This window comes from Phaseolus vulgaris, chromosome 2 (assembly GCF_000499845.2).
Source record: "Phaseolus vulgaris cultivar G19833 chromosome 2, P. vulgaris v2.0, whole genome shotgun sequence".
Taxonomy (NCBI): domain Eukaryota; kingdom Viridiplantae; phylum Streptophyta; class Magnoliopsida; order Fabales; family Fabaceae; genus Phaseolus; species Phaseolus vulgaris.
Genome location: NC_023758.2, coordinates 30,688,919 through 30,760,718, shown reverse-complemented (window position 1 = coordinate 30,760,718; position 71,800 = coordinate 30,688,919). Strand labels below are relative to the sequence as shown.

At 31.5% G+C, this 71,800-nt stretch overlaps 6 protein-coding genes and 1 long non-coding RNA gene across 12 annotated transcripts in view; 3 read left to right on the top strand and 4 right to left on the bottom strand.

The window, feature by feature from the left end:
* The window catches only part of LOC137811382 (DNA-directed RNA polymerase IV subunit 1), a 12,275-nt gene extending 3,301 nt beyond the window's left edge, over positions 1-8,974 (top strand). For 3 of the 5 annotated variants that reach the window (XM_068613087.1, XM_068613088.1, XM_068613092.1), the window contains 10 exons: positions 69-224; positions 354-449; positions 542-2,820; positions 3,784-3,956; positions 4,420-4,679; positions 4,789-4,962; positions 5,070-5,207; positions 6,039-6,280; positions 6,729-6,840; positions 8,201-8,974. In XM_068613087.1, the coding sequence (XP_068469188.1) occupies positions 69-224; positions 354-449; positions 542-2,820; positions 3,784-3,956; positions 4,420-4,679; positions 4,789-4,962; positions 5,070-5,207; positions 6,039-6,280; positions 6,729-6,840; positions 8,201-8,401 (3,831 nt within the window). In that variant the 3' untranslated portion in view covers positions 8,402-8,974. The remainder of the gene's footprint in view (positions 1-68; positions 225-353; positions 450-541; positions 2,821-3,783; positions 3,957-4,419; positions 4,680-4,788; positions 4,963-5,069; positions 5,208-6,038; positions 6,281-6,728; positions 6,841-8,200) is intronic. The other 2 variants (XM_068613090.1, XM_068613091.1) reach the window with 1 other exon arrangement.
* A 10,968-nt stretch (positions 8,975-19,942) lies between these two features.
* On the top strand, positions 19,943-25,529 carry LOC137811381 (hydroxymethylglutaryl-CoA synthase-like). Its single transcript, XM_068613086.1, has 12 exons — positions 19,943-20,340; positions 20,983-21,089; positions 21,688-21,820; positions 22,122-22,265; positions 22,435-22,593; positions 22,848-22,921; positions 23,467-23,542; positions 23,685-23,740; positions 23,829-23,916; positions 24,094-24,234; positions 24,325-24,474; positions 25,056-25,529. Exons 1-12 carry the CDS (start codon positions 20,278-20,280, stop codon positions 25,281-25,283), a joined length of 1,419 nt encoding a protein of 472 aa, XP_068469187.1. The 5' UTR covers positions 19,943-20,277; the 3' UTR covers positions 25,284-25,529.
* Positions 25,530-27,591: 2,062 nt separating this feature from the next.
* LOC137811380 (bifunctional dTDP-4-dehydrorhamnose 3,5-epimerase/dTDP-4-dehydrorhamnose reductase-like) lies at positions 27,592-29,155 on the bottom strand. Its single transcript, XM_068613085.1, has 2 exons — positions 28,401-29,155; positions 27,592-28,289 (listed from the first exon to the last, which is right to left on the bottom strand). The coding sequence occupies exons 1-2, from the start codon at positions 28,845-28,847 to the stop codon at positions 27,825-27,827; spliced, it is 912 nt and encodes a 303-aa protein (XP_068469186.1). The 5' UTR covers positions 28,848-29,155; the 3' UTR covers positions 27,592-27,824.
* Positions 29,156-32,266: 3,111 nt separating this feature from the next.
* LOC137811377 (phospholipase D beta 1-like) lies at positions 32,267-37,377 on the bottom strand. Its single transcript, XM_068613082.1, has 10 exons — positions 36,106-37,377; positions 35,904-36,020; positions 35,514-35,708; positions 35,154-35,402; positions 34,959-35,027; positions 34,736-34,883; positions 34,176-34,324; positions 33,595-33,762; positions 33,294-33,491; positions 32,267-32,815 (listed from the first exon to the last, which is right to left on the bottom strand). The coding sequence occupies exons 1-10, from the start codon at positions 37,069-37,071 to the stop codon at positions 32,522-32,524; spliced, it is 2,553 nt and encodes an 850-aa protein (XP_068469183.1). The 5' UTR covers positions 37,072-37,377; the 3' UTR covers positions 32,267-32,521.
* Positions 37,378-50,868: 13,491 nt separating this feature from the next.
* On the top strand, positions 50,869-51,788 carry LOC137811379 (uncharacterized). Its single transcript, XR_011081071.1, has 2 exons — positions 50,869-51,009; positions 51,124-51,788. It is a non-coding gene; the product is annotated as an uncharacterized lncRNA (long non-coding RNA).
* LOC137811378 (homeobox protein HD1) lies at positions 51,008-58,948 on the bottom strand. 2 transcript variants are annotated; one of them, XM_068613083.1, is made up of 6 exons: positions 58,175-58,948; positions 57,961-58,081; positions 53,450-53,640; positions 53,214-53,345; positions 52,726-52,862; positions 51,008-51,262 (listed from the first exon to the last, which is right to left on the bottom strand). In XM_068613083.1, the coding sequence occupies exons 1-6, from the start codon at positions 58,445-58,447 to the stop codon at positions 51,250-51,252; spliced, it is 867 nt and encodes a 288-aa protein (XP_068469184.1). In that variant the 5' UTR covers positions 58,448-58,948; the 3' UTR covers positions 51,008-51,249. The 2 variants fall into 2 exon arrangements, with proteins under 2 accessions (XP_068469184.1, XP_068469185.1); XM_068613084.1 differs by lacking the exon at positions 51,008-51,262 and adding an exon at positions 52,382-52,637.
* Positions 58,949-67,399: 8,451 nt separating this feature from the next.
* Positions 67,400-71,800, bottom strand: part of LOC137811376 (uncharacterized) — an 8,552-nt gene continuing 4,151 nt past the window's right edge. Inside the window, exons 5-12 of the mRNA XM_068613081.1 lie at positions 69,431-70,496; positions 69,260-69,314; positions 69,059-69,140; positions 68,838-68,918; positions 68,380-68,484; positions 68,249-68,298; positions 68,039-68,159; positions 67,400-67,901 (exon numbers count right to left, since the gene is read on the bottom strand). Coding sequence (XP_068469182.1) covers positions 67,812-67,901; positions 68,039-68,159; positions 68,249-68,298; positions 68,380-68,484; positions 68,838-68,918; positions 69,059-69,140; positions 69,260-69,314; positions 69,431-70,496 — 1,650 coding nt within the window. The 3' untranslated portion in view covers positions 67,400-67,811. The remainder of the gene's footprint in view (positions 67,902-68,038; positions 68,160-68,248; positions 68,299-68,379; positions 68,485-68,837; positions 68,919-69,058; positions 69,141-69,259; positions 69,315-69,430; positions 70,497-71,800) is intronic.

Here is a 71,800-nt window from a genome sequence, read left to right as displayed (position 1 = left end):
TTCCTATTATGTGGTCATGCTTTTTTGCTGGAGCTATAACAGGGTAAATTTCATATTTTTATTTTCAGGTTACTTCTTTGTTGAATGATGTTGATCCGAACTTCATTGAAAAATATGTTCCAAGAAATAATTTGATTACTCTTAATTGCTTCCCAGTGACTCCAAATTGTCATCGTGTAACAGAAGTCCCTTATGCAATTTCGAATGGAAACCGATTGAGTTTTGTAAGTATATATGCTTTCTGCATTTGTTGTAGTTTTTAATATAATAATATTTATAAGCTGTCACAAGTAGTTGCACGATGTCAATATCCTTGTTTCTTAATGTGATTCTTTATATGTTAAATTTTTTAGGATGACAGGACTCGATCTTGTAAGAAATTGGTTGATTTCAGGGGCACAGCTAATGAGTTAAGTTCTCGTGTTTTGGATTGCCTGAGAATTTCTAAGGCAAGATGCTGAACCGTTTTTCTCTTTGTTACTTTTATGCACTTTGTCATGCTTCTTGCCTTTTGCTTATGTTTTTTTCTTTTGAAATGCAGCTAAATCCTGATAAAACACCTATTAGTATTTTTGCTGATATTCAAAAAAAAAAAGTTGCAGAAAATGCTTGCAATTCTTCTGGTTTAAGATGGATAAAAGATGTGATTCTTGGAAAACGCAATGATAGTACGTTCCGCACTGTGGTTGTTGGTGATCCATCCCTTGAGCTCAGTGAAATTGGTATACCTTGTCATATTGCTGAAAGTTTGCAGGTTTCTGAGTATGTTAACAGGCAGAATTTGGAAAAGCTGCTTTATTGTTGTGAGCTACGCCTGTTAGAGAAGGGACAGATAAATGTTTGCAGAAAAGGTAGTTCAATTCATCTGTTTAAAAAGGAAGATCTACAGATAGGAGACCAATTTTATAGGCCTCTTTGTGATGGGGATAAAGTTCTGATAAATAGGCCCCCTTCCATACATCAACATTCTATGATTGCTCTCACTGTTAGGGTCCTTCCAATATCTTCTGTAGTGTGTATTAATCCACTCTGTTGTTCTCCACTTCGTGGGGATTTTGATGGTGATTGCCTTCATGGGTATATTCCACAATCAGTTAGTGCAAGAGTTGAGCTTAGTGAGCTTGTTGCTTTGGATAAGCAATTGTTTAATGGGCAAAGTGGTAGAAATCTGCTTTCACTTTCCGAGGATAGTTTAACTGCTGCATATTTGCTAATGGAAGATGGGGTCCTTTTAGATGTTTACCAGATGCAGCAGCTTCAAATGCTTTGTAACAAAGGTTTAGCTCCTCCTGCAATTGTAAAATCTCCTTCAAGTAACAGCTCATTTTGGAGTGGCAAGCAATTGTTTAGCATGCTCTTGCCTTCTGATTTTGACTATTCATTTCCTTCAGATGGTGTTGTTGTCAGTGATGGGGAGCTTGTATCTTCTTTTGAGGCTTCTGGATGGTTACGTGATTCTGACTGCAATGTTTTCCAGGGTCTTGTGGAGCATTTTCAAGGGAAATCTCTAAACTTTTTGTTTGCTGCGCAGAATGTTTTGTGTGAATGGTTATCTATGACTGGTTTTAGTGTTTCACTCTCAGATTTGTACCTCTCTTCTGATTCCTATGCACGAAAAAACATGATTGAGGAAATCTGTTATGGCTTACAAGATGCAGAGAAGGCGTGTAATTTCAAGCAGTTATTGTTGGATTGTTATTGTGATTTTTTGTCTGGAAATCATGAAGAGAGTGAAAATTCTATGACTGTTGATGCAGATAGTCTGAATTATGAAAGACAAATATCTGCTGCTCTCAGTCAGGCATCAGTTGATGCTTTTAGGCATGTTTTTCGCAATATTCAAAGTTTAGCTGACAAATATGCATGTACAGACAATACTTTTCTTGCCATGAATAAGGCTGGAAGCAAGAGTAGTTTAGTGAGATTAGCGCAACATTCCATGTGCCTTGGCATGCAAAATTCTCTGGTACGTTTATCTTACAGACTGCCCCGCCATCTTTCATGTGCTGCTTGGAATAGTCAAAAGGGGCTTGATTCAATCCAGATATATTCTGGTACCCTTGAATCTGTTCAGTCTTACATTCCATGTGCCGTGGTCAAAAGCTCATTTCTAACTGGGTTAAATCCACTTGAATGTTTTGTTCATTCTGTAACAATCCGAGCTAGTGGTTTTAGTGAAAATGCAGACGTTCCAGGAACATTAACACGGAGACTAATGTTCTTCATGCGTGATTTGTTCGCTGCATATGACGGAACAGTGAGAAATTTATATGGTAATCAACTTATTCAGTTTTCTTATGATATTGACGAGAACACTTCATGTGATAAAAGTTTCAAAGAGTATGCTATTGGTGGTGAACCAGTTGGGGCACTTTCTGCTTCTGCAGTTTCAGAAGCTGGATACAGTGCTCTGGATCAACCAGTTAGTCTACTTGAAGCGTCACCTTTGCTGAATTTGAAAAATGTTCTTGAGTGTGGTTCAAGGAAAAAAAATGGTGACCAGTCCGTGTCTTTATTTTTTTCTGAAAAAGTTGGTAAACAGAGACATGGGTTTGAATATGCAGCTTTAGAAGTTAAGAATTATTTGGAAAGATTGCTGTTCTCAAAAATTGTTTCTACTGTGATGATAATATTCACCCCACCTGATAGCAGCAGCCTAGAGAAATACAGTCCTTGGGTCTGCCACTTTCATTTAGACAAGGAAATTCTAATGAGAAGAAAGTTGAAAGTGCATTCTATCATTGACTATCTTTACCAGAGATATTACTCCCAGAGTACAGAGCCAAAAGTCGGTTTTACCAAATTGAAAATATCAAGCAAGTAAGTTTCTTTTGTTATGGTGCTTCTAACAATATTTGTTATTACTTGAGCAAGTATTTACTGTCCTTGAGTGCTATACTGGGAGTTAGGGAAGGTTACAACAGTTATATGTAACTGCCTGTAACTTAGTTCCTAACAGTCTCTATTCATGTTTTTTTTCTGTGCTTGAAGAGTAAAGGATATTTGATTATTAATGCAGATAGGCAATAAATGACCACCACTAGTCATGTTGTTCTTGCATATTCATAATTTTTTGTTGGTTCAATTATTGCCAAGCGGATCATTGAATATGTTTTTTTACTTGTTTATTTACTGTTGTCAACAGCTCTGAGCGACCCAGCTAATTTTCGTGAAACCCCTGATACTTGCAATAATTTTGCCACAACCATTTGATAGAACTGAAATCCTCTGGCTTTGATAAAATTAGAATTTGTTACTGAACTACAAAGAACTTTTCAGATAATAGCAAGATGTCAAAGAAATTGAGATGGGGAGATTGAAAATTATAAATGAAGTAGATAAATGACATTATTTAAAACCGTGATTCAGTATAATGCCAGTATGTACCCAAAATTTCAATTCCAACGAGACCAATGATATATTTTTTTCATTACTGGCAATTTTGATCAAGAAAGAAAAATCTAGTGATCATCGAATGGATCTATTGATATGAATAGGTCAAGGGTATTTGCAATTATTGGACCTTGACTGTTATATAACAAGTATTCTATTCGGGAAAAACCAATTGTGACTATAATTTTTTTGAGGCTTAAAATTAGAAGTACTGAAAAAACTGTTTTCTGCATTCTAAAAGAATTATCTTTTCTTTGTCTTAATGGGTTTCTTCTGTAAAATTAGTGATTATTATAATAATACACCACTTGCGTTATCTCTAACTTTTCTTCATTAGTTATCATTTTTGCTTAGATTTACTGATCCCTTCTTACTTGGACAATGAAATAGCAGAAAGTGTTCTGTTGATTCCACGGCTAAGGAAGGTGAAGACATTTGTATAGACAAAGAAGACAGTGACGATTGCATTACGGTCACAATCGTTGAAAATTCTGAGAATCCTATACAACTGAATTCTGTTCGGGACTTGATGATACCTTTTTTTCTAGGAACAACAATAAAAGGTTGGTAGTAATCTAATATGAATATCCTGTTTTTTCAAGTGGTGATTATATATGTGAACCTTTTAAAAATTACCTTCACGAGCACATACATTGGTGGAACATTACTTATGTTTTTGTTGAAGTTCAAATTATGTTTGTGCTGCATATATGTCAGTTGAAGTTTATTTGTTGTCATGTAAAACTTTTATGATTCCATCATTGCTAGAAAAAAAAAATTACGCCGTATTTGGCAATTATAAATGTGAAGTTAAAAGTGGTATTCTTAATCATTTTCTTTTTGGAGGACCCACGTTAAAAGCACAAAATTGTAAATAAAATAGGTGAATTGTTCCAAATATAAATTAGGTTTCCTATCACCAACTTCACTCCATCTGATCTGACTCATGCACAAATATGTATTGCTTGACATGATAAAATATTCTCATATTTCGTCATTATTATGAATTCCTGAAATGTTCTTTAGGATTTATGGACATCAAGAAGGTTGATATTCTCTGGAATAATCAATCAAAAGGAACAAATTCCTATAATGGTTCTTCTGGTGAACTGTACTTGAGGGTTACTGTGGCCAGCTCGGGCAACACTGGAAGATTCTGGGGTGTACTTGTAAATCATTGTCACAAGATAATGCAGATAATTGACTGGCCACGGAGTCATCCAGACAACATAAATTATCTCTCATCAGCCTATGGAATTGATGTAGCGTGGCAATATTATTACAAGGTGTATATGATTAAAATCTTTCCTTTCTTTGTTTTAGGTTCCAAATGAAGTATATGGTAATGTACATGTATATGTATATTTAATTTACTTGCATATGGTTTACATGTAGAGTTTGGCATCAGCAATATCTGATACTGGAAAGTCCATCCTTCCTAAGCATCTGCGTCTTCTTGCCAATAGTATGTCAGCTAGTGGAGAGTTTGTGGGATTAAATGCTAAAGGCATGGCTCAGCAACGACAACATGCGTCCGTTTCATCACCATTTGTGCAAGCATGCTTTTCTGTCAGTTTTCACATTTGTTATTCGGTCAATGCTTTATGATTTCTCTCATGTTAAGATTTTCATAACCCATATATAATTCATATCGAAATTATCAAATCTTATTGCAGAATCCTGGTAGGAGCTTTATAAAAGCTGCCAAGTCTGAACTCACGGATAATCTCCAGGGCAGCCTGGATGCATTGGCTTGGGGAAACTGTCCCTCTATGGGGACAAGTGGACTGTTTGATATCATATATTCAGAGAAGGTATTGGTTTTCTTATCTATTAATTAATTTTCTTGCTTCCATTCAGATTTAGTGTATTATGTATCATTAAGATTATTCTACAACCATTTTAGTCTTTGTAATGTATAAGATAAATGTTTTATTTTTTTGATATCATACATTCAGAGAAGGTGTTGGTATTCTTATCTATATTAATTTTCTTGCTTCTATTCAAATTTAATGTATTATGTATCATTAAGATATTAAGCTTAACATATAATATAAAGTCAATGTGAGTGATAACAACTCCTAAAAATGTTTTGAAAAATCATTCTAAAAATCTCTCTTTTTCCAGATAAAAATTAATATTTATAATATAGGAGTTGATTTTTAAAGAGCCCAGGAATGTACCAGTGCTTTTACTGCCCTAAAAGTGTTAACTTTTTGAATCGAAAATTGATATGGCTGGTATGTGCAAGTTAGAAGAATTTCACTCAAGTATCAAAATGTTTGACCAACTTCTCCCAAGAAAGCAGCATCCTATTTGTTGACTTTTTTACTGTGAACCTTTCAAGTATAAATGCGAGTAATGCATTCTATAAACACTTTTATTTAGCTGCTTTCTAAATCCTGAGATTGTTAAAACATTTGACCTTTGTTTCTCCAATTGCCATTTTCAATTCAAACATGCTAGTTTTTTTTTATTAGTAAATTTACTATGTTTACCATTTCTGACAACAAATTAAGGTTTTTACCGATTAAAGATAGACTTGGAAGAGTTTCTAGGTTGTTATGGAGAAAAGTTATCTTGTACCGTGCAAGTTGTACATGTAGTTTTGTCATTTACAATGGTCCAACATTTTATTTTATCAGGGACATGAGGTAGACAAGGCTGTAGATGTATATAAGCTGCTAGAAGCCAGTTTTGACAAGCCCAACAATAAGATTGGTTTCCATGCTCACAACAATTCATCTGGCAAATGTGGTTCCGAGTTTAGGCATAAAAATGGTTATGCCTTTAAAGAGGGAAAACAGTGGAAGAACATTCTAAGAAATTTTGTGACGGTAAATGATATTCAGAAGCTGACTACTGCTTCAAGGTGCATATTGAACAAGTAAGAACTGTAGCCTTTTTGAAACTCTGTTGTGTTTTTAATGGTACATAGTTCTGTATATTCTAGGTATGACATTTACATTACCGTATATAGCATGAACTAATATTATATGGTACAGCTGGTTGTACGTATTGTTTGTTATGTATACCATGATTATTTCTTGCAGTCAGGCACTTCCACTAATCTACTTTCTGCTTTGTAATAATTTTTTTTTTATACTGCTGGAAGGTTGTGTTTATTATTATTCTTTGTTATTTTCTTGCAATTAGTTGCTAACACGATATTACTTTCTGTTTCACAATTGTTTCATATATATATATATATATTGTTGCCAAACTCAAGGTATATTTTATTGGCACAGTTCTGTATGTTGTCTAAGATCGCTTGCTGTGATTGTGGATCTATGACTTTGCAGAATAATTGTGAATTTGGGCTGTTGTCTATGTAGGTATGAAATTGATGAGTTGCTAAGTGAGTTTGACAGATCAACAATTCTAAGAGTTTTGAATTTTCATCCTCGTAGAAGTGAGAAGTTAGGTATTGGACCACAGGACATTAAGGTATGTGTACTGTTGTGAAGAAGGTTTTGGATTTGCTGTGAAAATATAATTTTGTTTCTTCTTGGTTTTGTCTTAACGCGTTTAAAGGCAATGCACATTAAATTGGACCGCACTTCAAATTTCAGAGTTGGCTATTTTTTTCTATATTTTCTCTGTATTCCTCTTAAAAATTTCCTTTGAAAATGTTTTTTTTTATTTGTCTGTTACTTCATTGCGAACATTTATGCATTATTGAACTTCATTTTTTTTTTCTTTTGATCGGCAGCATTATTGAACCTGATGAAGTCAGTGATCCGTGAAAACAAACACCCCCCTCCCGAATTCTTTTCTTACAATGTGTCGAACCCCTGTATGATTTTACACTAGGTTCACTCTGCCTAATACCCGTAAAGAAAAAAGACAAAATGAAAAGCAGTCATATGAATTGAGATTGTTTTGAGTATTAGTGAACTTGCGTGATCAGAATAGAACCTTTCTCGGCACTTCTTGTGGTTTAAATTAAAAGGCTAATTATTTCACCTTCCTATATGGGAAATTTCATTCCATAGTAGCACATATTAGTTAATGGCGTGCTGTAGTGACCCTTTTCTGCCACGGGATTCAATGTGAAGCAGTTATACAGTCATCAATCATGGCTACAATAGTGGCTAAAAGAAGTAGGGATATTTGCATGTTATAGAAAGCTACCATGATATAGGCTTTAAACATCCATTTTTACCCTTTTTTTTTTTTTTTGATCAGCATCCATTTTTACCCTTGAAACAATTTTGTTTAAGGTTTTTGAAATTGTGATTTCTCCTCAATTTTCTAATGGAATTTTTGCTTGAGAAACAGAATATAGGATTTGAAACTCTTCCTTAAAACATTCACACAAAAATTGTCTTGTTTCCTTTACACTTTAAAGTTTACTGAACTAATTTTTTTTTGCATGTTAGTTCTTTTTCTTCCTTCAGATTTTCCAGTTCATATTTTGCTATTTTTTTTTATCTAACGTGGCGTGGTATGTTAGTTTTTATTAAAACCATTGTCTTTCATACTCAGACTTCATTACATTGTGTGTGTAACGTCTTATTTCTCATGAATTTCTTTAATGCTGGCCGTTTACTGTTTTGGCATTTTAGTATTTATAAATGTAGTTTGTATTATAATGTTTAAAATAGCAGTAATCGTCCCACTAAAGCATTATGCCGCCATTAGGATTTGATAATTATGATTACGCAGTAGCTTTTAAGTATTAATCCCTATTAATGATAATGATATAGCAGCAATATAAATAATGAGTAGATACTGTACCAATCTTGCTTTTTTTGCTAGTTAAAATGTATCGAGTATTGAAGTTTGTTCTTGCTCTCGGTCACAGGTTGGATGGCATCCTAAATTTAAGGATAGCCGCTGCTTCCATATAGTACGAACTGATGGAACTGTTGAAGATTTTTCATACCGCAAATGCATTCTTCGTGCTCTTGAGGTAGTTGATCCAAAAATGTCAAAGATCCAGAAGAAAAAATGGTCAGCACGTGATGACGCACAAGTCCAGTGCGTGACCAAGGATATTGAGTGATTTTCATTTGATCTGGTGTTAGTAGTGCCTCAACTCTACAATCACAAAAAGCAACGTTGTTTTTCTACCTTCGATTTGAAAGATGTCCAGAATCAATGGTAGAGGAGCACTGTTCTCTTTTGCGACTTTAGAGTTATGTTATTGGCATTACTCCAGCTAAAGGTGGAAGGAATCTGAAAGGTTTTTGAAAGCTTCTTTTGTTGTGTTATTATATAGTATCTCAAAGGGTTTTTCTGGTCTGATAGAGGCAGTGCAGCAGCACATTTTGAAAGAACTGAGATAGTGCATTGAAGGGGGAGTACACAAGTTAAAAGCAATGGTAACACATTCTTTTATATTAACAATTTAGGTTTTCTGTTGTATGGCGTGGGTTCTTAGCCTTAGCTCCTTTTTGCTGTTTCCACTAATACTTTATTTGCCAACGATTACGTAAGGCAAAGAAAGATCTAGTGGAAGCAGCAACGAGAAGCTTGTAAACATTTATACCCTCAGACCATATGTATTCATGAATATGTACCTTATCAAATCTCTGCTTTCTTATCTTTATGTCTTAATTTATGTTTTGGATCAAAACTATCGCCATCTTCCACCAATTCATTGTGATAGGCCAAGTTTTTCTTATACACTGTTTAAATTAAGATATATATACTTCAAATCATAATGTAAATAATAATTTAATACAATTTATTTAATAGGTTCAAAAATAGGTATGTATTGTTAGTGTAAAACTATATGTTTTAAGTCTCACAAAGCTTGTTGTCAACTTTTTACATAGTGTAAAATTTTTCCCATTGACAATATAAATCTATTAAGCCCCTTTTAAAAAATATAAAATAAATTCAATTTTTTAATATGTGGGACAGATTCAAGTTCAATTTGAATTGTTAAACTTGTTTGAATCTCTTATTCCTAGATAAAACTAGTTTATAATATATAACTACAGACAAACTTGATTTCCTTTTTTAAATGAATTTTGTAAGATGAATTAAATTTAAATTTAAATTTTAACAAAGTTTGTTAGTCTTATTATAACATCCACTCGAAGTCTAAGCATTTGATAGTTTTCTTAAGACTAGGCCACAATATATACTATCATATGAAGATATCGTAACCAAGTAACAGAAAAAAGCCTTCTAATATGTTCTTTATTATAATTGAAATTTGTAAAAATTCACCACAATATAAGCAAAGCCTATATCAAATAAATAAAAGGAGTCAGATTTAAATTTGAAAACTCTAATAAGCTTTAACTTAAAATAAAATGTCTTGATAAAAGAAATACTTTAAACAAGTGTTATCAATCAAGCCAATATTAAAGTGTTAGAAATATTAAATATCGTGAAGTTTCTTTTAAAATATTGGAAGTAGTCTAAAGTGGGAAAATGTAATTTATTGAAAGCTAGAAAGCAAAAGAATATGTGATGTTGGAACATATATAAGTGGATTTTAATTTTGTATTAACTTTATGTACTGACAGTTAGTTCAACACTACGTCAATAGTTAAGTAAATTAGTGAATAATAAAATATGATAGATAATAATCAATATACCGACAATTTAAAGGTTTTTAAATCATTATTGGATTACAAATCAATACATGTACTAAACCAATTGATTTTTATATAACTAAAAATTTGGACAGATAATAATTTCTTTTTTTCTAATTAATTAATTTATTAATTAATATACTTTTAATAATTGTGAGTTTTTTTAAAAAAAAATTATGCAGTTCAAATTAAATAAGAAATATTTTATTACATAATACTATATGGAAGTTACACACAATAAAAATTAAAAAAAATTGTAACAATAATTTAAAATTGAGAAATAAAAAAATTCTGAAAAATATAAAAAAATAAATTTGATTAATACTCATTTAAATAAAATGACTTCTTCAAATAAATAAAAAATGCAAAATTTAAGAAACAAATAGAAATATTAAAATTTTAATAAGAATTTAATTATTTTAAAAAATCTTATATATTTTTCTTAGAAAATAAAAAATATTTATATAATACAATTTATATAACAATATCATTTTATATCTATCAAATGCTCTTAATTCAGAAAACTATTTTATCAACTCAAAACTAAGTTATCACCTATCAATTGCAAATTAACTTAATTGCTAGTTTATCATGTCAACCCTAAATCATTTTAATCTTACTTTTAAATTGAGGTAAGTTTCGTCAATATCTAACTAAATATCTTATTTTAAGATTGAATTTGCATTTATTAAGTGTTTAGGCTCAACATTGAAAACATTAAGAAAATTTTCAAGGTTACTAGTTGTTTGAGTTTTGGCTTTTTGTTTTGAGGAGTGTGAATTTTTGAAGAGTTCATTTCCTATTATGAAATACAATCAATTTGTGTAATTTAAAAATCAATTTGTGTAATTTAAAAGTTAAATTTAACTTTTAGATCATGAAACCTAAATATCAATTTTGACTTTTAAATTGTGTAATATGGAAGTCAATTTTTTTAGATAGTGTAATTTAGAAGATAATTTTAATTTTCAAAATGTATAATTTGAAAGGCAAAACTGACTATCGAATTGTATAATTCAAAAGTCAAATTGACTTAAAAAATATGTTTCAGATTGTGCAATTTAGTTGTACATTCGGAAGTTAACTTTAACTTCTAAATTGTACAATCCAAAAACCAATTTTAAAGTTTAGAGTCTATAATGCATAAGACAAAATTGACTTCTAAATTACACAATTTAAAAATCAAAATAGACTTAAAAAAATTGTATTCTTGATTAATTATGCAATATGGAACACATTTTATACTTTTGGATTTTACATTTCGAAAGTCAATTTTAATTTTTGGATTGTGTAATTCAAAAATCTCTTATAAATCATGTAATCTATAATAGACTTTCAAATTGTAAAATCGATTTTTAAGTTACATAATTCATAACTCAAACTCAACAAAACACTTTGAGATTATACAATTCAGAAATCATTTCTAGATTAAACAGTTGAGAATTTAAAAAAAATAAATTAAAATATTATGTTAGGAAAAGAGAAAGAAATATGCACATGATATATATGAAGATAAGTTTAGACAATTTGATATTTTCCTCACTCTTGTGAGAATCAGCTGGAAATTATAAAAGTGCAAAAAAAAAATATTTTAAGAAAATGATAGAGTGATGAGTGTTCCTTCTTACACCATTAAATCTTTACTTTTGTTTACTATCCTTTGTTTTACTATATACACTTGTCTTTTGTTTCTCTTATTTTAAGTAACATACCTATCTTTATTTTTCCTTATAATTAACACTCTTACCTCACTTGTACTCACACACTTTATCACATTTAATAGGTATTTTTCATGTTTCTATCTTCACATTCTAAATACTAATTTTCTTCTTATATTTAAAATATTTATTTTGAAATGTTAAGAAAATTAAAATATATTTTTAAAAAAGTACATTCTCCAATGTAAAAAAAGAAGGAAAAAAGTGTTTTAAAAGTATGTTTCACTTATGTCTTTCTATATTTTGGAATCTATTTTTCTCAAACACATGGTTTATTTCCATAACATTTCAAAAATTACTTATTATATATTTTTTTTTACTTGCATGTTTCTTATTTTTTTAAATATTAAGAAACAAAAATTTATTTTAAAAAAATCATTTCAGAATATAAAAAATAAAATAATTTTATGACCAAGTTGGGCTTAAACTCATATTCCGACCCGAACCCTAGAAACCTATTGAAAAAAAAAATGTTATCAGATTTGAATTCGTACAAATTCTTAAATTTGTTGTAACCCAACTTAATCCCTTTTTTAAAATTATGTTTTCATTTTTATTAAATTTTAGTTATGCTTTCTTAAAAGAATTATAATTTTTAATTTACAAGTTCTTGAGCCTAAAAATTTCAATGAATCCAAGATATTCTCTTTTAATTTGTTTAAAAAACTATAAAAGAACACTGTTTTAAAAATAAGTTATTTAAATTGATTTGATATAGAATTAGAATTTGGATAAAACTATATAAACCTACTCGTCTCCACATTTGCAAACTTAACATATTTTTTTCACAAAAATATGGGTTCATCTGGTTTTGACTTTGACCCTAAACATATATTTTTGTATTATGTTTAAATTTTTTGAAAAAATAATTTGCATAGCACTCTTTTATTTTTCATATTATGGAATGAATTTTTCAAAATATTAAAAAAAAAATGTGTTCTGAAATGTAAAACAGAAAGTGTTTTGCAAAGTATAGAATATTAAAGAGATTGTTCAAAAATATTTTTTTTTGAAACAATAAATGTATTTCGTTTGTTAGTTATTGTTCTTGAACTCAAAGAAGAAGTAAATAACTCAATACTCCCACTTCTCTCCAATTATGTACATTTTTAAGGATGAAATTGAATATTGCAGTCGTATAAGATAAAGTTTTAATGCCTTTGTTTAATTAAAAATGGAGAGTAAAGAAAATAAACAAGAAATATTAATTGCATATTTATTATTTAATAACAATATAATATTTTATAGGATTCATTTTTTTATTTAAAATTAGGATTTTTTGACTGATGAATAAGTTTATTATAAATTGGAAATGTGCACAATATTCAATGAAAACAAAGATTTAAGGTTTAGGATTTAAATAATTATATTATTTATTTTATTTTTATAAACAAAAGTTAGAAAATTTAACGTTTTAACTAATGTGATTAAATTTATATTTTAAAATATTTTGTATTCTATCTATATAAAATTTTAACATCGAAAACAAATTAAATATTTTTAAAAAAGAATTATGATTAAGTAAAATGAAAATATTAATACTAAAAAAAAAATAAGAAAAAGAAGAAGAAATAAATTAAAAAAGTTATTAATATATCATTTATTAAAACTTTATTTAAAATAATTTTACAGTTTTGTCTTAAATATAAAGATAAGAAAGAATAAGATATAAGATAAGAAAAGATAATGTTACTTAATGCATTTAATAATAACTTAGATAAGTTTTATAAATAGATAGGGTGAGGTAGACTATCAGAAAAAAAAAAAAAAAAACGAAGAAACAAAGAACGAGAGAGAAAAAAAAAGTTGGTGGAGTGAGATATTTAGGAAATTCTAACCTTTTAAAAACACTTATAAATTTTATTTCTATTCTGTCACCCCCATTCACTATGATAAGGAGGATAAGGAGAGAGAATGGTTAAACTATTTTTTTATATATTAATCTTAAATATTTATGTATGTTTTATTAATATTTTATTTATTTATTTGATTATTTTATTTATTTTTATCTTCAATTTTATTAATTTATAATTATGTGAGTTATTTTACTTATATTACAAGAAAATCATTAATTAGAAACTAATTTTAGAGATAAAAGGTAATTAGTTGTTATAGTTATTAAATTAAAAACGATTTTAGAGACTAAAAAATTATTGATTTCTAAATTAGTTTCTATTATTGATAAATAATTTCTAAATTGGTATCTAATTAACTACCAAAGTTTTTACTACCAAAATTAAAATATAAATAATTGGTAGTTAAAATCTTGGTAGCTAATTATATACCAATTTAGAAACTATTTATCGTCAAGTATTTCTGTATAAGGGTTGGACCACCTGAAGTGGTCCCTATTTATTTATTTATTTTATTACTGATAAAAAAAAAGAAACTATTTATCAACCATAGAAACTAATTTAAAAACCAATATTTTTTTTAGTTTAAAATAACAACTAATTATTTTATGTCTCTAAAATTGATTTTTATTAAATAATTTTCTTGTAGGATATATACTTTTATTGTTATTTTTAATAAATTATATTTTTATTATTTAATTTATCTCTGTTACTTACTGATTTTATATATAAAATAAATAAAAAAAATAATAATAAAGAAAGTAAAAGTAAATATTTTAAGAAAAATTAACAAACTTTGATAAAAAATTTTTACATACATGCTCTATTATTATTTTTATACTTTTCAAGTTTTTTTTATATATGTTTGAATTGTGTGTTAAAATTATTGAAGATAGGTGACTTTTGATATCATAGTTGATAATATGGAATATCTATCCATATATTTAAGGAAGTGAGATTAAGTGTTATAGTTGTTATAGATTAAATTCTAAATTTTTATTGTATTTTAAGTTTATTAAAATTTATATTTAGAACTTATAATAACTTCACTTTTTTCTTGTTTTTTTATATGTAATTGTTGTACGAGTAGAAATATAAATATTCTCAAAAAAATAAAATAAACTATTGAGTTGTTATCATTTTTAAAGATTATATTAAAATGTCATCCTTTAGTGAAATGTACGACATTTAAAGATTTAAACACGTTATTTAATTAAAAATACTTTTATCATTATAAATAAATATATTTTCTCTCATTTGTTATTCTTTTATTATTTGTCCATTCACATTATTTTTATGGTCACCTTGGACATTTTTTAGTCTCAATTTTTTTATCAACCTTGTTAAACTAATGCTTAAGATACACCCTTTTTCTTATTTATGTTTCTAATTTCCATTGTTTCCATAGGTAAATGACTCTCTTTTTGGTGGTCTTTCTTTAGATGACAAAGAGATCTTTGACATTGTGGATGAATTTATTAACTCAAAATGATCATTTCTCTTATGATAGTGTCAAGGTTATTGAATATATTAATGTCACTGTTCAGATTATAGTTCGGATAACCACCAACAAGAATTTGAGTGAGAATAATGCCGTATCCATTTTTCTTAAACGAGGATTATAAATGGTTACCAAGTAACCATAAAGTTAATCAAGCGAAAAAACACATTACATAAGTGACATTAACTTGGTGAATCGATATTTCTCTTAAATTATGTGTTTAAGGTTCTCTTAAAATATAACTCCTGAAATTATCTAAATTTATTTATTATTTTTTGCTAATAAAAAAATTTCTTAAAATATAAATTGTTGTAATAGTATTTTTTTTTTTTTTTACATATTTTCATAAATTTCTTATGAAAAAAGATAGTGAATTGTTGATTATGTTGAATCCAATGTGATATTATGTTTAGTGCAAGTGATATGAGGAAATTATTTAGGTTAAAGTATATTAAAATTGAAAAATGACATATATTTCCTACACTTTACTTGTTAGAGTAAGTATCATGAGTTACTCTAACTATTTGTAAGCTATCTTATAAGTGAAATTTTTAAGTTAAGTGTTAATCTTTAATAAATATATTTAATTCTTATATTTCAAAAGTTCTCAAACGAAATCAAATTCATATATAACATGAACACAATAAAAACTATGGAAAAACTGAGTAAGACAGTGTATGATTTTGTTATAAAAAGTATCAATATAAGTATTTGATATGTTGATTTTTCATACATTAAATTTATGATTGAAAATTTATGTTATACTATAGCTTATATTTTTGTGTATCTTGTAGGTTTCTATTAGGATAATCATATATTGACATATAAATAAGCCTGTCACATGAACTAACATAGATAATATATATATATATATATATATATATATATATATATATATATATATATAAATAAAAGATTTATTGGTGGTTTTTGTCTCACTAATAGTTTGGTATGTAAAATTCATTGGCCTATAACATTTTAGATTCACTTATTTTATATTTAGATACCAATACATATTATATTTTACATTATAAATTCGGGTGATTGCTGGTGTATATGTTTTATGGAAACCGAGTAGGTTTAATACAAAAATATAAACACTCTAATTTGTATTTTATAAAAAAATATAAAATGAAAACAATGTTAGGATTCAGTTGTTTAGATGATTTTAATATTATTATCCAAACAGAATTCAAGTTTCCTTTATTAATTTACGTTCAAATTCAATGCTAAATTTATCGTGTGAGTGGTTGAGTGAAACTCTATTTTTATTATTGCAAAACAGCCTTAAAATTAATTAAGTACATATTCTGAAGTTTTATTCATGAAATTATAAAATTTGATAGCATACTAAATATATTATAAATTAATAAGTTTTGTCATAAAATCCTCCAAAACAAGAAGATAGAAAAAAAAAGTGATACTTTTACCATTACTTTTAAGTCTGTACAACCTTCAAACAACTCTTTATAACATTTTTAATTTAATATTTTATTACAAATAGTAGTTGACGAAGTATTATATTTAGAATTTTTTGAATAGAAAAAAAAAATGGTCTTATAGTTGTACTTTAGTGTGAAAAAAAATAAAAGCATAGCGTGTGTCCTCGTGGAGGGCGTGGAAAGTGAGGTGGATAAATAATGATTTATTACACCAGTTATTCAATCATCTTATTTATGAGCTTTTGTTAGTGCCATCGTGCACCGCGAGGCTGTCATGGAGCCCTCCACCAATTAAAACCACTTTCCTACATTCTCCTCAAAATTCTTCCAGTTACTAAAAAAATCTATTCAACTCAAATAAACAAATACCTTAATAATTTACAATAATATTATCTTTCTGCATTTAATAATTTTTGTAGCATCATGAACAGAACTCTTACGGGTAACGGTAGTCTATCGATATACATGATTATATTTTAATCTTAAATAAGAGATAATATTTATTATTAAATTAAGTCGATAAAAATGTCAATTATATCAGAGATAAAGTGAAAATTTTAGTATATATAAGAGAATATACAATAAAGAAAGATAGATTATACACCAAGTTAAAAATACACTTATTCTTAACTACATTGGATGATCTAACACTACAAAAACATCATTGAATAAAAACGAATAAAAACCAAATTTTGAAATAAAAAATAATTAGTTGCTAACTAAAGTAGATACTATTTTTAAAAAATTATTGATTTCTAAATTAGTTTTTATTATTAATAAATAATTTCTAAATTGGTATATAATTAGCTACCACTCATTATTTAGATTCTAGATTTAGTAGCAAAAACATTATACCAATTTAGAAACTATTTATAAATAATAAAACTAGTTTAGAAACCAATAATTTGTATAATTTCTAAAATAGTATCTAATTTAGTCACTATAACAATTAATTAATTTTTGATCTCTAAAATTAGTTTATATTCAATAATTTTCTTTGTAGCGTAAATTTGAACTCTTGTCTGAAACAATTTCCAAAATATTTAATAAATATTTTAGTAATATTTAGTAGTAACATTTGCATATTTTGAGTTAAATGATATTTACAATATTAAACTTATTTTGTTTAGCCCGTATTTAGAATTAAAATGCTTAATTTTGATACTATTAATATAAGGATTAACCCGTTTAAGCTGGCCACTAACTCTTTAATTTAAAAAATATTTGGTCATTTACCTCATGTTAGACGAAGTAAGCTTAAATGGTCCCTTTCACAAGCAACCATAGCTGTTATACTCACAACGTTAAGGATGTTAGAACAAGAGGTAGTGTGCTAAGGAAAACAATACTTAGACGTGTAAGGAACCAACTTCATCTCCTAACATAGCTCAAAAATAAAATGAAGTGGGAATAACTTGAAACATAGAAAAATAAAACAAAAAAAGACATGCATATCATACCTAACGTCGTATTATTTGTTTATTTTTTTAGATTTTACAAAAGTTTGATTAATAATTTATAATAATATATAAATGAATGTAAATTTCACCTTATAAACTAATTTTATGGTTCAAATCTAACTCAATTTTATAAAATTGATTTATAAAATAAATTTACTCTTATTTATTCTTTATAAAATATTTTAATTTTTAGTCCAACAAATCACATGGTTCCATAACTAATGACATAGTTGGATATGTGAAGGCAACAAGAAGAGGTTAGTTGCATGTGAAGACAAGAAGTGGTTTGTTATGAAATTGAAAGTAAAGTCTCACATGGATAAGAGTAAATCCTCCGTTACTTACGTTTAAGATGAAGTGCATCATCACCCTAAGCATACTCCTGTCAAATTGCAAATGCATGTGAAGTTGTGAAGAAACAAATAGATGCAGAGTGACATTTGAAATTGAAAATGAAAATGAATTTGCTACATTCGGTTTGAAAAGTTGAAGGCCTTGCGTAATCACTCATCCAAGACCAATAAGACAACATTTTATCATTCACCAATATGAATGCAAGATGACAGAACAGATATTGATTTTGGTGGCGTACTTTGCGTTTACCAACTAAACCCTTCTCTCTTTCCAAAAGACAAAAAAGAGTTTGGCATGTGATTAACTAAAAAACCATTAAACACCAATACTTAAACTATATTTATAGGTTAAATGTCCCATTTAAGAAATATTACTTGAATTTATGATAATTTAATTTGATTCTAACATTATTTTTAAAAAAATATATTAATTTAAAAAAAATTAATTTTAGTATATAATTATTAAAATTAAAAAAAATCATTTTTAACCAATTAGAAAAAAAAACATTTTTTTATTAAAAAAAATAAAACATACACATATATCTTTATTATAATTTATACAAAAATTCATATACACAGTTTAAAAAAGGGTAAAAATAATTATATAGTGGGAAACATGGACCGTGAGAGTAAGGATCCATCCATGACCAGCATAGCAACGGCACGTGATTTTTAAACTTTCAAGTTGTCAAGCCCTCCTTTGTCTCTCCCTTTGGCTTTTTAAATAAAAATACTATATTTTTCAAATATAAAAATTATGTTAAATATTGTTAAAGCATTTTCAAATTATCAATTTCTGGCAGTGGAGCTAGATTGGTTCAAGGTAAAGGCTTAAATACTGATGAATTGTAATTATAAAAAAGTTATAAATATTGATAGACAAAAGTAATAATAACTTATAATATATTTTGGTTATATTACTTTAAATAGAAAATAAAATATATTGAGAGAAAAATACACACGTGTCTAAATAGAAAGCTTTTTTTTTTAAAAAAAAAACTTAAAGAGGGAAAGTAATTTTGGGTTACAAAATCCAATTGAAGGGACAAGTCAAACTGAAAACTTAACTATTTATATAATTAAATAAACTAATAAAATTAATCCAAAGAAAAATTGAAAGTTCTGCAGAACAATATATATAAATAGTTCATCAATACTTGAAAAAACTATTCTTTTAACTTTTGTCCTGACAAAAATAAGAATACACTTAAAAATATTTACCACTTTCTTCTGTATTTCAAATATAATTTTATTGTTATAAGTAAAATATTGGTGTTTATAGTTGAAACTTTGGTTTAAAGATTACTATTTGATTTAAATATTAAAAAGACAAAGTGGGTTTAATTTTAATATCGTTTAATTATTACTCTATTAATATCATTTAATTATTACTCTATTGACATCGTTTAATTATTACTCTATTAATATCAATATTAATCTAACCATGATTTAATCTTCAATATATTAACTAGTTTAATTTTAAAAACATCGATAATAATTGAGCAGCTAAGTTAAATAGTTTATTAACATCAATTTATATTTGTTCCTTAAATTAACAAGACAATACATATATTTATGATTAAATATATGATTTTATTCATATAAATAAGTAAGAAGAATATAATAAAATAAAGAATATGGTAAATAAAGGGGTAAAAAGAGAGGGTTAAAGAGGGAAAAAGACGTGTAATGTTTGTCTGATGTGGGGGTTCACTCACGCAGTCTGCATTTATTCACTTGGAGATGCATGAAAGAGAGAAGCACTTGGTACACCTCGCCGCACCAGATCACTTGGGGTTGGTGGCTGTTTCCCAAACGAATTTCCTTTATATATATATATGCTAATGTCCCAACACTTCCCATGTGAGTGAGTGACTTGCACAACTCACTTCTCTTTCTCTCTCTCTCTCTCTCTATCTTTCTCTGCGATCTTCTGTCTTCGCTTCTATTCGATCAAGAGACCCTTCATTTTCATTCTTCTCTTTGGAACCGCTCAGCACAAAATGGCAAAGAACGTCGGGATTCTCGCCATTGACATCTATTTCCCTCCAGCATGCGTTCAGCAGGTCACTCCACCAACTTCCATTTTCTCTGTGTTTTTTTTTTGGGTTTGTTTCTTTCAGTTAACGTTTTCAAAAACAAGCACGGAAGCTGTTTGTTATCTCACGGAAATTTCGTTTTCCGTCTTGTACTGGTGTTGCTCGCTTAATTGAAGATTATGGAAGGATAAAATTGTCTCAAGATGCTCCAGCTAACACAGTAATTTGAATAATAAAGTCTGGAGTTTAGGAGTGGGGTATCTTTTGAGCATGTACCTTGTTTTAATCACCCGGGGCTGGATCGAATCAACAACGGTTTTCTTAGGAGCATATAAGATCGATTTTCCTATCATTTTTGGTTGAAAGTGATGCTGTAAGGTCTGAGATTTGTTTTCCATTTTCACTTTTTGTTAGATTAGTTCTTATGCGAAAGGAACTAGCCGGAAATCAATAGTAGAGAAAACGCTGTAGGAAATTATTGTATTCTGGTGGATTAACCCGTGATTCTTTTTCTTTAAAAAGCTATAGCGTATTCTCAATGCATCCGAAACAATGCATGTCGAACTTATTTATTTTTTACTATGTTTATTATCTCACTGATATAAAATTGAAGTTGCTTTGACTTTTTTACTTTCGAGATTTTCATTTTCTTCACATAACCACGTGCAGGAGGCATTGGAGACTCATGATGGTGCCAGCAAAGGGAAGTACACCATTGGACTTGGCCAAGATTGCATGTCGTTCTGTACCGAAGTAGAAGATGTCATCTCAATGAGGTTTCTACTCTGATTTTGATAGTCTCTGTTTTTTGTTTATGATTGGCTTATGATTTGCATTGTGTTTGGAGTTGTCGTTGCTTGTAGTTACCTGTTTCTGGGTTATCCTTATCATTTATTAACTAGGATATCATTATACGTCATATTTTGAAAATGCTAAAGTTTTACAAGTTACAAGCTTTACCTAATGGTTTGGTGGACCCTTTTTGGTGGACATGTCAGTTGGTGATATGGTTAATACCACCCATGATGAAGATTTAGCTCTGTCAAAATTGTCCACGATACACTGAATAACCTGACCTATTTGATGTTGTCATGAACCATTTAAAACCTCACGAGGGTCATTAGAGTTTTACATTACGTACACTTAACATTGTCTCTATTTGATTAATATAAATCTTTTAACCTTATGTGATCTTTAGTCTTAATGTAGTTTTATCTTTGAAGCCATCTTAATACAAGTCACACTAAGGTTCCTTGTTTTGCATGTTTAATGTTGAATAAGAGTAAAGGACTCCAGTGCTGAAGATTTATCTAATACTTAACAATTAATAATATTATTAATCTCATTTCTTGAAGACTAATATTGCATCTTCAGTTTGACAGTGGTTAATTCGCTTCTTGAGAAGTATGAGATTGATGCTAAACAAATTGGTCGCCTCGAAGTTGGAAGTGAGACTGTGATAGACAAAAGCAAATCCATCAAAACATTCCTTATGCAGATCTTTGAGGTATACTTTTCGTGTCTAACCTCATGGATTTTGGTTGTGATTTTCCCTGTGACAGTAGACGTACATATTCATCTTCTAATTGTAGTTTAAATGCTTATTTACTTGCTGACAACTGTGCGTTTTTCATCCTAATAGTAACCAGTTACCATCTTCATAATGTTTTACTGTCTTATTGGACAATTATTATGTTAATTATCAGATTGGGTTGTTTCTGTCGTATTATAATTTTCTTTATCATTCATCCATTTCTCCCTTACTTTCCACTATAAATTAAAGTCGTTTATTTGTTTGAAATGAACAGAAATGCGGAAATACTGACATTGAGGGTGTTGATTCATCTAATGCATGCTATGGGGGAACTGCTGCTCTGTTTAACTGTGTCAATTGGGTGGAGAGCAATTCTTGGGATGGACGCTATGGACTTGTTGTCTGCACTGACAGTGCTGTAAGATAATTTCCTAATCATTCACATTGCATGTGGACTATATGCAGCAATACTAAACTTGCTTTGAACTCTCTTATTCGCCACCAGAACAATACAAGTTCCTTATTCAAAGTCCTAAGATTATGTGGTAGATTAATTTCAAGCTTGTGTCAAATGTTTCCCTTCTCAGGTCTATGCTGAAGGACCTGCTCGACCTACTGGAGGAGCTGCTGCTATTGCCATGCTAATTGGTCCTGATGCTCCCATTTCTTTTGAAAGCAAATATAGAGGAAGTCATATGTCTCATGTTTATGACTTTTACAAGCCTAATCTGGCTAGTGAATATCCAGTAAGTTTTTTAATTCCTTTTCGTTGCTGGCAGAACATTTGACTTTTGGGATCATATGCTTTGAAAAACATCTTGCAATTATTTTCCCTCGTGATGGTTAAAATTATCCTTGCAAGTTGCACTTTAATTTTGTCTAGATATGCCATGAAGGATAACATTTTGATTGTCCGTGTCCATTTACTTTCACCCATAACCCACTGATAGCGTATCAGGATGCCAGCTGCAGTAAATTCACATATATTTTTGTGCTGTAGGTTGTTGATGGAAAGCTTTCACAAACTTGTTACCTCATGGCTCTTGATTCTTGCTATAAGAGTTTCTGTCACAAGTAAGTCTTTTAGTTCTTATGAACATGTTTTATAAATATAAATATAAAATTGGATCCTTTTGTCCTATTGACAATTTTTTGTTGACTAAATCACATTTTCAAAATCTTAAATGATGTAATAACGAGATTTGTGTATAACACTGAGGAAAAAATATTCTTCTATTTGTTAAACATTTTTTTATTTGAACTCGTAAAATCACAAGTGAGATTCATTAAATAGGAAATGTGAGTTCCAACAAGTTTTATCTAGCAATAATGTGTTGTAAATGTGGCCCATCAAGGTTTAAAACTGAAAAGATTGACTGTATGAATTAAGGAATTTGAGCCAGTTAGAGCTTTTCCTGCTGATAAACATTCCACTACCTAGTAAAAACAAATAATTCTAATAATATTTGTATCAAGACTTGCAGTGTCCTGCTGATAAGGTTGCTGCTTAGTAGATGAAAGTAAATAAATCTAATAATATTTGTTTTAACACTCATATTGTGTTCAAAACATCAATAGTAACTGATCAGTGAAGTACCTAACTATATCTACTTTTGTAGGTATGAGAAATTCGAGGGAAAACAATTTTCTCTTTCTGATGCTGCATACTTTGTTTTTCACTCTCCTTACAACAAGGTACTTTATATTTCTGAAGGATCTAGTGTTTAATCTCCCAACTCCATATGATGCATAATAATGATCCCTATAACATGTTCTATATATTTCGGTATCTCATCTCCCTATAATAATGTTCCTCTAATTCCACTTGCTTCTGCAGCTTGTGCAGAAGAGTTTTGCTCGGCTGTATTTCAATGACTTTTTGAGGAATGCCAGGTCCTCTTTATTTTTCCAACCTCTAGAAAAGTTGTTTTATTTTTTATCAGTTAATGTGTGGATGTTCTAAAATTGATTATGATTGCAGCTCTGTGGATGAGATTGCCAAAGAAAAGCTGGGACCTTTTGCAACTTTATCTGGTGATGAGAGCTACCAAAGTCGGGATCTTGAAAAGGTCTGAGAACCTATCCCCCAAAATCCATAATCTTTTGTTTCTCTTATATATTGATCAGTTTTCCTTTTCGACCTTGAGTTGTCAAACAAGCAGTAGGTTCGCATATGTAGAATTCTATTGAAAACGAACAGTATTTAAATTTTTTTGCTGATGTGCAATATTATTGATTTGTTGCAGGCAAGCCAGCAAGTTGCGAAGCCTCTATATGACGAGAAGGTACAGCCAACAACTTTGATTCCAAAGCAAGTCGGCAACATGTACACTGCGTCTCTCTATGCAGCATTCGCATCCCTTATTCACAACAAACATAGCACATTGGTGAATGTCCTGACCACTACAGCAAATAAAATTCTTCGCAAAAAAATGTTTTGGGCTTTCTAATAAATATTTACATTTTTCAATTTTCAGGCTGGGGAGAGGGTGGTACTATTCTCATACGGAAGTGGCTTAACTTCCACAATTTTTTCTTTGCAATTGCGAGACATTCAACATCCATTTAGCTTGTCAAACATCGCTAGAGTGATGGATATCGATGGAAAATTGAAGTCAAGACACGAGGTAATGATCTGTAAAACTCTAATTAAATATGGATGTATTCCTCGTATGCTCTCCTGGTTTAATATTGAATCGAAGGTGAGCATGCCAAAAACATAAGAATGCGTTTGTTGTAAACAAACATTTGATTGACAACTGACGAATTTCTCAGTGGACAGAGATACTGTTTGGCCTCCTATGAAGAGGTTATGTTAGAATGAATAGAAAGATTGCAGCATATTAGACCAGCAATAAGCTGTAAACAGGAGGGGAACAAATAGCAGAGAAGAGGAGAGTAGTATCAATTTTGGAATTGTTTGGGGCATTATTTTTAAAAGCCCTTGGGGAAAGTTATTCCCTTAAATTTAGCTGAATCAAACTTGCATTGCATATATAGGTGCTAAGAAATTTTCTTTCTCCTATTTCCTTATTGACATTTTAGAAACTTCAAAAATAGATATATCATTCTCTAAAGTATCTTAGAACTTGAAGATTAGTACCATAGCAGTCAACGTATGATTATTGTTGTAATGTTTGTTAAGTTAAGATGGTGAAAACTAAATCCTGTGTTGAAGAGTGTTTTGATGATTGTTTTTGTGATGCAGTTTCCACCGGAGGAGTTTGTTGAAACCCTGAAGCTAATGGAGCATAGGTATGGTGCGAAGGAATTTGTGACAAGCAAGGACAGTAGCCTTCTATCTCCAGGCACATTCTATCTCACTGAAGTTGACTCCATGTATAGGAGATTCTATTCAGAGAAAACTAAAGAAAGCAGTTCTATTCCCGCTGTGAACGGTGTGGCTGTGAACGGTGTGATTTCTAATGGCCATTAATGTTGAAAATGTACAATCATAGCCAGCTTTGCCTAGAATGAAGAAGGGTATTGTTAGTTAGTGTTCTTGGTTCAAATATTTTATGCTACTAGATGTATTTACTCATTAAGTCTACAATTTTATCTTTTTGTGTATTTTTTTCTTTTGAATAAATTGTAATAACTTTATTTATTTTATTAGGTAAGATGAATTATCATTTGAAAATCATATTTTTAGAGATATTTATCATGAAATCTTTATTACTAATTTTCTTCAATGTCATAGTCTATCTTTCTTCCCTACGATTAAAAACCACGTGAATTCAGTGACCTTTTTCCGTTTTTCTTTTACCCATAAATGTTTCTCTTGTATGTCTATATCATATCTATTTGACGTATATCCAAGTGTAAGTCTGAATTAAAACAGAAAATATTTAATGTGGGTTAAAGATGTTGGTACGAGAGAGTAAGCGACCCAATAGTCTCACTAGAGTTAGATTTGCGCAAGCTGCGGGATTATCAGATGGGCTCAATTTCCACACCTAAATGAATGAGATTTGGCTAATTCTCCCTCCACCCCCATTGTTGTTCCTACATCTCCACAATAAATGTGAATTTCTCTTTTTGCCCTTTATTAAAAATTTAAATACCCTAATTATCTCCTAATATTACACTACACCCCTTCATTTCCTTTTTTTCCTGTGGAGCTGGTAGAACAACATAAATGTGTATTTATTATGTGTATTTTTGTTATCAAGAATGATTTGAATTAATCTATAAAATATACTTTCTCTTTTCATATGGGATTGGCACAGCGATAACAATCCGCGTGAATCCATTATTGTGAAGGTAAGTTTAATTATTTTGTTTTGTGAATCTTTCTCACATCTTTTTGGATCTTTCATTTTTTTTTGTGTGTTGCATTGATATATACAATTTAATTTTCTTTTTAATATTCTAAATTATACAATCCATTATATACAACCAAATCTGAGACATATCAGATTGTAATATAAATTAAATGTACACATTTGATTGAATAATTTTGAAGCTAAAATCTTATTTGGGGACAATCCAATATACAAATTGAATTGTAAAATTCAATATATAATTACAAAATTAAATGTACACATTTGATTGAATAATTTTGAAGCTAAAATCTTATTTGGGATTGTCTACTGAATTGGACAATCCAATATACAAATTGAATTGTAAAATTCAATATATAATTACAAATTTAATTTTAGTTTTCGATTGTTGAATCCATTGTGTAGAATCCATTGTGTAGAAGGTGTTAGAGATTGTTCAATGTGATACATACAAATACAAATAGGTATCTTTGGAATTTTAAAATTATATGGAAGAACCAATGGAGGTGGACGAGAATTTGCCATGAGATTTTTTGGAGCATTAAAGTATCTTTCGAAGAGTTGAATGAGAGAAGAAAGATCCACATCAATCAGCTCTAGCTTAGATTTCCATATATTGGTCTAAAACTTATCAGTTCACGCAAAATTACTTTACCAAATATTCTCACATTTTTAGCCATGTCTAAACCAGGTTAATGCTACTTTATGACTTTTTATTACCTTTCTCTACTAATTTCTTCTTAAAAAGCAAATGTTTATCATCCTTAAGCTATCTTAGGATAAGACCGAATGTTGTGTAATGCAACTTCATTTAAAATCTCGCAATCCTCTAGAAAATTTTTCCTAGATCCTTTTATCGACAAAAATCTTCATAATAATCTTGAAATTCTGTCATTAACAATCAAGAATAAGCTATTCTTTCCCGCTTAGATCCTCACATTTGGGGATTTTTCTTCTTCTTGTGTAAAGCGTTGAATCAACCCTTCCAAATCTTATTTTTTGTTGTTGAATAGAACCGTTCCAAATTTTCTTAAAATAAAACTTCTTTCAAAAGCACTATTAATTCTATACACATGGTTTACAAGCTTTTGTGATATTGATAGCTTTGTTTGTAATAATTAAGTCAGAAGATAAAACTTTGTTCGAACTTCTTTTGACATCGATCCACCATACTCTCATCCAATCCTGTTTACATTAAATCCATTTAATTTTCGTAATTTTTTTAGGTGGACATTTTTTTTACAATTTTATCCTTGCTCGTAATATTTTAATAATTACTTTTTAAAAAAAAATGGTTTATTATTTTTATTTTAATAGTCGTGCTTTCATTATAAAAACATGACAAATCTGATACGATTGGATACTGCTAACATGTCTTTAGTGATAATAATAAGAGTCCTGATATATTCATAATAAATAATAAAATTAAAATAAGAAAGAATCTTTTAAAAATGTAGAACATAAACTGAAAGTAAATTGTTTTAATAATAATATAAAAAGAAAGTCCTTAGTAAATGAATCCAAATACATTGAAAGTGTAAATAGTGAATGAGAGTGAAATAACAGGATAAAAAATATAGAAATATTGGAAATAGAAAGAAAGAGATAAAGAGGGTGGAGGAGGTGTGTAAGAAATAGAAGATTGAGAACTGCATGCAGCAAGAACAGCAGAGAATCTGAAAGAAATGTGAAAACTAAGAAGGTTGAAGGAGTGCAGGGTTATGGTGATTGGGGTGAAAGACGTACTTAAGAAGAGAGTCCTTGATGGAAAGAAGGTGAGGAAACTCCTTCTTCAACTTAGAGGCATCAAGCTCGTTGTTGCTTCTGGGAGCAACAATCACCTTAGCCTGCTCCTCCAGGGTGAAGTTCTTCCACCTGAAGCTGGGATCCACGTAATCCCTGTACATCTCCAGAATCTCGTTGTGGCTTACCACGCCGGGGTTCGTGAAATTCCAGATCCCAGTCAGATTCCTCTTCGCCATCTCCAGCGAGATCGGGAGGAGCTCGTCCAGTATGCTCATGGAGTTCGGAATGTCGACAACCTTGTCGTATCGAGTGATCTTGGTGATGAAGTTGCGGGGGTTCGTCAAATCCGAGGAAATGGGCATCCTCACACGCAACGTGCACACGTTGTCGTAGTTCTCAAGCAGATCCTCCACCTGTGGCATCACATCATCACATAAGTTTTAATTTTTTTATCAACAATACAAAATAAATAAATAGAATCAGTAATTCAACTCTTATGCAGACTTTGGAGAATGAGTAGTTACCATGGCCTTGGTCTTGGAGTAGAAGGATCCGGTGAAGTTGGGAGTGTCGTCTTCCTTGAAGCCGTGGCCGGATCCCAGGGTGTGGGAGGAGTCGTACTCGAAGATGCAGCCGGTGGCATAGTTTATCAGAATGAGGTTGTTTTGACGGCAGACGTCGGCCAGGGTGAGAGTGCCCACCACGTTGGTGCGGATGGTTTCAGCCTTGTGAGATTCGCACCAGTCCACGTTCGGCCTACCGGTCACTCCGGCGGCGTTGAACACGTGGCTGGGCTTCACCGCCGTTATGTCCGCCTCCAAGGACAACCGGTTCTCCAATCTCCCGCTTCCGTACTCATATTGGATCCCTCGCTCTTCGCACAGCTTACCCAGGAAACCACCAATCCAACCGGTTCGGCCGTAGATCAGAAATTTCAGTTGCTTCTCGCCGCCATCTGCTTCTGCACCCATCCTCTCTCTCTCTTAATTTTCTTCTTCTTCTTTTTCTTCTTCTTCTTCTTCTCTTCTATAAGTCTCTTTTATACAGAGGGAGGGACTCCACAATTTCCCCTTCTTTTTTTCTTTGCTGTCTTTTTGGGAGAAGACGGTGATTGTAATAATATCACCTTCTCCAATGATACCAACTTTAAATATTTTTTAAATTTAATATGTTAAACATGGTTAATAAGAAAATAACTTATTATCTTTTTTTATTATTAAATTCTAAGAATGATTAGCAAGATATAATTATAATATATAACAGCATGCTCCTTACCGTTTATAGGTTATACATTGCCTGAACCTTGTTGTGGGTATTTGTTAGTTCACATTTTGTTGGCAATGGTGAAATAAAGAGAAAGGAAAGTACATGTCATGGTGAAATAGATGCAAACATGTTTCTGCAACCTATAAATTTGCGATGGAGAGTCTTCTCAAATCATAATAATCTCACTTTCGATCCATTTCTTATCAAGAACTCACCCATCTCCCTAACAAACACACATAATCTTCTGTCAACATAGAAGATGATCTTTTAACACCCTTCATCATCTTCATCATTGTTTATTATACTAATTAAAAGTGGGACCAAATGGAGGTAAATCATCTTCAAAGTTCAAACTTAAACAGCTATCTTTTTTTTTTCATTGCTTCATTTTATTAATCTACCATTTTGAGAATCCTCTCTCGGAATTAAAAAAAAAATAGTTAATCAGATTGAACAAAATTATTTCTATTGTAAGTTAAACTGAGTTAAAATTTTAGTTCTATTGTAAGTTATTGAAAAACTTTCATTTCAACATTAATAGTATTTCCAATAGATTAATAATTATATTGCTATGAAAAAAATATTACGCCTTCTAGGTTTTTATGATAAAAAGATTACTGTTTATTTATCAGCAATAAGATTGAATAACAAGAATCACTTTAGGAGTGGTTCAACCCTTATAGATACCTATACATTAGAACATATCTTCTCGGACCCCATTCCAGTACAAGGAAAGAGTCAAAATTAATTTAACACTACATACCCAGTAAAAACACATTTCAAACATATCAAGGAACATAAGAACAACAAACCTTAGCCACCTAAACCAACAACCAACCCATCAACCCTAAAAAACAACATCCATCAAAATAAAGATACTTGCCAACCTAAACTGATACAAAACATTTATATCAAATTTAAACAAGATAAAGGGGCAAGACACCAGTCAGAAAAAGAAAAACAAGCAGAGGAGATTTTAGAAGTTACCCAGGACTAAGCCTTCAATTGAGGCAAAGTGAAGATTTGTGAATGATCCACCACGCCATCTTTAAAAATGACCTTGTTCATATGACACCAAATCTCTCTAACCATCGAGATCCACACACTTCTCAGGACCAAGTTGAAAGGCTTAAGTGCATTACAAAACTGCGTGAAATGAGCAATAGGATAAATGGGAGCAACCGACGATACTCTAATCACGAGGAACATTGAACCCAAACAACAAACGATACAGTCAACCACCAGCCTGCATCGTACCAAGTTGACTTTAGTAGCAATCTTGTTTTCCAGCACCCTCCACGACAGAACCTGGACCGCAGGCAAAGCCTTAAACCCCAAAAAAACTTGTACAAACTTGACAATACCCCATCACTTTGTCCCCTTAATACACCATAAACAGATTTAATCGAGAAATCAGGAGACACATCATCTTTCCAAAACCACGTGTCGTCAAAATCCGAAACAAGACTCAACCCTTTAATCTCGTCAAAAAGTTGCCCTAACCCATCATTTTCTTTCACATTAAAACTTTCATTTTTCTATTAGTTTGTTGGATACAATTTGTCCACAAAAAATTGATAACTATATTATTAATGAATGAATTTAAATTAAAAGAAATAGAATAATAAATTATTTTTCTATCATCTTTCCATTGCGAAATAATAATGATGTTGAAATAATTAAATTAGTTCAATTTTGAAAAAAAAATCAATTATAAATTATATGTATAACTAAACTAATTTATATAGTTATTTTAATTCAATTAATCTAAACACCAGGTTCAAATGCTAATTTTAACATGAATGGATGAAGTTATAATTAAAACAAATGACTCTCTAGTTAATTCACTTTTTTGGGAAAAAAATTAATGCGTATCTCTTCAAAGATTATGTTTTACTTTTGATAAACTATCAAGTAATATTTTAGTAAATAGTACAAACTTACGTGAGATTGTACTGAAACTGTTCCAATTTGTTTTATGGATTGTTTGATTACGAATGAAATAAAAAAAAGTAGGAAGGAAATAATTAAATATAAAGCTAAAAAAATATGCTTTTGATAGTTTAAATATATAATTTTGTTTGTAAAAATATTCTATAATAATTTAAAAATGAAATATTTAATTTCATATTTTCTTAATAATTTTTTATTGATTTGTCATTTTTTATATTATAAAAAACAAAACAGTTAAGGATAATACCAAATAGGACGTAAAGTATCTATCTGTCACCTACCCATATATACTCCATAATCTGTTAACAAGGTATAATGAGTTTTACAGATACTAGAGAAAATACAATGTAAAATAATAATAAATAATTATTGTAGTTACTAAAATAGTAAAATTAAAATTGTATAATAATGTATATGCCGAAATTAACTGCCGAAATTGATGATATTGTATCAAATAAGAAATAATTATTTGTAAAAGTAGTTACTAAAATAACAAGTTAAAATTATACAATAAAATATATACTTAAATCAAAATAGATGATACGTGGTTATCCATAAATAGTCGTAGATATTTGTTAAAATAATTTTAAGGAAATAAAAAATAATTTTAAAGTATATGTTTGCACCTAAAATATTTTTTTTAAAATATCTTACTTTATATATAATAAGAGAATTTAAATAATTTTAAATAGCAGGTACCCGTAAACATTTCTAATACGTTATCTTCTTTTTATTCTTTTGGAGAGGTTACTATTACACATTACTTATTCTTATTCTATAATTTAAGAACCTCTTTTTCTTCAGCATACAACCAATTGAATTAGTTTTGGTACCATTAGGGGAAAATAATTAAAAAAAGGTGATTAAAAATTTAAGACTACAAGAAGAAATAAAATTGATTTTAAAGAAAACTTTGAAAAACTACATGAATGAAAAGAAAAAAAAATACATAAAAAGAAGTAAAAATTTCAATAACTACAATTTTTTAACTCATAATTTTAATTATTATTCCTTCAACAAATTAAATCAAAATCTCGTTTTTTTACTAGAAAATGTAAAAAATAGCATTCTATTATTACCATTTTAGTACTACTTTATCCAATAACTTATCTGATCCCATCATTTTTTTTTCATTTCAGGAATAGTACACACTATAAATTTGAATCATCACTTCAAAAGAAAAATCCATTTCATCGTCATATTTTTTCAACATAACTACAAAAATAAAAGAGATTTATTGAGCTGAAAAATAGAGAACTGGTATTTAAGACAACCTTAAGGTAAACTAATAACTCAGCAGGTTATTATAATTACAGAGCTTTATACTCTTTATTTTGTTTTTTTCAAAAGAATCAAAACCCTATGAATAAGCTACTGAATTCTACTATAGTATTCAGTGAGTTTGAGAAGTGACAGAAATGATTGATCAGATGGTGAGATTTTCTTGGGGTCCTTTGAAACTGCCACTTATGTTCCCACCAACATCTGGGAATGTCTCACAGCCAGAAAGAGGCTTCACCTTGCCCTTTGAATCAACTTCAAGAGGATATTTTAATAAATGGCTTTTCATTTCAGTTACCTCATCTGCTGCATACTGTCTCCAGTTAGACTCACTCAATGACTTTATCCGCCTTACACACTCAAGCCTCTCTGGTTCCTCAAAACATGCTTCCACACTTCCTATATGTTCGCTCCACAGTGACATTCTATAACCATACACCTGAGAACATACCAAAACACAACATTAGACCTTCTATAACTATGCATCTGAATTCGATAGTATTATATGTAGCATAAACACTGACACAGATACTAATACGATACAAATACAAACATGGAGATACGTATGTTTCTGGTTCAAAAGAATTTATTCAATAAATGTGAGTATTTTTTAAAAATTAATGTATTTCTTCTTTTTAAAATTGTGTTAGAACTGTGCAAGAATTATTAAATATTCAACAAATATTTTTTGAATTTGACATTTCACCGAAACGTGTCATACAAGTATTGGTATCCGATACGTGTGTCCGACATGTACACACCATTTTAGAGGCGTGTCTGAATATTATCATTTTTTTTTCATTTTTAGAGTATCATTACTTTGTAGGTTATATCATTTGATTATTATAAGCACAGCCTTCAATCTTTTCTCTCCAAATTTTTGTCTAAAAAAGTACTTGTATGTTTATAAATCTTGCCTGTCCACGAGGTTTAGATTGCTTCTTTGCCCAAGTATGATTAGGCTGATATGCTCCCATTGCTATCTCTGTATCTCTAGTGCCTTCCATGGATCTCTGGTTAATGTTTGCAGACCCCAGTAACACATATTCATCATCCACTATCATTCCTTTTGAATGAACATAAATCATGAATCTTCGGTTCTTTTTAGTGAGTGCCTAGGTTACCAGTGAGCAAACAGGAAGGATAAACTTGTTTAGGTGGCAATGAGACATTCAGATAAGGAGCAATCATAAAGTTTATTCAAGAAGGTAAAAAAACCTGAGGTGTGTTTTCTCTAGTAGTTTTTGTAACATGTTCGTTTTCAGGGATCTCACGATTACCAAGGCAAAAGAAATTCAAGTAGTCCTGTGGCTCATACTGATTGTCAAGCCCAGTCTCCTGTAAGGCCTTGTAAACCGTTTCATACATCATTTGCATGGTTTTGAACTGCCAACAAATCAACATGAGCATGTGAGACAAACGCACAACTTAACCATAGTAACATTATGTTTTCCATGATTTTTCATCATGCTATTTTAAATTGAAGGCAATATATATACTGTTGCTAGACAAACTTCATAAGATCTTTCTCATTTTAAATGAAAAATGTGATACAATTGTCATGAGATCTTGGCAGCAAATTATGAGCATTTTCAGCAATGCAAAATATATATTGTGCTTCAAAGAATTAAGATCATTTGACATTATGAAGCACAGAAAAATCAGCAGTTTCTTCTGGCTTGCGACCAATTTTCTTACACCAAATCTTCCTAATCCATTTTCATGATCTAGCCAATAAAGGTTTTAATGGTTTGTCTTATATACTACCCTTTTAAGAGGTAAAGATAAAGGAAGCCCACCTGCCAAAAGAGAATCCGCTGAGTCAATTTACTTTTAGGCACTCCTTCAGGCCACATAGGAATGACAATATACACAGAGAATCTCTCATGCTGTTTGATTTTGCTGGCTATTTTCAATGCAATTTCCATTGGAATTAAGTTGTTTGCACCTGTGTTGAAAATGGAAAAAACCATCATGTAACAAATTGCCTGTCGTAACATGGGAAGTTTAGGAAGAATTGGTCACAAGTACACCAAAATGGAATAGAACTCGATGCAGAGAACTAGTATTGGGACCCAAAGAATTAATTAGAGGGAGAATAACTTTTCTAAATGATCATCTTTTTCATTTGCTCCTCACCTTACTACTATGTAATGATCCTACACCTTGTGAAAACAATGTAGAATACTCTACAAGTCGCATCATCTTATATTAATAGAAACAACCTCATAAGTTTGCCAATGACATCAACTAAAAAATTTAATACAAGGTATTTGGAATGAGAATAGCCCATGACATACTTCATAATCGTCAACAGTGGGTAATTTCTGTAACAAGATTTTTTAACTTCAATACTCACCAAGGTTTATGTAAGAATCCCAATTATATGATGAGCCAAGAAAGTATTGGTTCTCAATATAGATGAACTTTTGGGCTGCTCGAATTGCCTTGACATAAGCTGAATGTATGCTCATGTCTATTAGCACATTCTTTCCACAAACCAAGTTCTGTTCGATCAAGAAAACAGAGTTAGCATTTTCCTTCACAAGAAAAAGTTAAAATTCAGTAGGAAGTAACTTCACCCTTCTTATAGCATCTTGTGATTGCTTTGGAAATCCTTTCACAGAATTGGAATCAATTGATCGGAAGACCTTCAATTAGAACAATGCAAATGATAATCTCACACTAATTTGAACAAGTTTCCCAGAGGGAATAAGAATTCTGTTAGAAATAGGAACACGAATCATTCATATTTTCCAACACAATCGATAATATACCTGGGTATGCCAAATCTCCTGGTCATCTTCATTTTGGCAGGAAACTTTATCAATGCCAACAATGTCATCGATTCTATCAATTTTAAGCAATGAATCATCAAGCGAACTTTTCATCGTTCGCAATCTATGCATTTTTAAAGCCTTCAACCAACGCTCCTCGAAATTGGTGAGGATGTCATATGCTGCTGGACCATCAACTTTGGAATGCAAATCATGCCACGGTTGTCTTGGACAGTCAGTGATAGGTCCCTGTTTGTTATTATACAGATGAAACAATCACAACGTAGATGACAATATAATGATTATGAATTTTGAAATTGATTCTGTATGCTCAATCATTAAAGGAAAAGGAAGATTTACCTCAAAGTTATTATTATAATAGTCATTTTTGTGTGTTGTCTGCAAAGTCCTAAAAAGGGAATGGTTTGGGGTATCATATCGACCCGCACATAAATCAAGACCTCCGATGAAAGCTACTATCTTTCTTTTATTGTGATCTGCGTCAGCATCTACAATCACTGTCTTCTGATGATGGCTATAGATTGTTCCAGCTTCCTAACAATTAAGTATAAAGCAAAAAAACTCTTGTTTAAATACAATTACAGTATACTAGAACCGTTACATGGAATAAATATGCATACACTTGTGAGCATCTAAGTTTCCCCCATCTAACTTATAACAAAAGATGCACAAAAAAAAAGCATAAACCAGGAATATAAACATTATTAAAACTTTTGGTATTTCTAATACCTGCGTTTTGAGAAAGCTATGTCCCTTTCCACCAGCTCGTTTGCACAGAAGCACCTGTACCGAAGAGTGCTTGAAAAACTGGTGAGTGTCCTCATCGTGGGTTTTCATATGTCCAACCTGCATATCTTACAAAGTCACATACTATATGATTCAAAAGTAGTCAAGTGAATATTGGCCAAAACAATCATTTAGAATTGATTACCGTATTGTATCCAAGAATGCTTCTAGAAGTGGGATCATCCCACACAAGGAGCAACACTCTCACACCTTCCCGTGATTTAGCTTTGAGAAGGTCACCTAAAGTGTGAGCCTTTCCATCACCCATATCCCGAATGAGACTAACATTGTAGTACACAGACCACCCAACAATGTAAACCAATCGTTGAGCCTTACTTATTGCATCAAAGATGTGGTGCCAACAACTTTCATGCTTATAATTCACATCCCCATCCACCTTCAAACTGGGAAGGCACCCTTCATGAACATGAGCATCTTGATAAAGTGTAACTTTTCCACCTTTCCTAAGGGGAAAGTATGTGTCAGGTACCCCTTGATAATCAGGACCAGCACCTACTCCATGGCTATAAAGAGGCACCTTTTCAACAGGGGTGTACTGAATGGATAAACTCAACATTGCTCCACCTTTACATGGTTTTCCATTAGTACTAATGATGGGGAAAAAGCCATCAACTCTTGCGCCACTACATAACGCTTCCACTGGAATACCCACTGCTCCAATAATCTGGGAACCCACGATATCACTGTCCTTTACAACGAAGTGGACTTCAGAAGCAAGGTGGGCAACGGGGACATTGAAACGCTGCGTCCAAACGGGGTTCTCCATGTTTCTGATGACAAAAGTTCTGGCAATCACAGCATCCGCCACAGACACTGTAACATAGGGATCACTGGTTCCAGTTTTGGACATGACGCCTTCGATTTTGCCGCCAAGTCTTCGGGACAACATGGAAACCATTTCTCCCGTTTTCTTGTGAAACATGTCCATGTTGGGAAGGTTTCTGGCCTCGTTGACCCATATTTCCAAGTTGCCATGTAAGAGCAGAATCTTTAAGGAAGTTGCAGTGGTTGGAAACGAAATAGTTTGCTGAGCCTGTCCATGGTGTGAAGCTCCAAAAGATGGAGTTTCACCGTAAACCAAATGAGCCATTAATGTAGGAACTAGTTAGAAGTGAGTCGTTTTGGAATGTGGAAGACTTTGTGAAAGAAAAATGGTTTGGTGATGGATTTAAGAAACGTAACGTGGGGGGTGAGCACGAGGGAGAAGACTGGAATTGAAGTTGACCCACTTGTGATACAAAAGGAGTGTTTCAATTTTGACTGGGTTTTTGGAAGAAAAATGTTACTTTTGTAGATATTTAAGGTTATTTGTTGTTAAATGGTTATGGGATTATCCATAAACATTTACTAATTATCATCCTCAACCTCATAGTAAGTTGGAGATCTTAAAATATATAAATAGATGCATACCCAGGAGGATGTTTATAATGCTTAAATTCAACTTCTTAGTTCTTACACATATAAGTTTAGAAAGTTTACTATTTTAATAAAAAATGAAGTGAAGAGAAGAGAAGGTGATGAATGCAGTGTTAATTAATGTTTATATAAAACATCAAGTTGGTTGAAGTTGTAGGTTGAAGGGGTCAGAGACAGAGCCAGTAGCAGCCACTGGCAGGATAGTGAGAGATGGATTTTCCTATGCAACTGCTGCTACTGATCCCAATTCAAAATGAATCCCAGATTCAGGAATGCCATCTAAATTTAATTTCTATATTCAGTAAAAGTTTTTAAAATTGATCGTGCAACGCTGTTCCCTGTATCAATTCCTTACCAAATAAAATATATTATTATATGACATGATGCTAGATGGAAAATATAAAAATGTTAATTTAGACCTGCCATTTTTATTTTACCAAATACTAAAACTATTTTAGGAAAAAGAAAAGAAATGAGCTTTGTTATTCCTTGCAAAAGAAAGTAGGCAAATTCTCAAATTCTCACTGCATTATCATTGGTTCTTCACCTTCATATATTTTTTAAATATTAAATGTATCCTCTTATTTTTAAATATCTAGAACTTCAAACCGGATTAAGGATGTATATCAGATTGTATAATCCAGTTGGTGTTTTAAATTTACAAATCGAATTATAGATTCTCATAGACAATTCCGGATTAACCAACCCAATATTCATTTTAAAAAATATTCATTTTGTCACCTAATAATGACTAAAGATTATTTTTATATGAAAAATGATTTTTTGACAACCGATGCTCCACCCTACACCTCAATAAATATTAATATTTTAATCATTTATAATTTTTTTAATTTTAAAAATTATTTTTAATATTTTACATTTTACTTATATTTTTATTAAGGAGATTTTTTTTAATTTTTTTTTATTACAAATATTAATATTTTGTTGTGAGTGTAAGGTGAGGTAGAGTGTCAAAATATCATCATCCTTCTTATATAATGAAAAGAGATGTTGTATAGCCAGAAGTTCAAAACAAACACACAAACACTTTACACTCCGACAATGTGAAATATGGATCAAAACGGTTCTAGAGAAAATAGTTCAAACTTAATTACTTAAAATACATGGTTAACCATATTCATTTGCTTCCTATTCCTGGCTTCATTAATAAGAATATCAACATGCTTATTTATATTCTTCTCACTCCTACTACTAACTCTAGACACTATCATCTACTCAATATTTTGCACTTTTTTTCTTCATATTTAATTTCAATCACCAATATATTTTTTAAGATAAATATGGAATTGATAAATCCGATATTCATTTAAAAAAAATATATTTAATATTTAAAAATGATATGAAGTTGTAAGAAGTAGCAATCGAAGTGAGGAAGAATTTGCCAAGAAAGTATAACAAAAAGAACAAATGATGAGTTAAACCAATTGAGACCCAGTTCCTACACGACAACATTCAACGGTGGACTTTTCATTAAAACCCATCGACCCTACAAATTGTATGTGTGGCGTAAAAGTGCTGTCAAGAAAAAAAAAAATCTTTGTTGATATTAAATTCTCATAAGTATAAAAGAGATAAAAAAAAAAAAAAAAATTAGAAGAGAAAAAGAATGCATGTAATAGCAAATCAAATCAAGCTTTGGGTTCGGTTGCCTTTGTTGCCTCCAAAATCAATTTTTAAACAACGATACTTTAATAACTAACACCAAGTGTGAATGCGATACTTAATTTTGAAAGGCTAAACATTTTCTTCGATTTATTTTAAAAAGCTTATATAACAGCTAAAACAAACATATATTAAAAAATATATTAAATAAAACTTTTAAAAGAGGATTTTTTTTAAAGAAAGAGTCGTTTTAAGAGTTTCTTTCACTATTTCAAATTCCAATATCAGCCACTCAAAAAGTTTTAATTTAAAATTAAAATATAAACTGAATAAAGTTATAAATTTTTTTTAAGCCTAACTCAACTTCATAAAACCGGTTTATGAGGTGAGGTTTGCACCCACTTATATACAATAAAATGCTTTAGTCGATGTGAGATCTCCAACACCCGTCTCGTGCTGAGAGTGATAGCTCGTGCGTGGGATAATATATTATGGGTGATTAGATAACGGTCCGATAGCGGTTGACCTAATAAACCCAACAAACACTTGCTAGGATAGGCTTGAACCAGACTCTAATACCATATTATAAAATAGAACAAAGATGAACAAAACAGTAAAAAGGAAGGTAAAGGATATGAGAATGAATATCTCTAATATATCTCATTGAGATCAAAACTAGTCTAAATATATACAAGTACACTCGTTCTAGGACTAGCTAAAGAGAGAAAAGAATCAATCAATAAACACTAGAATCATAACAGACAAAGACAAAATAAAAGTTATTCTCCTCTATAAAGAGAAACAACTAAGAATTAGAAAAACACAATTAATATTAGAATCCTTCTATAACTTTGGTATCCATATACTTTAATCATTTTTAAATTTAAATTTCTTATTTTTAATCGTAACTATAAAATACGTTTTAATTAAAATTGTTCTCACCGATTCAAGTTTGGTCGGACTTTGGGTGAACTCCGGATGGTCTCACTTTAAGTTCTGTGAATGAGCTCCCTAAGGACAAAGGGGAACTCCACCTGCAGAAGACACTCCGATACTTAAGTCAGTAAGAGCACAAAATGTTGTGTATGTAGTGACTATAGTGCAAAGATGCGAATTGAGATTACTTCCTATGAGTGGTCGTGTATTTATACGCCTTCATGGACTTAGATCTTTAACCCTGGTTTTTCCAAGTCTTAATGTGGCATATTAAAATATCCTTCCCTAAAATCCGAATATGATCTATATAAATCGAAATATTTTGTAATAAAATCAGAACATTTATGTGACATAATATAGGATATTGTGTAAGTAAAATCAGAGCATTTAAGTGATATAATCCTACATATTGCGCAAAGATCCCATGTGATATTATTGGGGATTACGTTGTGGTGTGAACGTCTTTTCCTGATATTATTCGTACCAGACCAATGAAATGGGCTTTAGACCCACTCTAACGCATTTTGGGCCAGGTCGGTCGACCTCATCAGGCTCCCAGATCGATTGGTCTTATCGACCTTATTCCTAGCAAGTGCGGGACGATACAGAGCCCCCCAGCCTAGAGTCGAGCCCATGAGGCGAAAAGGCTTTTGGCTACGATGTTGTGCCTTCGAAAATGTGGCCCTTTCTTTGGGTAAGAGAGGTCGGCCTGGTTACGATCTTAGAGTAGCTCTCGAGAGGTCGGGCAACTGCACCTGGTTAACGTTCGAGAGTGCATAAGAATCTTCGATTTTAGGCCGAGCTAGGAAGTCGAAAAGGAATGCTTTGACTTTGAAGAACATGCTCGGCTTTCTTAACGAGCTTGCATGGGAACCCAGTTTTTAGCAGCTTTCTCGGATTCCGACTGAGGTAACGTTGGGCGGGAAAACTTGCCTTTTGAAGTACAGAGTACACGGGTTGTCTTCTCGAGGTTGTCACTTCTGAAAGACGTGAGTTAGTCATTTAATGCCCTTGGACACATGTCAATCGCTTATAGGTCAACGATTGATCTTCTCCTACTGTTTCTCATTAACTTTGAAAAATGCTCTCCTTCTCCTTCATTCGTTTCACGTTCTGGCACCCTTGCTCCGTGCATACTTTTCTCACTCTTTGGCTTCCTCCTAGTTTTGTTTGGCCATCCTCTTAGGTACGCTCTAAATCTCATCCCTGTAGTGTTTTCTATCATGGCTTTTGGTTTGCTTAGGCCTCCTTCCTTGTTGTTTTCCCCTGCATTTGGTTTACGTTCTATTCTACATTTGTTTTTTGGAAATATGAACTATACTGCCTTGTTCCCCTAGGCCAAAAAGGACCTCTTGAAATAGGTTTCCATATACACAACCCCTTCAAGACTTGAGGGTTTGTGTGAGTCATGTTGTTTAAGCAAGACCGATGAGAGCTTGATTAAAACGTTCGTTTATGGTGAAACAGAGCCTGTGTGTAACGATGAATTCGGCGATCCCTACGGACCCTTTTGTTTTGAGTATGATACTTGCTTTATTAAGTTAGGATTGCGTCTTCCCATTGATTTATTTGAGAAGAAGTTTTTGACCGAGTTAAACGTCTCTCCCGCTCAGCTACATCTGAACAACTAGGTTTCTTTACACGTGTTTCAAATTATTCTTAACACACTCGGCTTGTCACTGACTTTGAATATCTTCTTTTTCTTCTTTGAACTCAAGGTTTCCTCTAGGCAGTTGTGGGCTTCCCTTAACAATGTTAGTGGGAGGGGTTTATTAACCCTCTTTCAGTCTTCCTACAAGAATTTTAAGGGCTGTTTCGTTAAGATTCGTCCTTCGGCCGGATGTCCGACCTTGTTAGAGGGTTTTCCCTTGTATTAGGCACCCAAACCGAAAACACACCCTGCACGCTGTATGGAAGACCTCAACCCTTATGAGCAAAGTGTTTGCGATTTCCTCCAAAACTTGGATGTGATTTTTGAAATCCCCAAAATACTGAAGCGCGAGTACCGAGCTTCCAATCTTAAGAAATACATTGGTATAACTTCTTTATCCTAGCCCATTTTTTCGAGACTTGGTTACTTTAATACTTTAGGTTCGATTTGCGCATATTGGTATGTTACTGGTGTCCCCGGATCTGATATTAACACATGTTTCTTGTTTCCTTTGTTTGCAGAGAAATAAATGGCTTCTACCCTTTCCAAGGTTGAACTAGCTCGCCAGTTGAAGGAGATCAGGGCTCCTAAACCCTCCCTCGTTGCTAATAAGAGTGGTCTGAGCCCTTTTCTTGTTCACTCGGAAGAGGTCAAGCGCACGACCTCGGACCTGAATACGAAGAGAAGGAGAGTAGAGTAGCCGACATCGTTGGCACATTCCTGATCGAACGACCGAGCTCTAGACGTAGAACTAATCATGGTGGAGAATTGAGGACCTACGTCTGGCTCTTGGATGAGGAACAACTTTTGGGATTCCTCCTTCGAATTTCAGGATGTGGAGGTTGATGCCTTATGCAGCAACGTCGAAGGATTACCGAGTCGGGATAATACGTTGGTCAGTATGGCCAACGTGAAGACTCAGAAGAACCTCTAGAAAATCAACGAGTTACAATGTCGCATCGGCGAACTCCAAAGTGAGATCAATCATCTTCAGGTCGAGGTTGTTAAGATTTACCGCCTTCGGTCGGAGGAAAGATGTTGGACCCAAGAGAAGGCATACTTGTTCATTCAGATCCACCTACTGGAAAAAGGGATGTGAAGGCACGAGAGGAAGAGATAAGAGAGCTGAAGGGGAAGATTTCCCGTCGGGAGGCCGAATGGGCGAGCAACTTTGAAGCCATGAAGAACGACATAAAAAATTTGTACGTTGTTAAGTTTGAGGCTATGATAGAGCAGACATGCCTTATTCATCTCGAGATAGATTTTTCTGACGTGAATCCTTGTCATGTCGTGGTGGATGGCAAGCTGGTGAAGGACTTGTGAGTCCATGGTGGTCTATTTTGCGTTTCCCTAGACATTTTCTCTAATTTATAGAGGTTTATTATTTGTGGGCTTTGTAAACTTATTTTTGACCTTCACTAGAACACTTTTCTTTTGTTTGGTTTCATGGCTATGTGATATGAGTTGGATTGACACTTAACAAGAAACAACACTTTAAGGAGGCTTAAGGTCATCTCAATGGAGGATAATGCCATCCAAGAGAGAAGCCAAACTCATTGAACAATGAGTGTCATGTCCTTTTCACAAACCTTGGCGGAATTGAAAGGAAAGCAAGAACAAATCAAGAACACAAATAGAAACACAATTGAAATATGTAATTAACTAAAACTGGACAAAATTGAAAGATGAAACATATCTACCGATTAAAATCATCCAAAGAACACAATGAACCGATTAGAAACTTAAGAACAACACAAGAACCAAACTAAACGGTACAAATTGATGAACAAGACATAAAAGCTGAAACTACCGAATGAAAACAACAAATGAGATGAAAAGGAATGGAACTTAGATGGTTGAAGTCCGGCTGGAATGGATTAGGAGAATGATCACGCCACTTGGTGATGGAGTCCCAAGATGAGTGAAGGAAGTCGCCACTTGAAGCTCTCCAAAAGCTCACAAGATGAGACTATGCTAAGGAGATCAAAATCTCACAAAAGGCTCTCTCAAAATGAGTAGAGTTTCTCTATATCAATTATCCAAATCTGAATTTACAAGAGCCTAACCTCTCTATTTATAATATAAGGGGGCTGAAATGAAACACAAATGAAACTCAAAGTTCCCTCCAAATTCAAATGCAAATTGGTGCCACCTAGTCATGAAGTAAGTGTGATCCACTTCCTATTTTCAGCACCTCCTAAAATGCGTCTACACCCCCCTAACTATTCACACTTTTTATTTAATATTCACACCTCCTACAACTATACAAAATTAATTCAAATGATGCTCTTTTATTTAATGCTTGGCCTTGCCCCTCATGGTTTGGACTTGGGCTTGGACTTTCGGCTTGGGCCTCATCTTTTGAAAAGACTAATAAGAAGAACTTTAAATGATTTGGCCCTTGTCCATTCTTCCTATTAACAACATCTTTTTTATTCTCATCACTATGTTATGAACGTTTACGCTTTAATTTCATGACCTTCACTTGAACACTTTTTCTTTTTGTTTATCTACTTGGCTATATCCTGAACTTATACGCTTTGATTTGGGGGAACTTGTTTAGGTGCGATAAGAAAACCTTGATAGAAAATTTTTTAGGGGAAAATTTGCGCAAGAAATTACCTTTGTCTAGTCGCCTTCCGACCGACTAGTTGTCGCGTTGCGTCTGTCCCAGTGGGACGAGATCAGGCCTGAATGGGTACAGCTAGTCGATCGAGCTCGCGTTTCCGTTAGGATGGAGGCACCATGATTTAAATCCTAAGTTGTTCTTGATACTGGAATTGTCGGATTCGAATCAATGAAAACCATATTTAAAACTCTGGGTTGCTATTTATCGTAGGCCAGTCGTGCTTGACCCTGACTTAAAACTGAGTTGTTTCCGATCGAACTACTCAAGTTCAGGGTGATGGCAACCAAATTTAAAACTCTGGGTTGATGTTGATCACAAACTTCTCATGTCCACATGTACACAAGTAGATTTAAAACTCTGAGTTGTTTCTGACCGAACTACTCAGGTTCGCGGTGATGACAATAGATTTAAAACTTTGCGTTGTTGTTGATCATGGACTTCTCATGTCTGCATGGAGACAACCAGATTTAAAACTCCGAGTTTTTTCTGACCGAACTACTCAGGTTCGTGGTGATGGCAACCATATTTAAAACTTCGGGTTGTTGTTGATCACAGACTTTTCATGTCCGCATGGAGACAACCAAATTTAAAACTCTGGGTTTATTAAGATATCAATCAAAATTTGGAAAACCAACAACTTTATTAGGATAAGAACGACCTCATTAAAAACCCTTGAGAAAAATTTCAAAAAAATCAAGGGAAAAAATGTCGAACTGTTATTACACAAGTATTTTTGGATGGAAAACATTAAACAATTAACTAAAGTAAAACTTTAGATTTGAAGCATTCCAAGTCCGTGGGATGATTCCACCGTCTAAGGTTTCCAACTGATAGGCTCCATTTCCCATAACTCTATGTATTTTGTACTGTTAGCTTATTTTTGCATTTTAATTAAATAAAGCCCTATTTTTCAAGGTTGAACTAGTTTAGCAGTTAGTTATTCTTTAGGTGTGCATAGGTGTACGTGTCCTACTTTGTAGCCATATACTAGAATTAGTTTTCAACAGTTTTCATATAAAGGGTTTATAAAAGTCTGATTGCTCTAATTGAATAAAAGCAGTATTCTCCACTTTCAAACAGATATACACAAGGTGTATTTTAAGTTTTATAACAATTGGTATCAGAGCCTTGTAAGGGGCCTGTTAAGGTGAGAATGCGAGTGAAAGGAGTGTAGGGTTTGGGAGACAGTGTGAGTGCATAAGCAGAGGGAAGAAGGATGTCTGGGTCAAAGAAATTTGTTCAACCTGCCATCTCGAAATTTGATGGTCATTATGAGTTTTGGTCCATGACCATGGAACATTTCTTACCTAGCAAGGAGATGTGGCAGATTATTGAAGATGGGATACCTCTATTCGGTTCCCGCTACTGAGGCTCAATGAAAAGTTTTAACTGAGGCTATGTTAAAAGATTTGAAGGTAAAAAATTACTTATTTCAGGCCACTGACAGGGAGATCTTAGAAACCATTTTGGACACAAGTACGTCCAAGATGATTTGGCAATCCATGCAACAAAAATATCAAGGTTCAACCAGGGTCAAGTGAGCTCAACTCCAAGCCTTGAGAGATGAGTTTAAATTACTCACCATGAAAGATGCGGAAACCATTGATCAATATCTGGGACACACTCTTAGTACTGTCAACAAGATGAAGTTGAATGGAGAGATGATGGACTCAAGTACCGTGGTTAGTAAAATACTCAGATCACTCACCCCAAAGTTCAACTATGTTGTATGTTCAATAGAGGAATCCAATGATTTGAGTTAGCTAAGTCTTGATGAACTTCATGGAAGCTTACTGGTTCATGAGCAGTGAATGCAGGACTCTCAATCTGATGAACAAGTGTTGAAAATTACTCATGATAACATATCAGAAATAGGTCATGAACACAGTCGAGGAGGTGGTGGTCGTGGTCGCGGAAGACAATTACTGAATAGAATGTTTTTGTTGTCACAAACTAGGATACATCCAATACGAGTGCCTACGAGAGGAAAAGCAAGCGCATTATGCAATGTATGAGGACTCATCAGAGGTAGAGGAGGAAGTACTATTGGTACCATATGAAGCAACAAATCTATCTACAAAGCAAGAAAATTGGTTTCTTGGTTCTGGTTGTAGTAATCATATGACTGGAAATAAATAGTGGTTTACCAAGATACACGAACAAGGTTTGTGCAAGACTGTCAAACTTGGCAATGACACCACTATGGCACTAGCAGCAAAGGGGGACATTCGAGTTTGTATCAATGGCATCTCAATATCATCGCAGATGTATATTACGTACCAGAACTTAAAACCAATCTTTTAAGTTTAGGGCAACTCCAAGAGAAATGATTAGTTATGTTGATTCAAAATTATACCTGCAAAATTTTCCATTCGGACCGTGGATTACTTCTTCATACTACCATGAAAGGAAATAGGATGTTTTACCTAACATCTTCAATGAATCCTTGCAAACCACGGTGCCTTCTTGTAAGTGAAGTATCAGAACAAAAAGCACAGTTTTAACATAAAAGGTTTGCTCATCTGAACTATAAAGGACTTTGCACACTTGCCAACAAGCATTTGGTAATCGGTATACCTCCTCTAAAGTCTTCCAAAGAGATATGTACCTCGTGTATCACTGATAAACAACATAAAGACACTATACCGAGACGAAGTTCTTGGAGAGCCTTTAGGAAACTCCAACTAATTCATGTTGATGTGTGCGGTCCCATTTCGCCCTCGTCTCGCAGCAACAAAAGGTACATTTTGAGTTTTATTGATGATTACTCTCGTAAGACATGGTTTTACTTTCTGCATGCAAAATCTGAAACATTTAGTGCATTTAAAAATTTCAAAGCTCGTGTGAAAAAAGAAGTCAGCGCTTCCATTATCTATCTAAGAACTGATAGAGGTGGTGAATTTACCTCTAAGGAGTTTGCAAATTACTGCAATCATCAAGGAATTTCAAGACAAAAGACCACAACTTACACTCCACAACAAAACGGGGTTGCAGAGAGAAAAAATCACACTATCCTGAATGCAGTACAGGCAGTCTTACATGAGAAATGTGTTCCAAAATTGTACTGGCCTGATGTTGTCCGGTGGTTTGCTCACGTCCAGAATCGAAGCCCATCATCTGCAATACATCACCAAACTCCAGAAGAACTTTGGAGTGGAGTCAAACCACATGTGGACTACTTTCGAATATTCGGTTGCATTGTCACGTTCATATTCCATATCAGAAGATGAGCAAATTAGATGATAAAAGTCAATCGTGTATACTTCTAGGGTAAGTGAAGAAACAGAATCTTACAAACTATACAATCCTACTCACAATAAAGTCATCATAAGAATGGATGTAGTGTTTGAGGAGTGATAAGTGTCTAATTTCAGTAATATTTCATATTAAAATATAGGCACTTATGAGGATTTATTGCTAATTTACATATAAAATAATCCCTAATTTATGAATTTATACATTTTTATATTTTTTATTATCTTTATTTTAATAAGAGTATTTTATTCCCAAGTTTGGTGTTAATTGCAGATTTCTAAGGAAGATTGGAGATTTGGATTAAAGATGAATGATTTGAGCTAAAAAGATAAAGATGAAAGGTCCCAGACTAGAAAAAGATGCAAAGAAAGATTAGGTCTTTTTTATGTTTTATCATTTAGCCCATTAACACGACACAGGAAGCTACCTAACCCTAGAAAACTAGGATAAATAGAGGGCTAGAGGCTCAACCCTGGTGTGCCAGATTGAGAGGAAAACACCATAGAGTGAATTGTAACCAATTGGGAGAATGGAAGGTGCTGGAAGTATGCGTAGCTAATTCTACCCTTTGGGATTGGGAGTAATCTGCTCAAACTCTTATGTATTGAGGTGATATCTTATATATTAATATTTAGTTCTGGATTGATTATTGGTAATGTTGTTTTACTTTTAACTTTCCGTGACAAATTGAGAATCTTAAATCTGACAGAGAGGTATTTTTAGGGTTTGTACCTAAACATCAATACTTAGCATATTTGAGTGCTAGGGATAGACTTGAAATGTTAATTGTCATTAATGTATGAGTGTGATTCTAAGTTGTTTTTATAAATATGCGAGGGATCGATATTTAGGAAACATTCTTAAGGATTTTATATGCGAGAGATCGATATAAATGAATTTTCTACGGGCATTAATTTCAATCAAAGAACTCAATATTAACATGCTAATCAAAATACATGAGAGTGGGAGAGATGAAACCTAATCCCTATTTTTCCAATTGAAGCAATTAATTCTTTGTTTGTTTTCTTATTGATCAGTGGCAAAGACACAGGCAACCACCACCTGCATGGATGACCGACTATGAAACTAACCTCTCGATAGCATAAGAGGAAGAGAGTTTACTAGCCATGATGATGTGTGAATCTGAAGATCCTCCCTCATTTGAAGAAGCTCACACAAATCCAAAATGAAGAGATGCAATGTACGCTGAAATCAACACAATAGAAAAGAGCCACACCTGGGAACTTGTGGATCTTCCAAAAGGAATTACACCTATCGACGTGAAATGGATATTGTACCGGGATGACCGACCGGTCTATTGACCCAGTCAACCCATGCGTCAAGACCATACTTTAAGGTACGAGGTCGACCACGTGTCATATGTGGCCGACCGACATAAGGTGCTCAAGTCAAACCGTTGACCCAATTAGCAAAGGTCAACCCACGGTTAGGAAACGACCTAATCCAACCCTAATCGCTAAACAACCCCCTAATCCGGCCCAACAGCAAGGGCCCATCAAGGTAATATAAATATCACGCATTCCAAGGAAGAAGGTACGTCATTATCTACAGTATTCTAACCAGCCGAATACGATACCCCACTGACTTGAGCGTTGGAGTGCCATCTGCAGGTACCCCACCAGCCTGAGGAGTCATTCAGCGAGAAGGATCGAAGGAGGAAGTGAGACACGACCGACCGAGTGACACCCGAAGACAATAGTTCTCCCAGTCCCCAACCTAGTTCGAGAACAAATATATTTAAGACCAAACTCAATGAAAGTGGTCAGATTGAGAAATATAAGGCCAAATTGGTGCCAAAGGTTATGCTTAGAGGTTCGAAATCGACTATACAAAGGTTTTTGCCCCAGTTGCTCGACTTGATATGGTATGAGTCTTACCAGCCATGGCAGCTCAAGGCACATGGGAAGTCTTCCCGCTTCACATAAAGAGTGCCACTCAAGAAAATTCTTTATAAACTTGGTATAGCCAGATTGAAGTATATTTTTATTTATGCAAATACCATTAAAACTGAGAATCCTCCTACGTTAATTTAATGTCCATCATGGGATCATCTGTGAAACAAATCAAATCAAGCTTTGGGTTCGGTTGCCTTTGTTGCCTCAAAAACAATTTTTAAACAACTATACTTTAATAACTAACAGGAAGTGTGAAAGCGATACTTAATTTTGAATGGCTAAACATTTTCTTCGATTTATTTAAAAAAAACTTATATAAAAGCTAAAACAAACATAAATTAAAAAATGTAATAAATAAAACTTTTAAAAGAGGATTTTTTTTAAAGAAAGAGTCGTTTTAGGAGTTTCTTTCACTATTTCAAATTTCAATATTCAGTCACTCAACAAATTTTAATTTAAAATTTAAATTTAAACTCAATAAAGCTATACCAAAGATTTTTAACTTTAAATTTCTTATGTAACCGTATCTATAAAATGAGTTTTAATTAAAATATTCACAAGTTAGATCATAGGAGGGGACCCTTGACTCCATTCCATTTTTTCATAGCAGCTGAAGGCTTGGTAACAAAAACCCATTTCCATAGATGTCTTGCAGTACATGGATTTGTTCGTAGGGGAGACAATCTTTTTAAGTGTGAATATTGTAAATGTTATTATGAGAGGCTTCGAATTAGCAATGGGACTGAGGGTAAACTTCCATAAATCCAGAATTGGGTTATAGGAATTGAAATGTCAGTGATCTAAGTGAAAAGGGAGATATTTAATTTAATGTTCCTTGGGAACATCGGTCTCATTAAATTTGTTACTAATGTGTGCCTTTTTTTTTAAAAGTACTAGTGTCCGTGTGCAACACTCTAACAAAGGACATTTGCAAAATTATAATACAATTGTTAGCTCAGTTGATTTTAGTATATTTTAATCAGTTAATGCATTTTTCAATCAATGTCCAAACATTGGCGTGGCCGTTATGTTTGAGAAAGTGACAACAAGAAGAAATTTAATTAGAAGAGGGATATTTTAAGTATTGATGTCTATCCTTTAAGCCTTCAACATCAGCAAACTGTCCAACAGCTTATTTTTGTTTAGTGACATACCATCTAGGGTCTGGAGTGGGTAGGTATCCAATCTGTCCAACACTATAATTTAATGGTACATTTTCTGCAGTTTCACCTTTTCTACTTAAATCAAAAAACAGATCTGACGTGAAAAGGTTTTTAAATTATAATAATATGGTGTGTTTGGGAGCATAGTATTCAAAGAATGGAGGGTAGATGTTGATGATATTTTTTATATGGCTTAACTGAATGGACTTGGATTAAATATAAATTTTCTAGGTTTAGTTACTCTGAATGGAATCTTTGTCCTATTTTTAATGTTTGAAAAGTATTATGTTGCTTTTCAATATGGGGGGTTGGATTAGGTTCTTCGAATCAAGCAACGCTCATGGTGGCTACAGGATTGTTGAGCCTGTAATATAAGAATTCATAATTCTAGTTCTCTAAACAGAAATAGGTACATCAGTAACTATCAAGAAAATACAAGGTTAGAATCTTATGGTTTATAATATGATTATGTTTTTCTGGACTCAAGAAAACTTAATTTCGATTACATCTCTTGTGTTTGAAAAACTGGAAAAGGTGTCTACTCATCTTGCAGGGAACATGGCAAAGAGGTATGACAATTCATATGGAGGGTAGCCAAGGAAGGAGTGCAGCAGTGGGATCAAGCAGCTGGAAAGATCTGTCTATGGTTGTATTATATTGCTGGAATTTAGAATCATAGTCAATCAGAGCTTCTGTTACAGGAGAAAGGAGTATGGTGAATCTTTGCAGAAAAAATTTCTCATATTTTCATAGCACCTCCAAGACTTTATATGCCTATGCTAGTGTTCAAAGGAAGAGGAATCTATATTTGTTTATATTGGCAGTCATATAAGCTTCATGGACTAGTGAATGTCTCACTTTGGTCAGATTGACGATGATTGATTTGCATTCAGCACCTGCATCTCAACTAATATGCACTATAACCTTAATTATTCACAATCCTGTCTCCAACATCCAGCTATATATGTTTGCTACATAAAACCTTTGGTTATATCTATCTCTTCTACACCCAACCATTTTCATTGTTGTTAGGCATCAAAGGTTGAACTGTGCACGTATTATTGCACTCACAGCTCCAATCTGTACCTTCTACTATTGCTCCAACCCAGCCTCCATGTAATTGCTTCTACACCACCACAGCCTTCATTGTTTCATAAAGAAATTTTTTATAGATTTGTTTGTCACTTACCAAAATGATAACACTATTCGATTTTATGCTTATATTTGACACGATATTATTTTAGTTTGTGTACAATAATGTACACTTCATTTGGTCTTCAAAAAAAAAAACAAAGAAAACAAGTACATTTTTGTCTTTACCTAGTTCATCATTTTCATTAGTTCTATGAAAAATATAATATTATTATAATTGTATACACAGTAGGAAATAATTTATACTGCATATTTATTATTCAAAGGTAGGTTTTTCCAATTTGCCGAGTCCAAATATATGCCCATTTTATTAATAAATAATTATAGTTTTTTTTATGTACGGGAAAAGATAAATAATTATTATCTAAAGTGTCTACAAACTACATAACCTGTGCTTAGCTTTTATTTTCATGTGAACCAACTATTAAACTCTTTACTGTAAGTTAAATACTCATTAACATGCAAAGCAAAAATCCAGTTAAGGGTTGAAGTGCTCTTTTTAAATTTGTCTTCTTCGTTCGTTTCTATCATAGATGACAATTATTGTCAGCATAAATATCAGCATTGTAATGTGAAGAAAACAATTGATCTTATTCCTGTTTTTGATAACGAAGTGGAGTGGTATAAAAGTTCAAATATGTAGGATCAAAGAACATATATAATTTGTAAATAACCCCGAATCTTTCAATGATATGATATGTGAGTAACAGTTATAATTCTTCCACCGGTCAGAAAGGTAGCAAACAATTTACAAAGACCGTTAAAAGAGAGAGGCATAACCACACCTAAAACAAAAGTTTGCATGAGTTAAATTCCACAAATTTACGGCTAGCCTTTTCTTGCAGCTATCTTACATTACAGTAACCCATCTACTATTTTCTTCTGCATCTGATTGGAATCCTTAGGGACTACACTCTATCAGAAATAAGCATATATATATATAGTAAGTCCTTATATAAGTTGTGTTGCTAGCTGTTCAACATAGTTGAGAAAATATGTCTACCTCTTGCGCTTGGACTTCAAAGAGGTAACCGATTGAGAGTTGCTGTGCCAGTTGCGTTTTCTTTGATTGATGAACCAATTATTAATTTGCTTCAGCTGCAACCCTGTCTCCTCCACAAGTTTTGCCTTGTCATCTTCCTGAAACAAAAGCACAACAAAGGGATAATGCAAGCTCAATGAGTCAGAGATGTCATTATGTTATCATATCATCAAAACTTCACTTGTTAGACTCTTAACTCCTGCGTTTGGGTGGCAACATGCCAATTGCCTATGATAAATTATAAATGTCACAATTAGCAAAATCTTAGTAGCAATATTGGGACATGACATGAACTCTTAGAAAAGAAACATCATTGTGGATACAGGGATAAGTTGATGGTTGCCTCAATAATGAACCCTACCGTCTAGAATTGGTTTCAAAGAAACACAAAATTATGAAAATATTGATTAGACCCAAGATGCAAGGAACATGAGAAGGTGTTCACTTACAGTTGGGTAAGGCCACTTTGCATGTTGCTGCCACCAATTCTTTAACACCGAAGTTGTGTCACCTGGTAATTTCCCAGCTCTACGTTTCCTTAATATTTCCTCCCGCACATCTTCAATTCTTGACTTGAAACCCTGCAGAAACTAAAACTGGTTGGTGATTCAAACTTACGGAAAATAGTCAACTACATGTAAACTGCAAGAACAGCTAGCACATATATATTGAGTATAAGAATGACCTGCTTCAGCTCAATCTTTAGTTCCTGACGAACTCTCTCCATCAGTGACCTTTCAGATTCTGTAGGAAGTAAGGGACCAAATCCCATCATGTCATGTCCTTCAGCGCTAGATTGATCCAAAGAAAAATCCATCTGTAACTCATCTTCGTCATCTGACATTGTTGCACCGGTTCCTTCTCCCAAACTCACTCCTGAAATATAATTAAATAGCAATAGCTTCATTTTGAGAACATTTGGAACGACAAACCCAAATTGGATACTACAGAAATTCAAGTTTGTCACTGAAGAAATATCTTTTCACACATCACACAAATTATACTGGTAGATAAAGGATTCTAGCAGTGAAATTACTGGAACTGACACATGACAAAGTAAAGGCTAAATACATGGGGAAAAGGGTAGTCAAAACATAGTATGGTTGATAAAACTCTTCCTCAATTCTCCAAAGATTTTTCTCTAACAGGTGAGGGAGCAAGTTTGGTTTATGTCTGACATCTTCGGATTATCTTATTCTTCTTGGCAGTTACACTTAAGAAGTAATTAGTCTTACAAAAGATTTTCCTTTAGCTCCATTTGATGTATTAGACCAGAAAATGCATTCCATAAATTTTGGCTGACAACTTTGTCATTTGAAATTGAAAGTGCAAGTGAGGGAGAGATGTCTAGATACAAGGGCCCCGTGGTTTGTCAGTGGAACAATGACGGGTCTTAATAGTGCCAAAATGTTTGACACATCTTAATCATACATAAAAGCATGCAATAAAGTTAGTTGCCGATAACTTCAATAATGGACTAATCATCTATTTTTAATCATAATTCACAGATGACATTGACCAGGCGAATTGAAGTTAATTATTTTATCCTAAAGTGAGTTATACTTTGAAAATGTCCTAAAGGGACAGTTGAATATCTCTTCATTATCCCACTTAAATATAGGCCTATATGTGCAGTCATATCATCCATAATTATGAGGTGAACGTTAGTTGGATACGAAAACAACCATAAAAATCCCCCATATCTAGCAGATCTCCTTAAACCAGAGAATAGAATTGTTAAGCGAAATTTAGATTATTTATAATTTTTTTAAGATTCAAAGAAATTCCTCGTATATCTATTTATGCATATTATAAATTTCACGTAAGTTTAACATGATTATTCAATTCAGTTTTTTATAGGTGAAGGAAACAAACCATAAATCAGTTTATATATTGCGTCAATATATACCTTTGAGTGGATCAAATGAGCTTCAAATACAACTACAAGATAAATATGAAGAATTCTATTTCTTCTTATACTATCTCTTGCTAATCTGCCTACTTACTAAAAGAAGAAGCTAATATTAACTTTTCTTATTCTTAAACTACCATTTTTTAGTTTTAAATCAACACTTTTCTTATTGTTAAACTTTATACTGATTGAATTGAATTATGTTCAAACTACTTCATTGCTTCTAATGATATGTTTTAGATAAAAAAAAAAAAACTCAAAATATAGACAAGCTACACTAAATCCAAAAAAGGTAGGCTTGAAAGGTTTCCAAAATCTAACACGTTTTCTCTAATATTTTATGTTTTGATATTGTACTGCTAAATCCAACAACACTTTCATGTCCTCATTTTTTTTTCATTTTTTAACTGTCATAAAATAAATTAGTTCAGCAGTACACTGAACTGCTATTTAACTACTAATTTAGTAGTTCAATATTCAAAACTAAAGTAACAAAGTGGTTTAGAAAGTTTTTATTATAAACATCTTAGATTTTCTAATTTACTATGGATCTTCAATTCAATCCAATTAATTTTTCCCACTCCTACCCTTGGCAATACTCAATGTGCTCTATTGAATTCAAAGTGATTAATATATAGTTTTTCCGGCTCAAGTAACTAACCAGTGATACATACTGGTATATAATTAATTGATACATAACATCGAAATAAATTCCAAAAGAAACAAACTTCAAAGAAGTAAAGACCTAATGTAATATAATTGGAGTAAAATTGAATTCCTAACATGTAGTAAAAATTATAAGAGCAAAACACCTCTTCAACAATCACTACTAAATAAATAAAAGAGGCTTTTTAAAATCATGGTATTTAATGTATTAGTAACAATTTAAATTGCAAGGTATTTAATGTATTTAGTAAAACAATTTAGATTGTCTCAAGGATAATAATCAATAAAAGATTCCTCACATGGAGTGTTCCAAGAATACAAGGAAAAAAAATTAATATAATGAAAATTTCTTTCAAAACTACTGTGAAATCTACTGGAAATGTTTTTCTACAAAAATAAATTTCAATTATTCAATTGGTATCCTAAAAAAAGATGGCTTGTTTTAGCAGTCTTCTAACTCATATATTATATAAAGTTAAGTATTCAAATGGTTAATGTCAAGATAATATTAAACAATCTAACACAATTCTTTAAATTAGATCTACATATATTGTTCCAAAGCTATCACAAGTAACAAGATTTTTTGTTAAATATTTTAAAAAATAATATCTGTGAAAAGATAATTTGTTTATAAATTGATAAAAAGTAAAAAAAAAAAATCTTATTTAATGCGTTAATATGTATAAATTAATGTTTAACGTTTATTATCTATTTAATTCATTTTCTATCCTGACCTTAAATCTAGTTCCAATTGTCAATGCAACTAAGTGAATGGTGGATTCTAACAAGGCCGGAAGGAAATAATTTAAATTAAACATTGAATAGTCAAGTAAGGAAATGCCTAAATAGTAATTTTCCCCCTTTGGTTAACCTTTTCATCAACCTTTAGATAAACACACAGCTTTCTATTAAATAAATAAATAATATTTTGTAATTGAAGATTTTTTATAATGTCATTACACAAACTTTTTTTTTTATTAATATCAAGTATTTCAAAAATCTAATGATTTATGATCGACTGACTACCACTAAGCACGTGTGCTTCTTAGAGTCGCATATTAAATTATTTGTATTTGTAAGAGTAAATATTCTCCCCTAAGATAAAACATATGCAGCTTCTTATGTAATTTTCACTTTTGGGTGAGTTAGAACTTCTAAATATTGTTAATACTTTAATAGTTAAAAAAACACCGTTTTGAAATAAAATATTATATTATAATAAAATAATAATTTGTTTTGATATCAAGTGATGAAACTATCATATCTAGATGCAGTTCCATGGAAGCATATCCAATAATAGGATTATCAAGTAAGAACTTTTACATACTCTTAATTCCTTAAAGAAAGGCCTTTGATTTTTTTTTTCCACACTCGTTTTTTTAAATGTTTTCCTTTCTTTTATTTATATTACTTTTATATCATTTAACACCCTTCCGTTTTCTGCTTCATGTTTTCTTCTCCTATTTCAAACCCTTATATAAGATGGCTAGATATTTATAAGGGAAAAAAAACTTGTGTATTTGGCAAGAAATTGAAGGGAAACAATCTGTATATTACAATGAACTTAATGTTCTTAGTTCTATATTTTTCACTTACATAACTTCACCTATATTTTTCTCCAGTAACATCAACATGTCACCAGCATATACATGTGTGTGTGAATTGATCTCTTCTATTTTCTTTCTTCTCAGCAATATATTCTGTGTCAACTAAGCTTATTATATTAGTATCCCAGGTTGTAAAATTGTACGTGTAAACAAATCAGTGCTGAAGTTGATGCAGATTGACAAGAAACTCATTTGGGATTGTTTTTTCCATGCAGTACATTCGTACAGGGAAAACAAACTAGGAACGGTCAATCAACTGTTTGGATATCTCTCACTCTACTGTTTAAAATCATTGTCATGTCCTAATTAAATACTTTATCAGAAGATGTTTAAAACCATTCTAATGTTAAAAACAAGCTAATCAATTTGTCTGACTCTCCCATTCCCCACTTTCATAGTTAATTTAATTAAATAGTTACAAATATATATATAAGTAAAATAGTAAAACAACATCTTGTAAGAAATCTTACTGAAATGCATTATAGGGATAATTATATATATTATATGCATATATAACAGATCCTTTCTGGAACAAAATTATTGGGTCACGGCATTATAAGTTTGTTAGCAGTGGCATAGTGGGAGAAGAGGGTCTACCATTCCTCACCAAACTAACTAACTCTTCCCATTGCCATTTGTGTACACTCCACCAGATAACATTAGTAGACCCTACCACCCCATTCCTTAGTCTAATTAACTCGACAAGAAAAGCTTTTAGAAAAGAGAAAAATATGCATACCATTATTATGTACCTTCTTTCCTTTCTGCTAAATCGAGTAAATCACAAGAAACAAAAAATGCTTTCATATGCAGAGAAAATTAATTTTACTTGCCTCCAATAACTCCTCATAAAAAATGGCAACATCATACACGCTACTCGTTTTTTATTAACATGAATGATATTTTTTATATAGGAAATAAGTAACAACAACTGCTTCTTCTAATCTGATGGGAAGAAGAATCAAAAGAACAGATAAAAAAAATAGAAATAAAGAGTGCCTTAGTAAATACCTGTGAGAGCTTGTAAGGTATTTTCTATATCACGGCAGGCCATGACAGCCTCGACGGCGTGGACTCTGACATGCTGCTGAAGCTGTTCTTTGAAAGTACATAAAACTATCAAATACTGTGCCTGCAGGGTAACAATAAACAGCAGGGATTCATGAAATTGTGTTAATTTATTTTGCGAGTAAGAAAATAATACGGGTTTGTTTGGTTAATTTACCAGGAAGTTATCGAGTTCTTGGCGGTCATTGGGGGAGAGAGAGTGGGTATGGTGAGAGACATAAGAGCGTAGAAGATGGTGAGAGTGAGATAGCTGAGCATCGATGAGTGGAAGCTGGTCGATGGGAGTGGCCACACGGAGACATGCCACGTGTGCAGCGAGGAGCTGCTCGTACAGCGGATGAGTGGCGATCTCCGCCTTCAGTTGACGGTGGTGATCGGCGGAGACCTCGCCGCCTAACCCACCCATGATTCCCAGGCTTGGTTCTTGCATTTTGTGAATTTTGAGAGAGAAAGAGAAGCGTAGATTGATAAAGGCAAAGCAGAATAATATAGGAAGAAAGGAGTGAGGTTGAGGTTGAGGACCACTCTATTAGATAATAGGTTGTGTGTAAAATTGTAAATGATGATTTTCAGATGAGAGAGAGAGAAGCAGAGTGCACAGAGTTGTATCGTTTTCGGTGTATATAGGGATCTGAGACACAACTTTCTGCAGAAGGTCTGATCAAAACAAAGATTTTACATACACAGAGAAAGAGGGAGAAGCAAAGGCATTAAACACGGTTGATTTGTGCGGTGTGGGTCGTGGAAGAGAGATTGAAGTGAGAGAGAGAAAAGAGAAAGAGAAAGTGAGAAAAGAGAGAAAAGAGTAAGCTGCGGAATCATTACTATGAAAGGGGATGGAAGCGAGGTCAGAAAAAGAAGATAAAGCTGCTTCTGCCACCTGACAACTTCATTTCTTTTTCTTTTTTTTTCTTTTATCTGAAACAATAATGGATTTTTAGGCTAAGGTACTTTCATTTTATTGGCGACAATGGTTTTGGGTTTATCACACCTATCACTACCAAAGAAAATAAAAATCTGTGCCTTTACAAGTAAAGAGAGATAACAAACAGACAAAATAATTAGGCACTTCAAGGACTCTATTAAACCTTTGTTTAAACATGTAAAACACTTATCATTTTCATCATGCTTTTCACTTCTTCTTTCTAAACTTTCTTCAAATGTTTTTAGTTTATTTAAATTTATTTATTTATTTTGTTTTCTGCTTGACTGTTTATGTAGATAAAATCATTGTTTGTTTTTACTGAAAAGCACTAAAATGCAAATGGAGAAAAATGAATTCCTTGTAGAAAAAGCAGGAGAAAGTCCCCTATGAGTTTGTTATGTTACTGACAGCTTTTATTTTTATTTTTTTATAAATAATCGATTTGACAAATATTATCCACATTTTTATTATTACTAGTTTAAATATATATATATATATATATATATATATATTTAATATTAAATTATTATAAAATATATTAATTTATTAATTATTATTAATATTATTATATAAAATATAATTGATTATATGTTAAGTTAATCGATTGTATATATAAATATTATATAATATAAATAAAATAATGTTATAAAAATAAATTTAAATATTTATGTAAAATAATAATAACACTACTAATAATAATTAAATTATAAATAAAAAATATTATTATTATTTAAATTTAATATAAAATTTCTTTTTTTATTAAATTTTTTATAATTATAAATATTTAAGTATTATTTATTTTTATTTAACAATGTTTTATATATTAATAATATTAAATTATTCGTATTTTCTTAACTGAGATATTCAACATTATTAAGATATTATTTTAGTATCACTTTTTCATTCATACCATGCATGCATTTTACTGTAGTTTTTAGTATTCATTACACATGTACTTTATGGATTAATAAACTTATTGTATTTTTAAACTTTCATACACATCTTTTACAATTACAAATATTAAAAAAGGAAAAAAAAAATTATAGTAATTTATCTAATGTCAATTCTTAGACAGGAATGAAAATAATACTTTAGTTACAAACAATTAAAATATATAAATTAATAAATCATATTTATTTTTCAATTATTTTTAGAAAATAAATTTATAATTTACTTTTCTATCGATCAAATAAAATTAAAATTTTAACCACGTTCGTTATATTATTCATAAACTTTCATAATTTTTTTCAATTTTTATGATATTTATTTTAATTTAAATAACTATTTTCCTCACAAATTCATCCATCAAATGTACTATTTCAAACAAAATATTAATGTCAATATCACAATATATTGGACTAAAATTTCAATAAATTACATATTTCTTGAAGAAAACTTATAAAAATAAGTTGACATTTTAAAGTAAAATTATTTTTAAGAAAATATTTTTCTTTAATAAAGAGAATCAAACAAGGCTTGTGGAAGTATTGCCTCATGCATGTAGAAAACTTGTAGGACACTGAACATAACAAACGTGGCATCCACATGCTTGCTTCTTCAATGTTAAAACATGAAAGTAGATCTATTGTAATGTAATAAACACTGTGATATTATGTTATTATATATTAACATAATTTGTAAAACATTAATAAAGATATTTTTGGCTTGTGTCTCCTTATAAATGCCTCTCATTCATATAAAGTAATTTTGCCTCAACAATAACAGAAACATGTTTCATCTATTGCACTCACAAAACTTTATAGACTACTCATTTTTAGAGGCTTTCAAATACAAGACAAAATTAACTTGCATTATCAACACGTGGGTTGCAATTTTTTAAATCTATTTTAAACACATTTAATTTAATTATTAAAAATAATATAAACAAATATTTGGCAGTTAATTTTAGCACTCATCTACTTTAAGCAATGTGACCAACGGTAACTGTTTCCTTTTGTTGTGTCTAGCTCAAGTCTTACAGTTATTCTATTGTTATCACACACCAATAATGTTAGTTGTTGAATTAATTTTATTTTTTTTTACTTCAATAATTTTAGGTCAGCGTATTCTGAAATTTAACGCCATAATAAACTTTTTTTCACAATTTAATGTGTATTAATATTTTTATTATACGAAATAACAACACGTAGTTTGTTTAAATTATATATTATTTTTAAAATTACCCACTAACTACTTAAAAGAGATAATAATACCCATTGTTGATATGTAATTTATCTGGAAATGCATTTTTCTTAGATTTTTTTAAATTTTCATCATATTTTTTCCTTCCTTTAAGATTTATACTGATTAGACTATCGATGCTTCCAAGGTTTTAGAGACCAAATTTAGAAACTAAATAATTGGTAGTTAAAACCTTGGTTGCTAATTAGATACCAATTTAGAAACTATTTAACAATAATAGAAACTAATTTAGAAACTAATATTTTATTTAGTTTCTAAAATGGTCTCTAATTTAGTTACTATTACAACTAATTATTTTGGTATCTAAAAATTGGTTTCTATTTTATGATTTTCTTGTAGTGAATGTATATGTCTAAAGATTAATTAAGTTACTTCATAGTTGATAGAGTAATTTCATTGAACAACTAGTTATATCAATAATAATAATAATAATCTATATTTATATATAAAGAGATTCTTTTTTTTATAACGGTCTTTTGGTGTATACAATTTTTTTTCTGATTTTATCCTATTAAATATATCTCATTTTATTAAGTATTTTGTCATTTCATATGAATTATTTAAAAAATAAATTATTTTATATTTTTTAAATTAATATTAATGTACATTTTTTATACTCAAACTAACTCTCTAACTCTTTCCATAATTTCTTATTTTAAGGCAACAATAGGAAGAAAGAGAGAGCATATATACTCTCATCCATTTCCACACAAAATCTCACAAATCAAATAAAATAACCTACACTTCCAAAAAAAAAAACTTAAACCCAAAAAAGAAATGTTATTTAATTAATTCATCATTTTTCATTTTTCTTTTACATATTAATTTTTGTTTTTCAATTTCGATTCATTCAAAATTATTTTTTATGTATGTTAGATTTCTATCATCGTAAAAATTAAGCAAAAGAAGAAAATACAGATAAATAGATACTAACAAGTTCTGTGTTTGCGCTAGTAATAATAATTATTATGGATGGTATATAAATTCAACTAATTAGTGGGAGGAAAAAGTTGATGAGTGCTAAATTCAACAATAGTTAGTTGTACCAAAAAGAAAAACAAAGAATGAGTTATCATAATTTAATGTTTTAAATTAACCGACTTCTTTAATATATACCCAACAGCAAAATATGATTCAATTCCATTAGGTTGAACAAAAATATATGAAAAAAAAGGAGTGAACCAATTGGAATGCTCCACTAATATGAAAAGAAAATAAAGATGCATATCTTTTGGCACCAACCTTCATTTAAGTTTAATTTTTTTAGTTGTTCATAAAGTGGGTTGAAGGTTGAGCTGTCACATTTGGTGGTGTTATGCTTTTCATCTTCCATCTTCTTTACTTTATGTGCAAATTAATTATGTATAAGAAGGCTACACATATTGCAGTATTTAGAGGGTAGAGGGTGAAATCAAAGAAAGTGACAGTGTTTATGTTCTGTAAGCAACCCCTTTCTTAAATACAACAAAAAACCTTTCATATGAACACGGTTTTCACCATCAAAATCATAAATATCTCCTTTCCGACCAAGCCTAGTAATTTCAGATCCAATTTCAATTTCTTTCTTCCACCTTCTCATTTATTCCTCCACATCAATCTCTTTTTTTAAGATTATGATTAATAATAAGTATTTAAATTTAAATAAAAACTGAAATATTTTCAGATACATATATTTAGGATATCATTCTCACATGATCGATTCTCCACTTTCTAGAAAAGATATGTTTCTAATCAAAATTAATATGTTTATTTAACTAATACAAAAATTTAAGAATAATATTTATACTAATTAAACTCGACATTCTATATATCAACTCAACCCTATAAATAAATTGATTATATCCAAACTAACATACTAAGTAAACAAAATTTATATAATGAGAAGCTTCTTATAAAAAACAAAACTAAAAAATTATTATTATTTTGTTATGATTTTGCATGGAGAATACTGTTATTTTGTAACGAAGAGATTAAATTGATGACAATTTTGCAAGAGAGCAAAATAAGTCACGGACATCTTGAGAGACTGAAATTTGTGGAGTTTTTTTTGTGTCTACTTTAGAAGAGGTTGAATGATGAAAAGAAAAGTTATAAATGCATAAAGCAATTGCCAAAAAAAGCATATAAAAATCTGAAATGAATATTCTTATTACTTTGTCTGAGATTACTTTTGTTTGAAGAGTAGGTGTTGCGTGCAAAAGAAGGAAGCATTTTATCCATAACATTAGAATCACAACCTTTCAAGCAACATCTCATATCTACCAATTTCTCCAATTATGTACTCTTTCTTTTCATCACAAGAATAAACATAAAAATAAATAAAAGTAAAAAAAAGGAAATTCGAATTTTACCCTGTCTTGTTAAAAGAAGATAGTGTTTCCATAGTCTAAAAATGCGTGGCCTTTTACCCTTTTATGTAAATTGTTTCTAATCGTCAAAATTTATTAGTATTTATTTTCTTTTCTATTTTACAAATAATTGCCTTAAACTTTAATTTTGTTTTAATTAATTTTTATAGATATATATCTTAATTTTAATCAATTATTACAATTTATCAATTTATCTTAATTAATACTTATATCAATTCAGAATACAGATTATAAAGTTTACTCTTACAATGTATAAATATTTTTTTTTAAGATAACACCATCACGTAATAGACAAATTAAATCAAATTAAGTCAAAGTACTAGATTTTTTACATAAACAAAGTAAAAACTTTACTCAAATAAAATTTATCTGTATAATCAAATAGATCTTTTATGACTTTCTTTCTTTATAAATTCTTATTATTATTTATATGAAACAAAAAGAAAAAAACAATGAATTATTAACGTTTAATACAAGTTATTTAACCTGAACACGTTAGAATTTTTTTATAAAGTTTGATCAATTAAGAATTTGGACATATATTGGATAAAAATAATAAAATAAGAGGATCATTTTTGGAACAACGATAAAAAAAAATTGAAGTATCTAATAGTGGATGAGATAAACTTTGAGAATGAATTATTGTAAAATTAAAATTTAAGGTGTCTATTTATAAAAAAGAGTTTAGGGATTAAATGTTACTTTTGTATGTTTTTAGTATCATACCATTTTCTATGTTTTAGTTAATTAAATTGTTTTTCTTTAAATCCAATAATTATAGAAGTTAGATATATTTTGCATTTTATATGGTATTGTTATATTTTATTATTTATCTTTACTTTAATTTAACATAAGTAATAAAAATTAGCTTAGAAGCGCAGACATGTGATGTGATCCAAGATGGAAAGGAAATGAAACAAGTACACCATGTTTTTATATAAAAAAAATCATGAATGTGGAAACATTAAAAGATGAATTTGTACAAAAACTGAAGAAGAAACAAGAAGACTATTGATACAATGAAAAAAATATAATTATAAAATATGTGATTAGGTCAAAAGTTGGTGTTGTATAGTGGATGAGTGTGTGGTGGAGAATGAATAGACAAGAGAAACACAAACTTTTACCCTTTTATTATGTCTCTCCAATTTACATGTCCTTCTTTTACATCATATTCCCATAAATTTGAAATTTGAAATAGACAAAGGTGAAACTAACAATAAATACATCATATTTTTCAATTCAACTAAATTGCAAAATGTGTCAAGTAATTTTACACCCAAGAAATTACAACCACGTAAAGTTGTTGTAAAAAAGTTTAACACATTAGGATGAATAGAAAGAAGCAAAGAAGGATAATTACTTATTCTTAAATTAGTATTATTAAGAATAAAAAGGTGGATTGAAAAAGAAAACATGATTTTATGTAAACTCATTATTAGATAAATTCGCACATGTATTACATATGTCAAAATAGTATATAACACATATTTTGTCGAGATGTTTTAGGATGTTTAGTCGTATAGTTCCCTAACTGTTAAAGTCGAGAGTACATCGACAAGTCAAAGTAAATGTCTCTCTTAAATATAGGTTTAAATTTTGCAAATAATATGTATGCTTTGTCAAAATTAATTCATGAATTAATCGTGATATTCATGTTAATCTAGGTCTATAACCATGAGGACTCAATACATCTCTATAAATAGGTTGACCAACGTCAAGTCAAGATACGCATTTAATAGCATTTATTACCTTTAAACAAGATTTTGATTATTATAGGTCTGTTAGATTGCAAATTAAGGATAGAAAGATAAGGAATATATTAAACCAATTAAATGAGTTACCGGTAAATGATTCAATTTCTACTAAGAGTATTTTGTTTTCTTCTCCTCTTTATAAGGTTTCTTAAGGGGAGATGTTGTTGAAATAAAGATTTATAATGAGAAAAGTTTGTATGGAACTTGATTGGTTTTTTGGAAGTATCAAAGGAAGCCTAAGCTTGTAGACACAATACATCTAGCTAAAGCTAGTTAATGTTTAATGTTTACATTTATTTAATAAATTTATTATTAAATGTGTGAAGGGTGTTATATTTGAAATGTTAGATAAATGTACAAGGAAGTTGTTATATGCATCTCTCTTTGAGTATGATTCATGTTAATGTGAAGTATACCTTTTGTTATGGATTAAATGGGAGTTGAAAATAATACAAAAGATTTATTTGGTGCATTGAAATAAAATTGGTTGAGATTTTCATTGATTTTTTTCTATTTTCTAAAAATAGCTATGTTTAGACCAATATTGCTTAAGTGATGTCGAAATAGCATATAATGACTACATCATCACTCACTAATGTGAAAAATGTGGACACTTAAGTAATGACTACATTCATCGCTTAATTAAAGAAAGTGAGGTCACTTAAATGGGAAAAATCACTAAGTATTATTATTTTCTTTTTAAATTAAAAAAATAGTATGTAATTTTATTTATTTTTTTAATAAAATTATATTATTATTTATTGTTTATTTTGTTTCTTTTCATCTTTTATTTTAGTTGTAAATTATTGTGGTATTACTTTTGTACCCAACTTATGAAAACTCATCAAGTTAATAATGCTCACCGTACTACAATTGGAAGTTTAGGGTTTTTATAGTGGGCTAAAGATCTGATCATAAGAGTAAAGATGTTTATTTTATTCTTTTTAGAAATGTTTATGAAAGAATATTTTGAGAAAGAGTCCCAAGTGATTGAATAGAGGAAGAAAACAGGGTAATTAACGAAATGAGATATGAGAATTTAAATAAAATAAAATGGTTTTGGTGTGGTAGTGAATGAAGGAAGGTAACAGCTGGAGATTGCATCAGCATCACAGCTGTAGTGCTGTCGTCTTCTGCCATTATTCACTTCTTCCTTAATAACACGATAACTTAGAGTGGTCCCGTTAAAATCTCACCTCAATTAAACACGACAAATTATGTACCCAGAACCAAACACAATACGCAACAAATCAAACTAAAAACCAAACCCCTCATACCATAAGGGATCTTCCATCCATCACTTTCGTTTCACCTGACCACAATAAAATAACAAAAAACTCTTTTCACTCCTCCCCATTATTGTTTTTTTGTTCCTCATTACACAAAATCTCATTGTTTATTATATTTATTATTTCAATTGTTAAATCATTTTGTTTTAATTAAATTATATAACAGGACAAACACAAATTTCTTACTTCGTATTATCGTTCAAATATGTTCAAATCTATGGGACAAACCGAAATGATCACCTATTATAATTTTTAAAATAAGGAGAAAAAGATGAAAAAAACTTAAAGAAGAAGAAAAAATGTACTAAAATATTCTCCATGGTTTGGAATGGAAATCAAAAAGAAGAAAAGAATTAAGATGAGACTGACATGAACAAAAACCTCTCCTAATTTGGAGTAAAACAGTAAAAGAAATAAATGACCTATATACCATTTATAATTCCATTGCCATATTATATGGCTATATTTTTTCATTCACTTCTTTATTATTAATTTTTTTTATTATTCTATTTTCACTTAATGTCCAAACAAAACATAAGGCACACAATTAACACCACCAAATCTAATTCTAATGGGAATAACCTGATGCTGACATTATGACAAACAAGATTCGACTACCACACTTAATATCAGCTCCAAAAGCTACAAAATTTGTACAATTTATCAAAGAAGTGACCTATACTCAATACCAGTTTTATTGAACGTCAAAATAAATGTTTGCAGTTTTAAAAACATCTTGTCAGGAGTTTGTTTAAAAGTTGGATTACTAGCTGAGTTTAAAAGTTGTCAATAGAAGGACGAAAAAAAAATGTCTCACTTCAAAAAATTTAAAATAAATTGTTTTGGTAAAAAAATTAATATGATGCACTTTCATTCTCTCAATCAATTTCTATCTGGCAATATTACATCAATATTATAGATGGAGGACGCAGGTGAAACCGCAATGTTAAAATCCTGAGTTGTGTCTCAGTGGCCTTTAACTCCCTACTTTAAAGTGCTGCACAGGGAATCAGCATACTATGGTTGCGATGGTTAGTCCAGAGCAGACAATATTAAGTGGCGGCGGGAAGGGATTGGGCGTTGTGGTCACAGTTAAAAAGGACCTGGCACTGTTGTACACTATATACTTCCAATATTTACACAAGCAATTTAACCTAATATCTCATACAAGCTGAATCAGATTGCTGTTATGGGGATACAATTATCAGGGTGACACATTTTGAAATGCATGCTTCTAGACAAACTCTCAATTTCACATCACTATACATTTTTCTTTGGATTTTCCATCAGGCCTGGGAGATGTAGATGCAGACGAAGACTGTCTTCCAGTGTTTCTTGCAACCTGCAATTAGCATTACCAGTAAATTCTTGAAATTTCAACTTTCATCTAAGCAGCGTTACTAGTGCAGTCAAACACTGCAGACAATAATATCATTGGCCAAAAACACTGTAAATTAGTTGCAGTAAAAACATATGTACCTGGGGTCCTGTGACCAGTCTAGAGTTACCACTAATGGATGGTTGTTGTAAATTATTCTGGCGGGATGGCTGCTGCTCAAATTCCTGTTGTTGCAAGGCTATTGCTAATTGCAGATCAGAACTGTCAAAAATTGCACAATAGTTAAGACTAAAATTTTGAAGAGGAATAATTTAAAGTTTTCATGGCCAACAGCAAATTATGAAAATTACTTGATGTCTAAGCCTGCCTGTGCTGCACTATCGATGCTGGCAAGATAGTCCTGAAACGAGAAGATGTCAATATCTAAGAAAAATTGGTTTGCAAAGATTAACGTATTCCTCATTTAAGAGAATATACATACAGCAGTGCTGGTCAGAGCATTGTTTTCATCCCATGTGCTATTTTCTTGGTTTTCTACCTTGAATTCCTTGAAATTACTGGTCATAAACAGTGTATCACCATTGACCTGAAAGTACATTAACAAACTTTCCGCAATTTAATATTTACTCAAAGACGGTAAGAAAACACAAAATAGGATAAGATGGACCAGGAAGGCTATGCTAATAGTACAATAAAAATTGAAACCATACAGCACAACATACTATATAAAGATTCCTGCACACAGAATTCACTACAAGTTTTAAAAAAACTGCCTGCACAACTTGTCCCCAAGTGCTGAAGGAGCTCAAATCACCAAGCATATAAACTTTCAATTTTCAGGATGTTTAATTGAGAATATCTACATCTACCAGTGGCAACATGGAAGGAATTTTTTTTAAATGATCCCAACAAAAAAGATCATATAACAATACTTTTTACCTCATTCAGTTTTTCCCAGACCAGATCTGGCTGATTAATGTAACCTTGATCAGTGGCTAGAAGATAGAGCTCACCCTCATACTGTGGATAAAGAGAAAATAACTTTAGTATGAAGACTCTCCAAGACAGCCAACATTTTCTCAATGACAAAAAGGTGCCACTGCACTTGATATCAGTAATCCAAATGTCCAAAGGAATAATATTCGATGACTTTTACTGACCTTGAACATAGTGCTGAAATGATTGTTACGGAAGAAAACACACAGCTCACGCTCTTTAAGCCCATCTTGTAAACAGAAAAGACTGCAAAAGAATTAATCATATATAAAATGTAAAAAGAAAATTCGTCTCAGACAATGAAGAGAAATATAAGGAACACAAAATAGAACAAGATAATTAGACCAGAAGAAGGCATCCGGTACCCATAAAATGTCAACTGGCTGGCATTATTCCTCAAGAAACTCTTGATCAATTCACCTATGACAATAAAAGGACATGTCTCCCATTAGATAAAAACATATAATTATCTAAGAAAATAATACTCTAATCATAATCAGAACCAATCCATTTATATGATATATAGCACCACTAACCTTGTTCTGGAGTTAGTTCATCCTTAGCTCTAAGATCAGGAGAAGCTAAGGTGCTTTTGTCAGCCTGTTCTGCAAGTACGACCTCACCTTCATAAACAGGTTCACGGTCCTCAAATGTTCTTCTGTCCAACACACATTCCTCTCCTTCATATATGGGCTCACTCCCATGAACACTTGAAGTCAATGCTCCAGAAACATCAGTTTGCTGATATCTGATGCTACATGAATCTGAGTCTGCATGGCCTGGGGACAACTGTAATGATTTTGTTGCATCAGGTCCATGAGATTCACCTACAACTTCATGATCTATAGTTATAGGAGTGGACTGATCATGGACTTTTCCATCTCCTCCGGAAACATCGGAGACAGAGTATTCTTCGTGAGAAGAGATAACTTCACTCTCATTCAGAACCAATGCATCAAGGCTGTTCTTCTCTATCACATCATTTTGGTCAAAAGATTCTTTGGGTCCCGTATAAGTTGATTGATGAAGGTCACTCATTGTATCAGTCTTTAAGGATGAATTAGCTGCCTCTCCCAGTATAGATGTAGAAGATATCTGTTTGTTGAGGTATTTGCCAGAAGCAGTGAAGTCATTGGATACAGAAGGCTCTTGATCATGAAAGTGACTGTTACCAGCACCAGTGCTATTTCCTAGTTTATCTCCAGAATCCATATCTAAAACCTGTTCATTACTAATATTTCTACCCATACTGACAGAAATTTCTCCTCCATCAACGTGAACTGCAACAGGATCACTTATTGAAGCATTAGAATCACCCTCGGACAGTTTCAAGATTCTCAACAACTCTGCCTCTTCTTCACGATCACCTTTTCTTGGTATCAGGTCAGAAACAGATTGAGAAGAATCATCAAAAGACCTGGCTTTTGAAATACTGGGAGAAGGAACTCCAAGAGTAGCAGTTGTTGCAGCCACAAAGTCAACACAATCTTCTTCTGCAACATTTTTATGATGGACATCCATGTTTAGTGTTTCAAGAGAGACAAGCTCTCCCATAAGAGCATTATAGGACTTTGATCCAATTGCATTTGCAGTGTCATAATCCTGGCTCAAATGAACATTTTTTATATCAAATGAACACATCAAAGAATAATAAATAAACCCCACATTGTTTGAGAAAAACATAAAGACAACATTTTGATAAACATTTAAGACCCCAGTTGGCCACTTAAAATTTACAGTATGCAATTGAATTGAACCACACATAGTGACGTAGTAACAAAATGCTCTCCTTTCCTTCCTTGTGTTCCATTTATACCGTGATACACTTCATTAATGGGAATTAACACATAGTAACACAACTACTTATAGTTACTTAGCTAATACCCCCTTCCCCACAGCATTCACCTTGTCCACACTGTAATTATGTTCCACTTTATCAAATTATTCACCCTTCTTCAAGACATTTTCTCACATTCCGTTTTCTTGATACCAAGATTTTGTTTCCTGGCAGTAATTCTGCTTCTTGATCTTCCTGTTCCTATCTTGGTCCCAAAATGATAGGTAGATATGAATCAAAATCTTGGATACGGAAGTTTCCAGCTTCTTAAACATTTAAATACGTTGAATTAAAATTGATCTCATTTCAAATAGGTTCATTTTTTAAAATATTTTGTTTGGATAAGGAAATTCAAATTGGTTCAATTTTAATTTTCTTGTTTGGATAAAGTATTTCAATTGCCACTAAATGAAAAAAATTATTTAAATGTCAAATAATTGTTAATAAATAAAAAATATCAACATTGATGATATTTTTAAGCATATGTTGATTGATGTTATTTTTCGGTCAAAATGTGACATTTGTTCACTAATATTTTCAACAAGGTATCAAGAGCCTAACCATAAGGGAATTCAAATCCATGATTTCCCTACAAGGCCACTACTCATAAGAATAAAAAATTTAAACATCGTATACATTTTCTAGTTTCTTTGTCTAGTGTTGCTATTCACACCGGATACACTATTAATTGTCATTGTTATTGTTCATCACCAACAACTCTTTGCAGAGCTTTTTTTATTTCAGAAAGTGTTATTATTTACCACTAACATTTTTCCAATAATATTGTTTACTAGTGATGGTTAACCGACAAGTGTTGTAACAAGCTTTCCTAGTATGATATATATGTAGAGGAAGAATACTATAGATATGATTTGATTATGTTAGAGATGTGATTTGATTATGTTAGAGATGTGATTTGATTACATTAAAATGGGATATATGATATGATTTGACGAGGAAATACCATACTACATATTTCTCATTATTAGATACTATTTTGTTACTTATTATTGTATCTCTTCTTCATTATAAATAAGAATACTCATGTGTGTACACAACACATAGAATT

Bases quoted from the DNA above. Each gene is read 5' to 3' on its own strand.
- LOC137811378 (XM_068613083.1), bottom strand. From the start codon at position 58,447: ATGCAAGAACCAAGCCTGGGAATCATGGGTGGGTTAGGCGGCGAGGTC. The intron at 58,082-58,174 runs GTAAATTAACCA...GTTACCCTGCAG, and splicing joins AAGAACTCGATAACTTCCTG to GCACAGTATTTGATAGTTTT. The intron at 53,346-53,449 runs GTCATTCTTATA...TAGTTTCTGCAG, and splicing joins TAAAGATTGAGCTGAAGCAG to GGTTTCAAGTCAAGAATTGA.
- LOC137811380 (XM_068613085.1), bottom strand. From the start codon at position 28,847: ATGGGTGCAGAAGCAGATGGCGGCGAGAAGCAACTGAAATTTCTGATC. The intron at 28,290-28,400 runs GTAACTACTCAT...GTGATGCCACAG, and splicing joins ACTCCAAGACCAAGGCCATG to GTGGAGGATCTGCTTGAGAA.
- LOC137811381 (XM_068613086.1), top strand. From the start codon at position 20,278: ATGGCAAAGAACGTCGGGATTCTCGCCATTGACATCTATTTCCCTCCA. The intron at 21,090-21,687 runs GTTTCTACTCTG...TTGCATCTTCAG, and splicing joins GAAGATGTCATCTCAATGAG to TTTGACAGTGGTTAATTCGC. The intron at 22,594-22,847 runs GTAAGTTTTTTA...TTTGTGCTGTAG, and splicing joins ATCTGGCTAGTGAATATCCA to GTTGTTGATGGAAAGCTTTC.
- LOC137811377 (XM_068613082.1), bottom strand. From the start codon at position 37,071: ATGGCTCATTTGGTTTACGGTGAAACTCCATCTTTTGGAGCTTCACAC. The intron at 34,884-34,958 runs GTGAAGTTACTT...TTGATCGAACAG, and splicing joins CACAAGATGCTATAAGAAGG to AACTTGGTTTGTGGAAAGAA. The intron at 32,816-33,293 runs GCAAGATTTATA...GTATGTTCTCAG, and splicing joins AATCTAAACCTCGTGGACAG to GTGTATGGTTATAGAATGTC.